Source organism: Gopherus evgoodei, chromosome 7 (assembly GCF_007399415.2).
Source record: "Gopherus evgoodei ecotype Sinaloan lineage chromosome 7, rGopEvg1_v1.p, whole genome shotgun sequence".
Lineage (NCBI taxonomy): Eukaryota > Metazoa > Chordata > Testudines > Testudinidae > Gopherus > Gopherus evgoodei.
This window is the reverse complement of record NC_044328.1, coordinates 60,440,628-60,507,348: the sequence shown is the minus strand read 5'-3', so window position 1 is coordinate 60,507,348 and position 66,721 is coordinate 60,440,628. Positions and strand designations below refer to the sequence as shown.

At 41.5% G+C, this 66,721-nt stretch overlaps 1 protein-coding gene across 1 annotated transcript; it reads left to right on the top strand.

Annotated features, from left to right (window-relative positions):
- Positions 1–23,645: 23,645 nt before the first annotated feature.
- Positions 23,646–66,397, top strand: BMS1 (BMS1 ribosome biogenesis factor). Its single transcript, XM_030569365.1, has 23 exons — positions 23,646–23,715; positions 25,543–25,786; positions 26,176–26,366; positions 29,395–29,474; positions 32,591–32,779; positions 33,645–33,787; positions 35,479–35,600; positions 36,261–36,457; positions 37,163–37,302; positions 41,480–42,291; positions 43,061–43,162; positions 44,551–44,705; positions 46,004–46,085; positions 47,180–47,256; positions 50,660–50,842; positions 57,175–57,363; positions 58,301–58,481; positions 59,078–59,136; positions 61,336–61,458; positions 62,590–62,737; positions 63,758–63,933; positions 64,819–64,980; positions 65,848–66,397. The coding sequence occupies exons 2-23, from the start codon at positions 25,611–25,613 to the stop codon at positions 66,076–66,078; spliced, it is 3,918 nt and encodes a 1,305-aa protein (XP_030425225.1). The 5' UTR covers positions 23,646–23,715; positions 25,543–25,610; the 3' UTR covers positions 66,079–66,397.
- The last annotated feature ends 324 nt before the right edge of the window (positions 66,398–66,721 follow it).

Genomic DNA, 66,721 nt, shown 5'->3' with positions numbered 1-66,721 from the left:
ATAAATCAATTCACCCAGTCCTTTAATTATTTTTGCTTCCCTTCTCTTTATTTCCTCCAGTTTAGCTAAATCTTTCTGCTGGTGGCTGTCTGGAAGAAACCTGAAACTGCATTCAGATCTCTTTAGAAGTGACTCTGAAATTTAGAGGATTTAGTGGTGAGCTGGGGCCGGTTCCCACTGGTTCACAAGAACCGGTTGTTAAATTTAGAAGCCGGCGTAGAACCGGCTGTTAAAGGGGTGAGTGGGCAAACAACTCCGGTCTGCGGGCCACATCTGGCCGGCAGGACTGTCCTGTCTCCGGCCTGCCTGAGCTCCCAGCTGGAGAGGCTCCCCTGGCCCTTCCCCTGCTTCTTCCCTCGCATTGCTGCAGCGTGCTGAGCCACCGGCGCCAGCGCTCTGGGCAGCTCTGCAGCTCCTGCTGCTTTGAGTGGCAAGATGGAGGGGGGGCGGCTACGAGTTCCAGCGGGCCGCCCCGGGCATCCGTACACACTGCCCTGAGCAGCATGGTAAGGGGGCCGGGCCAGGCTGGGGCTGGGAGGAGGGGTTGGATAAGGGACAGGGAGCGGTTGGGGGGGACAGTCAGGGGACAGGGAATGGGGGGGGGTTGTGTAGGCGTGGGAGTTCCAGGCGTCTGTCTGGGTGTTGGTGGATGGGGTCGGGGCAGTCAGGGGACAGGGAGCGGGGCGAGTTAGGTAGGGGTTGGGGTTCTGGGGGGTAGTTATGGTGGGGGGTCTCAGGAGGGGGTGGTCAGGGGACAAGGAATGGGGGGGTTGATGGGTTGTGGGTTCTGAGGGGGGGCAGTCGGGGGCAGGATGTGGGTGGGGGTCGGATGAAGGGGACAGGCTGTTTTGGGAGGCACAGTCTTCCCTACCCGGCCCTCGATACAATATTGTAACCCCAATGTGCAGGGCCAGCTTTAGGAAATGAGGGGCCCAATTTCAATGGGGCCCTGGCAGGGATGACTAAAAAAAAACATGAAAAAAACATGTGGTGCTTGCACTTACTGGATGGCACTCCAAGTCTTCGGTGGCACTTCTATGGCAGGTCCTTCACTCGCTCCAAGTCTTCCGCTGCACTGAAGGACCCACTGCTGAAGTGCCGCCAAAGACCTGGTAGGGGATCGGTTGTTAAGATTTTGGCAGCTCATCACTGGGTATTTGATCAGTTTACTAAATAATCATTTGATTTACTTCCCCCCTCACCACTGTAATTGGCTTAATACTAGATGAAGTGTGTGAAATACTGTGTGCTCTTACTGCAAACTGTGGCCTTGGCTACACTGGCGCTTTACAGCGCTGCAACTTTCTCGCTCAGGGGTGTGAAAAAAACACCCCCCTGAGCGCAGCAAGTTACAGTGCTGCAAAGTGCCAGTGTAAACAGTGCCCCAGCGCTGGGAGTGCGCTGTAAGCTAATCCCCACGGGGAGGTGGAGTACCTGCAGCGCTGGGAGAGACCACACTCGCACTTCAAAGTGCTACCACGGGAGCACTTTGGAGTTTTGAGTGTAGCCAGGCCCACAGTTGTACATGTAGGAAAACAACTTGTATTAGCTGTTGCTATTATCTAACATAGTCCATGGAAGAAAATCAGCTGTAAGAATGATAGCTGACAAAAATGGGGAATGTCTTCTCCAGCTGGAGAGCCCTTCCACTATCCCTTCCACTTCCAGATATCAACTAGGGAATGGAGTGTGCCCTGTGGCAGGCTGCCCTTTGTTGAAGTTCTCTTCTACAGTTAGGAGGTGGAGGATCCTTGAATTCTCTCCAAAAGATTGTTCTAAGGCTGTCTTTGCTGGCAAGAAAGATGTGTTTTTTACAGTGGGATAATTAAAGCGAGTTAGCTACCCCACTGTGAATTCTAGCAGAGATCAGCCTCAGTAGTTCTTATGGCGATGCAGCTATGTGATGTCAATTATGGATATAGTGTTGACCTTGCCTGAATATAAAACTGAACTGAACTACCACAAAAAGATATGTGCCTTTCTCCACTAGGTTTTTACAGGAAGATCGCTATTGTGTTTTAGTCATCCCGTTAAAAAAATCACCTTTTTTGGCAGTGAAGACATAGGTGAATATGTGTTGGCCTTAGAAAATTAAAGGAGAAAGCAATCTTTAGAGACTGGAGAGGGTGGGAAATGTGTCTCCATTGCTATATAATGCACAGTAACTGTTTTATCTTTCTATTCTTCAGTAACATTTAATCTGCAGTTCATATTTATGAAAGTAGATGAAATTTAAGGCTGACATGGATCATTTGGCAAGATCAATACAGAGTATATCTCACCCTGAACAAAACTACAAAGACAGAACACCCACTCTAAAACCTGCTTCCATTGAGAGGCCACTGAGGTTGCAGGTCTCACAGTGCAGGTACCAGTTTTCACAGCCACTGAGTCCATATCTACACTACGGTGACTATACTGGCATAGCTACGGTACTGTAGGTATGTCAGCACAACCCCATACTGTAGACAAGTTTACACCAGAAAAAAGATTTTTTTTCTGCCACTTCCCCTAGTGACAGTAGCCAGGTGGACTCTGACCAAAGCATTCTTCCATACACCTGGGTGCACCTACACTGGGGTTAGGCTGACATAACTATGTTGCTCAGTGGCGTGGATTTTTCACAACCCAAGCAACATAGCTTGGTTGACCTAAATTTTAAGTTTAGACCAGGCCCAGGTTTAAAAGCTGATTGATGGGTTTGTCCTGCTGAAAGGCAGTTAAAGTAGACGGAGCAATGCTGCTTCTACATTTCTGCTGCTCATTTCACACATTGTTTACAACATTAAATTAGTCTTTCAGATTTTAAATGCTAAAGCCATGTGTGTTGTTTCTAGTACAGTGCAAAATTTGTTTTTCTTCCAAGTTAGAGACATGGTTTTAGGACTATCTGGGAACAAAAGCTATTTGTCAGGCAGTCTGTCACTTGTATTTTGTGGTCTTGATAGATGCCAGAGACTAGATAGCAAGAGACAGGGTTTCTTTTTTGTCCTTTTTTTTCCTTTTGGGAGGGAATGGTTAGGGGTGGAAAGGAAGAAGAAATTTAGGTTTTAGGCGTTTGATTCCATCTACAGAATTTTGAAACATCGTTTGGGCTAATCTGGGGTTGCAGGATTGGGCCCCATGTTAGGAAATTATTTAGCTGCAGCCAACTTTGAACTGAGTTGAAAGGTTAGTGTAGATGAGACAGAATATGTATTTATTCAGTGTAAATTCTGTAAGGAGATGGACTTAACAAAAGATTTCTACTACTCAGAGTTAAATAACAAACAAGGCTGTAATGAGAGTGCTGCAAGTATTTCCTTACTATTAAACTAATTTACTATGCGTTTTTTAAAAATAACCTCCCTCACAATCTCATTCCTCTTAAAAAATATTTTTTTCTTTGAATTAATTGTTGGTTTAAAATGATCACTGTTGCTTTTAAATTCTAAGATGAGACACAAACTAAGCAAAAACACTATCCTTCTTAACTTCACAAAGATTTAAAATATTATATAATGGCCAAGATTTTCAACAATAGAAGCCCAATGTTACCTTCCTAAATCTATATTTAAGCAATTAAACAAGTGGTCAAATTTTCAAATGTATTGAGAAATACATTACACAGAAATAAATAGAAAAACTAAAGAGTGTTTTCTCCCCTCAATTTGTGGGTATGTCTACACTGCAAAAAAGGTGTGTTCTTAACTCAGGTTAGCTAACTAATTTGAGTTAGCAAATTTGGGTTAAAATAGCAATGACTATATGGCAATTCAGTTTTGAATTCAGGTTAGCAAGTCAAGCTAAAGTCTACAGGAGATCTTGAGGGTTGAACTCCAACTGTCTATTCTGACTGTAATCATGGGTAATTGCCATGTGTTCACTTCTATTTAACCAAGATAGCTAATCCAAGTTAAAAACACATCTTTTTTTTTGCAGTGTATGGAAGTTCTTTGTAGAATGAGAATGATAGCTATATACTTCTCATACATAAATTATTAATGTATTGAAATGTGCTGGAAAATTTAACTAGTTGTTTGAGATCATATTTTGAACAATGATTGTAGGGGCACAATTCATGGCTTGGATCTCATTAGCTATATCAGCCTCAGTCATATGTCATCTTTACAAACATTTAGGATAAAATTCTTCCATTAAGTATATAAGTGTAGAAATCCCATTGATTTAAAAAGAAATTGAGTATGTACAGAGGAGAGCAGCATTTGGCTTTTAATTTGTGCCAAAGTCCCATATGCTTAATATATTCTGTATACCATCTCACTGACTAGACATGCAATTATCATCATGGGCTTTTTATGAAAAGGAAAAGGGAAAGGAAAAGAAAGATAAACACAAAGAATCACAATCACAATTCATTGCCTCTGATATTTGCATGTTCTATTAATTATTAAGCCCTTGCTTACAGCAGAATGACTTAGGAGAACTGGCTACAACATAGTTCCAGTTTGCAGTATAGGCAGGATTTTAAAAATGGTTTGCAACTGGGATTTACTGATGTATGATGGAAACCTGGTTAGTGCTGCCAATGCACTTCTAGTGACTACATTTTGTGTTTCTCTCTCTAAGAATAGACTTAGGGTTTGATTACGCTTCAAGCTGGAGCTGTAATTTCCATCCTGGGTAGATCTACACACCTTAGCTTTGATGGAGCTAGCATGCTAAAAATAGCAGGGTGGCCCCGACTGCACTACACTTCTATTTTTTGTGCACAAGCTTAATCCAGCCTAACTCACGCACATCTACCTGAGCTGGAAATTTCACTGCCAGCTTGAAGTGTACACATACCCTGAGTCTATCCTGTTATTGTTTTTTAATGCATTGCATAGTTTAAAATAAAAAAAAAGCAAAATAGTAACAAGCAATTTTATATACACACACAACTTTATTTACAAAACAACTTTCATCTGACACTCACCAAGCTCTTTACAAAGATAAATTACACCCAGATATATGGTACATCAAGATGAAGTTGCAAAGACTCCTGTGTCACCTTATAGACTAACAGACGTATTGGAGCATGAGCTTTCGTGGGTGAATAACCACTTCCTCGATGCAAGATGAAGTTGCTTGCCCAGCGTTGTGCAATGAGTGAGTCATGAAACAATCAAATGGTAAAGAGAGTGAGTGATAAAACTACTGGTGAGCTTCCTGACTGCCATTTCTTGCTCTAATCACTAGCCTGGTTACCTGTACCATTTGTATCCCCTAAATGACTTCCTAGTCATCTTCATTTTCTAAATGCTGGCTTGCTACCTAGCTCCCCTCCTTTTTGCTGGCTCTTAACCCTTAAGGCAAGATGTTTAATGCATTGGAGACTGTCCAGATTTTAAAAGCATGGTGTTGGACACTGTAGAGTATTTTTGCGAAAGAGGAAAAGTTTCTGACCACTGAGAGATGGATGCTAGAGTTTACTGCAACCAGCTAGCACATTTTAAGCATGATGCCCTTGAAGGTCAAAATCATGTTCACTAACACGTTTTTCTAATATAATGCATTTTCTCAGTGGGTCTTACATGAATCATGGAGAGAAGGCAGGGTGAGGTGAGGAAAAACAACAACATGGGCTTAGCAACAGAGGCCATTGGCGAGTAAGATGGATGGGTAACATGTTCCAGCAGGCGTAGAGTATCTTGCTTTTAAGAAGGGTGAAAACAACAGTGAAAATAAAGGTAGGGCTTCTGCTCTGGGGACAGGGAGGAGAGGAGACTCCAGACCATTTGTCTCCAGTTCCTGTGGAAAAAGCCTTGAGGCTGAGTTTACTTCTCTTCATAGGCCTGAAGATTTGTAATCAGGTTTGGGAAACTATGCTGTTGTCTTCCTTAGTATTTCTATAGCATTATGTGAGGGTGTGGTATTTTACAGAAATCAAAGAAAGTCCTACAACACTTGCAGCCTTCTATTGTAAGGTGCTGCTGAGGGCCCTCGTGCCATTGAAGTAAGTCTGAGTTGAAAGTGTTGATTGATCATGTTGTAAGATCTATGGCTACAGAAAATCTGTGATAAGGAGAGGGGAGATGTGGGGAAAAGATTACAATAAAGCAATGCAAATTAAGCACTTGCCCATACTGGGGATTTCAGAAGTTAGTGACCAGATACAGTGTGGCTGTACCAGACCCACTGGCTTCAGTGGAACTGCTTCTGTGTGTAGGACTTAGCTGCCATTGAAACACATGCAATATGGACCAGAATATATAGGGGGAGGACCAATCTGCACCTGGGGAGGATATTTCGGGGGAAAGCTTGATAGACAAAGTTTTTCTTGGGAAGGAGGTTGGTTGGTGCCCAAGAGAGGGTTTCACTTTCAGGTAAAAGGTGTTGCATGGAAGACAACTGAAGGCAGTGCTGGATTTGACAATCCTGAACTGCGGGTACATCCGAGTTGGAGCCCCTTTCATGGCCCTACCCCAACCCTGCACTGAGGTGCTCTCTTGTGCTGGGGCCCTACCCACCTGGAGCCATCTGCTGGACTGCTGAGTGGTCACCCTCCCTCCTCGTTGAGAAGGCTGAACATCTCCGATCCCCAGGCCATTGCTCCTTGTCTTCAGGTGGGATCTGTCCCAAAAGAGGGATGTGTATTGGGACGCCTGCCCCAGGAGAGCCATAATTGTCCAGTGGCAGACAGTCCTCTACTGAGATGGTGGCAGCATCCTTTCTCATCAAAGCAGAGAGTTTCAGAGTTACTGACCCATAGAGATGAATGGTGTAGGCTACACATCTCAGACCTATTGTTTCAGGCTGCCTGCAGACTCAGGCACTGCATCAGTTCCAGGTCATGTTCTTTCTTCTTTCTTCTTTCTTTCTTTCTTTCTTTCTTTCTTTCACCAGGAAATCCAGATTTTTAAGAAAACTGTGCTTTGGACATCAGCACATGATTTTGGGAGCCTAGGTACTCAGCAGCAGGCAGGGAAGAGAAAAAGGCCAGCTGTTTTTCAAACAGCACTCTTAGATAACTATTTCAGGGCTGACCAGAGCCTGTTTCAGGGACTTACTAGCAGTAGAAAGGGGGATTTTAAGGGTTCAGTAAATATAACAGTTAAGGATGAGATTTTGCCTGAATTCTGTGTGCATTGAAATCAATTGTACAACTCCTTCAGAGGGAGCAGAATTAGCACAACATTGAAATTTTAGGGCTGTACATTTTTTATGTGATCTGTTCTTATTGACATGGATAAGGGGGAAGTCTGAGCTGCTCTGTAAATTATCTGATGTTGGAAAATTCACTTCAGAAGCAGGAACAGAACGCTTCTTGGACACAATGGCCCTCTCTAAACTACACTAAGGTAAAACTCGTATGTGCAATAGGCAGATCTTCCACCGTGGTTGCTCAAGACTCTGAATGAACTCACCAGGAACTAAGGATCCTAACAAAGCTCACTACCTTTCACTCCAAGAAGAAGGTGAACTTCTCCAACATGTCATGCCCTTCTCTGACATATATACATAACAAAAAAAGGGGGGGAACTATTAAAATAAGACATTCCCCTGCCCACACTTTTCTCCCTGGAGGGAGGACAAGCAAACAAACAATGTCAGATGTTAGTAAAGCTGCTTAATGTATTTCTTGAAGGCACTGAGATACTATGGTAATGAGTGTGCCATAAGAACCTATATAGAATAGAAGTGACCCCATTACAAACATTATATTAGACTACATTGTTGTAATACATTTGAATGTGAAATCTTTTGGAACACTTCAGGACGTCCTTTGACATTTTATTTCAGTGGCATAAGCTGTCCCTTCTATTGCTCTCTGCATTGGTGTCAAGCCCAGAATCAAAGTGGTGTTGATTAGTAAATAATGGGCTGCAAAATTTTACACCAAGATAACGAGGTGTTTCAGATAAGCAAGCATGAGATGAGCCGCTCTTTATGATGTGTAAATGTCTGAGGGCAAAGTTTGTACCACTGATTTTGAACACAACTCCCTACTGGATGCAATGGAAGTTTCTGCTTACTAACATCAGACACATGTTTGTTATTTGTTTGCTTGTCCTCCCCCCCAGGGAGAGACGTGTGGGCAGTGGAATATCTGTTTTTGTGGGCTTTTACATATTGTTATGTATACAGAGTGTGGTGCTCAGAGACATTCTGTGCTCTACAGCTCAGGACTCTCCTTTGCACCTCCCAGAATCAGAGCTCTTCTGATGGCTCATGCAGCCCATGGCATAAATTAGAGCAGATGCAGAGCCATCTCCCCTCAGTGTCCCCACAGCTGCCAATGGGCTGTTCTGTACAGTACTATGATATATTTTGCTTTCCGCCACCAACTCTCTGTATAACTTTTTTCATGAGTAGTGTACCTGATGGATGCTAAATATCTAAACTCTATTCTTAAAGTCATTCACCTAAATGTGGGTTATTGTTGATTATGCGCTATATGTATCTTATGACTTTAAAAAGCAAACTTTGTATTTGTGGATAACCTAAGCACTATATCCAGATGTACAGGCAATCTTTTCTCAATGTATGTATTATATAATTTTTTAACATTAGCTTTAATAAACATTTTTAATCTGTTCCTTGTTATTGTTGCTGCCACCCAGCATGTCGCTAAGCCTATGCAGCCCCTGTGCTGTAAATATTTTCTGTGTATTTCTTGTCTGTTCTGCCCTCTCTTAGGCCCCTTTATACCAGCAGAACTGGCCTCTCTGAAATCAACGGCAAAACTACCATAGTTTTCAGTGGGACCCTGGTTTAGTCCCAGATACCTGAAATCAGGGCTCATTTTAGGCCAGGTCACATTGGATCAGTGGTGGCCCATTGTGGTGTTTTTGCAGGGGTGGGAGAGGGAGGAGAGGGACCTTTGAAACTACCATCTTGCTTTCTGGGATCTCACTTTTTTGTTTTTTAAATAAAACTTAAATCTCTGGCCATTAGCATTGCAAAGAAAATCTTGGAAACATGGAAGTGTAAAGAGTCTGCTTGACAATGTGTCTAAAACAATAGCTCCAGGAAGTGTGAACCGCCCTATTCATCTGGATGGTGTGCTAACCAAGGCCTTCTCTTGCTCTGAGTCATCCTCAGTTAATGGCTAGTAACTGCACCAGTTTTGTTGCTAAGCCCAACTGTAGACAAGGAATCCCCTTCCCCTCTTCCAAAGCAGCAGATATGTAGGCCTGGTCTATACTAATAAATTAGGTTAGCATGACTACATCACTCAAGAGTGTGAAAAATCCACACCCGTGAGCAGCATAGTTAAGCCAAACTAAGTCCCCATATAGATCAGGCCAGCTATGCTGAGATCACATTGTCAAGCATTTCTTGACAGCTATGATGGCTAGAAACATAACTTAAAAGTGAAAGTTTCTATTCAGACATCCTCACGTGACTGGGAGCTGCCTTAAGCCAGACCTGCCCCACGGCATATCTACATCCGAGTAAGGGGGAGCCAAAGCAAGAACACAGATGATCATATTTTAAACATCTGCACAAGATTTCATGAGTACAGTCTCACATGGGGAGAGTGTGGCTTGTGGGCAAAGTTTGGGAGATTATTGCTGTGTTTCACCAATCTGAGGCGTACCTAAAATGTATGTATTTATCATTTGAATGGAAAGGTAAGTCTTCCAGACAGTCCAGAGAGTTGGTGATTGAAGATGTCTTGCATGAAGAAGATTGCATGGGATTGATGTGTGCCATAACCGCCCAAGTTATGGAAGTGATAAGTTAAAAGAAAACAAACACAAAAATCACGCAGGACAGGGATGGGGCTAAGGAGAGGATAATGGAGGGGATCGGTCCATTCCATTAGTGCAGAATTGTTGTCTATGCAAAATCCACACGTTTTTTCTACACTATCGTATATGCAGATTCTATTGGATAGTGTATTTGCCTTCTTTTCTAAACTGCTATTGTATTGCTGTGTGTTTAAGTTGTTGTGTTGTGACCCAGAGGTGGTTGCACTTCAGTGGTAGGTGATGTGAGCTCTGTGTATACAGCTTAAGGACCTCAAATCTGTACCCGTTGGCTTCAACGTAAGCAGAAACAGACCCCAGACTTTGCAAAATGTTTGGCGACAGTTTGTAACAAAAGTCATATACAATAATTATGTTGTTACTCTTGAAACCTTCCCTGTGATGCCTTCAGTGGCCTCTATGACAAATTATTACACAAACTAATTGACCCCCACTGCTGCAGTAATAATTATTTTCCTACTATATAACCCAATGTTGAATTTCATATTAGTGCTCCTTGTTAATTCATATATATATTATCATTAACCATTTTAAATAATTCTGATCTCTCTTTTGAGTTAATACTTCAGTCATGATTGTATATCCCACCTTAGGCCCAGTTCTGTAACCCTTACTAATAGGAACCATCCCTTGACTTCCTTTAAACTACTCATGGCGTTTCAGACGCAGGCCACTTGGTTGAATGAGGAGTATGAGCAGGATTTGGCCATAAACAGATGAAACAGATATCCCATTTTTGGGCTCATAGGGCAGTGCTTAATCAGAAGACAACACTGTGAGTTTTTCTAGAGTAAGGACGATAGGCTGTTTTTGTTCTAAAGGAATAAATCCGCAGCCAGGAGGCCCATCATCAAATTAGAGCTGTACAAAGGTTTAAGGGAGACCTGGATTTTGCAGAAACAAACAATGCCAGTTCGGTTGGAGCAGGAGACCTGCTCTGCTCACCTAGAATCTGGAAGCAAGGGGAATTTGTTTGGAGAAGCTACAAGGCCTTATTTCTCTGCCCCATAAAATGTTACATAAGAGGGAGAAACTGTACCCTTGACCGTTTGGGAAACTTTTCCCCGTTGCCAGCACTGACTTTATAAAAGCTCCAGTCAGAGACACTTTGGCTGCTCTCAGGGGACAAGAGCTATTGTGTGGTATTTTGGTGATTTGATTACAATAGAGGTGTGGGACACCTTTCTGAGTCAGACTTAAACTTAAAAAAAAAGACCAGCCCAACAAAAACCTACAGCTCAGTTTTCTTTTTAAATCGGTAACAAAATAGGACATGATAAAAGCACTTTGTCCTCATTGGATGCAGCAGAGTCAGGGGGAGGGTTGCTAACTGCTGAGGTGAAGGGGACTATAAAGTAAAGGATCCAGTGTTACTCAAACGAGAAGCCTGCAGCTAAATTAAAACGGGTGGGGCCTTATCGGTCTCCCGGAGGGAAGATTTAAAAAACAACGGTGACAATTTTTGCAGATTAGCAAGCTCCTAGCCCAAAGATGGAACCTGCCAAAGTGAAAAACAGCCTTACAGGTAATTATGATATCAGAAATTTCCCCAAAGTTTGATTAAAATTAAATGGGTGGCCCAAGTGTGGATGTTATTGGTTTGCAGCTGTGTGGATCCTATCTCTTGTTAACTTCAACACTTTTGTTTCTATAACGAAGTAGTTTATAGTTGAAGATCATCCAGTGCTCCTTCTTAAGTCCTTCCGACAAACCTTACTTTAAATTTAGTTTTGGCTGAGTCAAGATTGTAAAATCGTTGAGTGTTTTTTTGTTTTTTTTTTTTTTTTTGCTACTTTCAAAGAGCTAGGCTCAAATCGAGAAAACGCGGCATATGGGGGCCAATTCGTTAGATTTTTTCTCTTCGTCTACTAGCGGGAAAAGTTCGATGGTTTTTTTTTTTTTTTTTTTTTTTTTTTTTTATAGCCGCTGTGTGTTTTGTGAACAGTTTTTAATACTTTATTTCTCAAACACCTCCTGTTCTTGGTCTACCCAAAGACAAACAAGTCACGCAATGCCTGTTCTTTCCAATACGCCGAAAGAAGGAGGCAGAGGAAACGGACCACGTTAGCAAAGCCCAGCTGGACCTCTTGGTTAGACTTTTGAAAAGGATCCCTACCCTGGCATCACCGTGCGGGAGAGACTGTCCAGCCTGACGGAGATACCCGAGTCTAGGATTCAGGTAAGAGCTTTGGGGCATTTTGTTAGAACGTCTGCTCAACACCCCTTTTGCTGGTTAACTAGGCTCTTCGGATCGCCGATGTCATGCCACTCTGTAAACAGACCCAAGAGCTAACTTTCAGGTGCCCCTGGATTGCCTCTGTCCCAAGGACGGGCCCTGGCACTCTTTGCGGGGAACGTTCACAACAAGCAAGGCCCCTATATTTTTGCTCTGGCGGAGCTCAGAGCAAAATCCTGGCCCTCGGACAATTAAGACTATCCCGTCGGTCCATAGTAGGGTTCTTCTGCCACTGGGCGTACGGCTCCCGGAGTGCCGGCTTGTTGTGAACGCCACTGCCACAGTGACATGATGACATGGCTTTTGTAACGTCGGATCCAGATCCCGCTATACTGGCTCCAAGGAAACTGGTATTGGAGGCTGTGTGTGGTCGGGTGGTGGTGGTTTAAAGACTGGGGCACGTTTTCCCAAGGGGAATACCTGGAATACACGTTTTTCCCTTTTGCTGGTTGGGCGTTTAGGGAGGCGCCCCGTGAAATGGTGCTTGCCCTCTCCGTGCTTCCCTTTTCTTTGTGACTGGTCCAGGGACTAGAATTCTTCAGCTGGCCGGTAGCGGCAGACCACGCGTTCGGTTGTGGCGTGTAAAAGGATACTGGGGAATCTAGCAAGAGCAAGGCGCTGCTGTCCTCCCAGATGAGCTGAGGCTTGAGCGGTCTGGAGAGCCCCCCCAGCCCCTTCTTCTCATGTCCCGTTTCTTCGCTCCTCTCCTGAGTTAATGACTTTGGTGCATTCTGGGGCCCGACCCTGCAACTAGCTGTTGGGGAAATTCGGAGATCTGTTCCCTCCCGCGACTGTAACCGCTGTCACGAAGGTCCCACTCCCGTTGTGGCCCGAATCTGCATTCATTTCCATGGGATTTGAAACCGAAGAGAGGGCAAGGGGCTCCAGCCTGACCTTCCTTGAAATTACTACAATCTGCCAAGAACTGATCTCCAGATTCCAGTACTTAGCAGGGGGAGGAATACCTGCCACCACTCACTGGAAATGTTTGTATGCTTAAAAAAAATTACTGTAGTGTCTCCAAAACCCCTTGTTGTACACAACCCCAAGCAGCCTTTTGCTCCCAAATCTTATTCCCATAACTGTGGGGCCATTCGAGATGCAGCAAAATTAACAACAAAGCTTTGATTTAGAGTCCAGTTGTGGAGTCGCTATTCAAACTGAGCCCTCAGTCAGGCAAATAATTCCACAGACATCAGTTAGACCAGTGGTTCTCAACCAGGTGTACACAAACATCTTCTGTGGGGTACATCAACTCAGCTAGGTATTGCCTAGTTTTACAACAGACTGTGTAAAAAGCACCAGCCAAGTCAATACAAACTAAAATTTCATACAATGACTTCTCTATAAACTATACATTTAACTATAAGTACAATATTTATATTTGAATTTTTTATAATTGTATGATAAGAGAAAGTAAGCAACTTTACAGCACTAGTATGCTGTGACACACTTCTTGTAAGCAACTAGTTTTTAAGTTAGGTGAAACTTGAGGTACACAACACAAATCGGACTCCTGAAAGGGGTACAGTAGTCTGGAAAGGTTGAGGACTACTGAGTTAGACTACTGGGGAGAGCAGGCCCTTGTCAACATAAGGGGGAGCACAATCTGGCCCTTACTGGGGAGCTATAACTTGAATCTGGACTGTAAATAAATTAAAACAAAAAAACCTGAGTTTAGTTCCTTACAAGGACAGGGGAAATAGAAACATTGAGGCCTGATTGATCTCTGCTATTCCCATTGAGGGCAGAGGGGTTCAATTGGATCATGGGTGGGGCCTATTATTTGCCAAGTAACAGGGCCAAACCCCTATATTCCAACTGGGTGGAAAAAGCAAACAAAGTAAGGTTTGAATTTTGTTTAAAACTGGTAGTCAACAAGAATTGTTTTTAACTCTTGAAACTTTGACAAGTTAAATTACAACTGAATCCTTCCTCAAGATTCGCTCATTTCAGCCACTCCCAGTAGTGACTTAGTTGCAAATTCTTCAAACAGCTGGCAAGAACCTGATGAAACTCTCACTAAATGAATGAGGGCCTTTCATTGACTTTTATGGGAACTGAATGGGGCTTCTGCCCTCCTAAAGGGTGCTATAGTTTTTCCTTAGCAAAATATTTCGGAGTAAGAGGGACATAAATACTTGGCAATTCAAATAGTTAAAAAGAAACCAACTCTAAACTGGAAAACGGGGAGGAGGGGGGCAAACTGGGGCCAAATTCCACACTCTTGCATACTTTGAACTCCACTGAAGCAGTGCATGCACTCCAGACTTACACTGGTATAACTGAGGAGAATTTGACCTTGTAGATTTTGTGTGTGTGGGAGGAGGGTTATATCAATAAATTCACCTGCAAAGGCCCCTCTCACAAGAAGGATCATGGCTTCTTACTTTCTGTTAATTTCCTCCCAGGTTTGGTTTCAAAACAGAAGAGCCAGGCAGCTGAACCAAAAGAAGACTGAAGCCCCCACCTTTCCCAAACTTAATTATGGCAACAAAAAGCTGACCCACTTCAGTGTCAATCTTCCAGACAGGCCAAGAATCGCACAGAGTCTTGCATCTGGTCAGAGTCAACTGAATCTACAGCCATGTCTGCCAGGAGGGAACCAAAATATTCATAGTCAGCCCATGCAGTATTCAGAGCAACAACTTCCTAGGTTAGATAGTCATTTCAAGAGCTTGGACAGCACTTTTAGAACAGGGACCCAAATCCAGACCCCATCAACTCATTTAAACTCTGCTTACACGTCAAGAGAAAACCAATTCAGTTTAGGATCCATGGGGAGTCCTTCCCAGATTCAGCACCCTGTGCAGCCACTACAGCAACATCCATACTATCAGATATCTTTTCCTGAAAACTACTACTCAGATACAAATCTATTCCAGGCCACTTCCCCTTTAAAACTCGGGGGGCAGCAGTGTGGTCAAGGTCCTCAATATCAAGCAGCCAAAGAAAACATATACAGGATGCCTGTCACTGTCAACTATTTAAACTCTAGCCAAGGAGTGATCAGTGAGGAGTGTTCGTATGCCAAGGCAAGCTCTTCTCATTTTAGTAAGAGTCCAGTTTTAGGTCCTGATGGAGATCCACAAGTGAAAATGGAGCCTGCTCAGGCTGAGTGTAACATTGATTCACCTGTTTCTTCTAGCATTACTCTTCTCCCTTCAACATTTTCAAACTGTCAGGTAACATCTCAGAGGATGACGACTCCTCTGGTACCTTTGTTTGGGCAACAACTGAAAGAAATGATAGATGAATTTGATCCTCATTGGTCATACACGAGAAATGAAGTCATAGGTACTGGTCTAGATTTGTCATTTGAAAGTGAACAAAATGTAGAGCAAAGTAGTAGTAGTAGAAGTTACCCCTTCACCTCTGGTGACCAGAGTTCAAGCTGCCACTTAGGTCATACCTGAAAATGAACTTGGTGGATATGTTCACACTTTATAAATTTGCATGATTGTCAGGGTGAAAGAGGGAAGAGGCTGAGAAGTGTTGCTGGCCAGTGTGTTTAGGGTTTGTTATGAGAGCTCTGTGGGAGTCAGTACAGGGAGGGAGGGAGATGCAGGCCTGTAGAAGTTGGAAGGTGGCTGCTAGAAATGAGTGAATAACTTCATCACTGGGTGTTTTCTGTTTGAGCATTGTCAACAAGTTGCTTGCAGTGATCCTGTATTAGTTTATAATTAGCTACCAGATAACTTTACCTGTCACAGACAGTTCACTGAGTATTTATTTACTCTCTGGTAGTCAAACTGTGTTGGTTAGCTTTGACTGGAGGTATGGGGTTATAGGAAAAGTTTTAGGGGATTGTCTGTTTCCTCATGGGGAAGAATGTACTACATATCTGATGTGACTACTCATGTTTAAAATTCACTTTCTATTCAGTATACTCAATTTCTTTCACTGAAAGCTAACACAGGACACACACACAAGCAAATAGCTTTTTTTAAATGAAAACTGAAGTCGAAATGGCAGGGAGGTGGGGTGCTATTTTTCCTACTTGATATGTGCCTTTAGTTAAAGTTGCTAGTATTCCCTCTTTCAGCAGTACTTAATGTACTTTTTTAATGAACAAAATATGTAGTCCTTAAAAGGCAATGTTTTATGCAAATTGGTGGTTTTCTAACTGAATTGTGTGAATTCTGCCATAAGAAAGGGTTTTTTCAAAATCTTTACCATTTCTTTCTTATAGTCCTCATCTTCTTAAAAAAAAAAAGGATTAACAATATCCTGATTTTAAGTGGGCTGTAACAGGACTTGAAGGAAAGCATCCTTTTGAGTTGCACTTTTAATACTATACTGTAGGGCTTGATCCTGAAGAGACTGGGATCCAGCTCCTCAAAGGTATTTAGGTGCTTAATTCCCATTGATCTTGGACATCAATGAGTGTTAGGCACCAAAAGACCTTTAAGAAACTGTGCCTAGAGCTCAAAGTGCCTGGAGGCTACTGAATGGGCATTCCTCTGTTTTTGCATGAGGTTTGATTGAAGTCAATGAACTCAGTGGGGTTCTGCCAAAGCTCATGCAGTTGCAGGAGTGTGACCAGGATGTCTTAATGTCATTTTCATAAATATTTGTATAATGCTCAAAAAATGGCTGTGGATTCTTTTAAAAAAATTCTTAAAGTTTGAAGTCAACATTTAAAATCAATTTAATTGTTCATTCTGTAAAATAAGACAAATATAAGTTGTGTGTGTGTGTGGTGTTTTTTTTACATTGATGTAGCTACAGAGAGGTAGTCCAGTGGCTTGCATATGGATTGAGAACTAACAAGTCCAGAGCTGTAGTCCTGGCTTTTACAATGATTCCATCTGTGGGTTGGACAAATCACTTAGCCTCTCTGCCTTCATCATCCCTATAGTTAAAATGGAAATAATACTTAACTACCTCATTGGGGTTTTACACAGAACAGTAGGCTAATATCCATAAGCGTTTTGCACACAAAGCACCATGTGAGTGCTAAGTATTATATTTATTATGAAATTGATCTGTACTGATTTTTATGACTGAATTGCCTCAGTAAACTTGGTTTCTAAAATGTATTCAGTAATGCTTATTTGTTTGTCACTTTGATTGCCTGATTTTCTGGGGGAAAACCTCCTTCCAGCATATTCTAAAAATTGTGCTGGATTGGGACACATGTTTTGATGCTAAAGAGTTAAAACGACTTTCAGTCCTACTGCTTGCAATAGACTACTCACACTTAAATATGTGGTGAAAGGTTAATTGAGGTCTAATGGCTAAATTTCTATCCCCTAATTATTTAAGTAGCCTGGTATGGCACAAGGTGGTTTCTGTCAGATTAGAAGTGGAAAAGAATCCTCTCAAATCTGTCTGAACAGATTTAAAGCCACTTTTATAGTAGTCCTGAGGCTGATCTGAAGGATGATGATACTGAATTCACATAGCACTGGAGCTGAGCTCTTGACAACATGGCTCCTTTGAAGTCAATGGAAGTTTTTTTGCCATTGACTTGAACAGGGCCAGGATATAACTCGTGCTTTCTGTGTGGACTCCCCGAACCAGCCTCTACTTCATCCCTGTACTGCAGAACTTCAGTAGTTCCACAACACCTGGAATGTAACCTTCCCCCCCCCCCCCCCACCCCCATAGCTGATTCTAGAGAAGTGGACAGTCTTAGCTCATAAAAACCACTCTGGAGATCTTTGCCATGACTTTTAGAGTGAGCACCCAGAACTCCAGATGAAGTCAGAGCAGCTGTGGGGTACTTGGCCTTTCTGAAAACTGTGCCTGTTTTCTTTTTAAAAGTGGCTCTTGGTGGGGGCGGGAATGTGTCTTCAAGACACTTCTATGCAGCAGGGTGAATGACCAGATTTAAATCTTCAGATGCAGGAATTTTTCTCCAAGTTTTCAGTTTTGTTCAATGAAACAAATGTCAAGGGGAAATTGTACTTCTGCTCTTAAAGGTATCTTTTTGTCTTTTTAAAAAAAAAAAAAAAAAAAAGCTAAAGGTTCCACTAGAACATAATTATAAGAGTACATTTAGAGAGACAAGATGGATGAGGTAATATATTTTATTAGACCAGCTTATGTGCTGTGCCTCTCCCAACAGGGCTACAATACTGCAGGTAAGAGTAATTGTGTCCGGAGCCGTGTCCCTTCCATTTGTAACCATTATGGGGGTTAAGTGGGGCAACTTACTGAATCTGACCCTATGTCCCCAATAATTTTGTAACACCTTCTGAATAGCTATTAACAGACTCTTGGTACTGGCTCAATGTGGGATTGAGAGACTGAGGCTGCATCCCCTTATGGCCACCTTATCATAGTGGAAGGGACCCCAAGAGGTCATCTAGTCCAGTCCCCTTCCCTCTTGGGGGGACTAAGTATTATCTAGACCAGGGGTCTGCAACCTTTCAGAAGTGGTGTACTGAATCTTCATTTATTCACTCTAATTAAAGTCTTGCATGCCAGTAATCCATCTTAACATTTTCAGAAGGTCTCTTTCTATAAATATATAACTAAACTTTTTTATATAAAATAAACAAGGTCTTCAAAATGTTTAAGAAGTTTCATTTAAAATTAAAATGCTGATCTTACGCCACCAGTCTGCTCGGCTCGCTGCCAGTCTGGGGTTCTGTTCACCTAGGCTGGCAAGGGGCCAGCAGCTGGGATCCCAGACCTTGGGGGGGGGGGCCAGGGGTCAGAGCAGAGGGCTGTGTGTGGGGGGGGGTCAGGGCAGAGGGATGGGGGCTGTGGGGGTGCAGGGCAGAAGGCTGGAGGGGTGGGGGGTTCAGGAGTCGGCAGTGGGGATGTAGGGCAGAAGGCTAGGTGTTAGGGTGTTCAGGGCAGGGGTTGGGGTGCAGGGCAGAAGACTGGGGCTGTGTGGGAGGGGTCAGGGCAGGGTGTGTGATGGTTTGGGGGTTGGGCAGAGGGGTGAAGGGTTTAGGGCAGAAAGCTGTGTGTGTGGAGGGGGGGTTCAGGGGTTAGGGCAGAGGGCTGGGGATGTGTGGTGGTGCAGGGCAGAAGGGTGTGTGGGTGTGGGCATATCCCTTCCAGACCCCTGCCATGAGCTGCTCAGGAGGAGGGGGCTGGAAGGGATATACCCTGTTCCACTTCCTTCTCCAAGGCCCCATTCCCACCTCTTCTTTGTCTCCTCTACAGAGCACCAAGCATGCTGCCATTCTTGCCCCTCCCAAGGGCCATCAGCTGATCAGCATAGGGAAGAGGAGGGGCAGGAAAGCAGCATGCTGGGGCAAAACGTGGGGGAGGGGGGAAGCTTGACTGCAGCAGGACCAAGTTTCTGCCTCCTGCCCCCACAAGGGAGAGTGGTGGGCGGGAGAGCTGGTGGAGCTGGGACTGTGGCAGGCAACAGCATGCCACTCAAAATTGGCTTGCGGGCTGTAGGTGGCTGACCCCTGATCTAGACCACCCCTGACAGGTGTCTGTCTAACCAGCTCTTAAAAATCTCCAATGATGGAGATTCCACAACCTCCCTAAGCAATTTTATTCCAGTGCTTAACAACCCTGAGAATTAGGAAGTTTTTCTTAATGTTCAACCTAAACCTCCCTGGCTGCTTGTCTTATCCTTGGAGGTTAAGAACAACATTCTCCCCGCTCCCTCATAAGTTTCAAGTACATAGACGGATATGTCCCCTCTGTCTTCTCTTTTCCAGACTAAACAAATCCAATTTTTTTCAATCTTCCTTCAGAGGTCATGTTTTCTAGACCTTTCAAATCATTTTCGAAAACACAACAGCATCCAAATTTTTTAATTTGAGAGAAGTAGCACATGTTGTGTGCGGTGTTTCCAAAACTCATCAGGTTCATTACAGCTATGGGTAAGGGCTCCTGGGGCTGAGCTCCCATTAGTTTCAGTTTTTTGCTTAGTAATGACTTCAAGAGAGGAACCTTAGTCCTAGTCTACACTACACATTTAGGTCAAATTCAGCACAAAGTACCAGCTGAAAATGGCCACTGACTGAGTAGGAGATTGATGGATAGAAGCCTAAGCAGCATTGTGCACCAGCCCTGCTCTATAATGGAGATGGTATAGTTGAGGGCGTGTGTGACAGTACACAGAGAGTACCCTGGTTTCTTGTGGCAGCTGGTTATTTACTTTGTGATCTTCCAGCTGCCTCTACGCCTCAGACAGATATGTAGAGCCTGCAGAACTGCTCTATGGCCAATGTGAGGTAGCTACACTAGTCTTTTTTCTCTTGGAGAAACATATGCTGCTCCCATTTAGTATCCCTTCGTGATTGGTGCAGTAATAGGGGGCTGCAGGGCTTGTGTTCTGCATATATAGTGTATATGGGGAATTGCTCTCTTCTCATTGATCAGTCCTGTAGTTTAAATATGAAAGCAGAGTTTGTGGTTACTTCTCACAGGCATGCATTATCTCAAGGCCAAACAGAATACATGTTTTTCCACACACACAACAGTTAGTAGCAAATATCCATGGCACACTTCAGTGCTCTATCCAAATGATCTGACAATCTAGTGTGAATTATTTGTCCTCTCCCTTTGTTGCAAATTGCATTTATCTTAAACTGTCATGTCTAGCATGAATTTCATGATAAGGAAATCTGCCCAGACTTGTTCAATACCAACTCTTTCCTTTCTTATAATGCTATTTTAAAGACTCTCCACAATCTCTTTTTAGAAGATTTTATTGAATTACATTTACTGCTTGCAGAACTCAGACCTTTGGAGACCAAAGTCATATGGCTATTATTTACAGAGCAGATGCAACACAGGCACTGTCAAAGTGTCAGAGCTCTGCTCTTCAGGGACTAGCTCAAAATAAGAGTGGGTAGATTCTGAGACTGCCAAGAAAGATGCCAGTTAATGCCATTTGTAGTAGTGGTTTTGGTGTAGTGAATGTCTTGTCTACTGGAAGCTTGATTGAGACTGACTTATTTCACATAGAGAGATGGGTAATATCTTTTATTGGACCAACTTCCGTTGGTGAGAGAGACAAGCTTTTGAGCCACACAGAGCTCTTCTTCAGTTCACATAGGTCATTGAAAAAGAATTAAATGGTAACAGAAGTTTTTCACTTACTAACTTGGCATGGATTCAAACTGGTAAATTAAAGGAAAAGATTCTGTAACCTGTTGTCAAATCTCTGAGCCATTCAGTCCCTCATTTTCCACCTTCAACATATATTCTTGTCTTGTCGGAAACCACAGTGAAACCAACTGGAAGCTTGAGGACCCTTCTCCCATGCAATCTCTAACACAAGCCACCCACTCTAATCTTTAGTAGCAGGACCAGAGGGACACAACCAACCTCTTGCTCACTCCTTCTGGTAGCAGCATCACAGAGAAAATAAATTCATGGCCTGAACCCCTTTTTGGCAGCTTTGCTTCCTGTATTGTTTGGCATAAGGCCATTCCTGCATTTTTTTTTGTTGCAAATTACTTCAAAGAACAGCTGTCTCCATTTAATAAATCAGGGCCCCAGCCTGCACCCGTTACTCTTGCAAATTCCTTATTAACGTCTATAGAAAATTTGCTTAAGTATGGTGTGAACGTTCAGATCTCTGATAAACAACTATTTGTTACTGCTCCCAAGATATTTGAAATCAGATGCCACATCTTGCTATCATGTATTTTTCAGGTATCTAAAAGGGTGTCATCAGGAGGAGGGAGAAAACTTGTTCACCTTAGCCTCCAATGATAGAACAAGAAGCAATGGGCTTAAACTGCAGCAAGGGAAATTTAGGTTGGACATTAGGAAAAAGTTCCTAACTGTCAGGGTAGTTAAACACTGGAATAGATTACCTAGGGAAGTTGTGGAATCTCCATCTCTGGAGATATTTAAGAGTAGGTTAGATAAATGTCTATTAGGGATGGTCTAGACAGTATTTGGTCCTGCCATGAGGGCAGGGGACTGGACTCAATGACCTCTCGAGGTCCCTTCCAGTCCTAGAGTCTATGAGTCTATGTATCTAAGGTATGTTGGATTTTGCCCCTATATGACAATTATTTCAGTGTATAGTTTTAAAAAAACCCTGCTGGTTTTCATTAATAAAAAAAGATTTTCTATACTCCTTGGAAATGTAAACAATATATAGTTACGTTTGTAGCAAGGATTATTTAAAAATAAGGTGGGGGGGAGATCAGGCAGATCTTTCATATTTATTTGCAGAAACACAGAAAAGATTCCTCGGGGCTGACTCACGCAAACACAAATGTCTGCAGGATCTAGATATAAATTGGCAGTTTCTAATTATTTAATTTATTTGTATTTCACTAGTATCTAGTGTCCCCAACTGAGACCAAGGAGCCCATTATGCTGGGTGCTGTATCTGAGGAGCTTACAGGTAAGGCCTTGATTCCACAAACAAGCATGTACTTAACTTTATTCCCATTGATTTCAATAGGACTACTCAGAATTGTAAAAATTAAGCATGCATGCAAATGTCTGCAGGATTGGGGCCTAAATAGACAGGGCAGACGAAAGGTGGGAAGGGAATTACTGGGCATATCACATAAATAGTATGTAACTGGAGAGAAATGGGGCTTTAAACTTTTCCTTGTTCTACTATAATAGAAAATGTAGCACTTCACAGTGTCATTAAAATGGTGCTATAATCAGACTACAGAGAAACACCACTATCTTACACCATACTTTTTCTATGAGTCTTCCCTGCTAGTCCTGCAGATTTAATACAGAAGAAAGCTGGGTTCAGTGGTGCTTCAAGTAACATTAACAAAACTGTCAACTTAACTGATCGCACAATTTTCACATTTGACACCAAAATTACAGCTTTATCACCAAATCTGAAGCGAAGTTTGCAGGACTTTCAGCTCAAAAAAAAATCTTTTGACTTTTGGCCAAGGAACTCTGACATAGATTTACTAAGAGAATAAATATGGAAAATCATACCATTTTTACAAAATCACTTTTCTGACAGCTCTGTCTCACTTTTAACAGCTATCGTGAAAGTACTAAACATTCTCTCTGGGAATCTTCAGCCCATATTTAAATGAAAATACATTTTGTTTACAGGTCCCTTAAAATTTAAGTCCCATTCCTGAAAACTTAAACACCTGCTTCCCCTTCCCTCTCCCCGCCCCGTGAACAGCCCTGATTACCTCAGTGGGACTATTAACATTGCATAAAGTTAAGCAGGTGCATAATTATTTGCAGCACGAGGGCCTTAACTGTTGAATCTCAGAACATAACATGAACAAGATTTGCCACGTGCCCTTTTTACGCGTCAACTTACAAGTCACGTTTTGTCTGAAAATGTCCAGCTACTGTGCTGTGACAGTGTTAGTCCCGTTACAATAGCAGCCGTGCTAAAAAGGAAAGAAACTAGGAAACAACCATACAACCAATTCTATATTTTGCCGGTGTGTTAACCGCGGGCGCTCAGCACCCCCGCCTAGGCGGCTTCACCTCTGGTTTCTTGGAGCCGTGCACGCAGCCACAACCTACAAGGGAGCTGAGCAGGCTCAGGGGCCGCATCCCAAACGCCCTGGCTGCCGCGGATCCCGGCGTGACCAGCCCATGGCCCAGCTGCCAGAAGCGGCGCCAGGGAGCCGATGGTGAAACACTAGCACCGGGGCGCTGTCCCGGGCCAGGGTCCCGGCTCCCAGCGCAGGCTGTGGCCACGCCCCCGCGGGGGGGGAGGGAGCGGGGTCAGCTCCTCGCCTAGCTCCGGCAGGGGGCGCCTCTCTCCGCTCCTTGCCTGGTGTCACCGCAATATTCGCCCCTCCCCGCTGTTTCCGGGCGGGAGCAGTTGGGTAGGACGCACTTCCGTCCGCGGCGCCCATGCGGATTGCTGGAGGCCCCGGAGCGGCGGGGGTAGGTGGGAGCGCTACTTGCTGAGCCCCTCCGCGCGGGGGGTGGCCGGGCTGCGAGTCTCCCTGCTCCGGCGGGCGGGTAGCTGGGGCGGGCTGCCCCGTCGTGTCCGAGGCCGGATCCTGCTCCGAGGGAAATCAGGGGCTAATCGTCCGGCTGTGGGGAAGGGGGATGTGAGGATCTGCCCCCCCCATGGGCGGGGATTTGGGTCTGACCCCACCTGACCCCCTCGCTTATTTTTTCCTATGTGTGAAGAAACCTGCCTCAAACTAGGGGGAGGGGAGGGGAGGGAGCTGTCGGTCTGTGGCTGAGAGCGGGGCCCCTGTCGTGACCCTCAGGCTCCAGCTCCTCCGCTGTCAGCCCTGGCCGGCCCCGTCTTGCGCCATGCTCCCCTGCCCGCGCGGGAGTCGCTGCGGGGTCTCTTACAGCACCACGCTGATTCTGCGTGGGTGGGCTGGTCTCCCAGACAGCCCCGCTCCTCAGTGAACCTTTGTGCCCACGTGGGGCCTTGTTGTCTGGGTTGGGACTCTCCAGTGGCAGAGAGGCATCGAGCTTGTATCGGAGGCTACCCCAGCAGACTCGAGTCCCTGCAGGTCACGTTGTAGGATTGGGGCCTAAATGTTAAACGTCATAATGTTAAATATCAGTGACTATTGCAATACTAACTGTAGGATTGGCAGCAGTATTTTGCAACATATGGACTAGTAGAAATAAAGTTAAACATTTGCTGTATGTCTGGAATGAGAGAGTGCTACTACTGCTGTTTAGCAGGGCTTTGGAGCGGAGCAGCTCCGGAGCAGTGGAGCTGCAGGTTTTTGCCTGGAACTCTAGCGGAGCTGGAGCAGGGTTCCAAAGCCCTGATGTTTAGTTAATCGTTTTAATCAAGCCCAATGGTTGTAACTTTTTATGTTATCCAGGAAGTTGAAGCTGCCTAAAGAAATCTTTATTCCTGATACACTTCACAATTCATGCTGATTATAGGGCACTGATGATCTTGTGGTTAAAATACAAGACTAGGAGTCTGGTTATCTAATGAAATCTGTCTGGATTTTTTTTTCAAAGGCATGTATTTTCATGGTAGCTAAGCACTGGCCTTAATAGACAATTCTTCTTGCTTTGTGTATTTTGATCATTTCCTCTCTGTTTCTCAGTTGTCTTAGTAGGATGCTGTTTCGCAGGGGATGCCTTATTGACAATGTAGGGCCTGAAAACTGTTAGGGGTATTCTCAGCTTAATGAAAAGAGTTCCATAGCTGAAGTCTTCCTGCTGAAAATACTTTGTCCCTTGAACCGCATGTGGAAGATCTGAAACATATATCCAACATCACTTAGTCCGAGAACTAACCTACTTCCCAGACTGAACTGTGCCCCATGCCTTGAGTCTCACCATTTCCTGCCTGGTCTCCCACTTATTGAATTCTGCCCTCAATTAGTGTAGTTCCCCCCCCCCACTTGAATAATGTTGCTCAATATAAAGTAATGAGTCTTGAGTCACTCCTAAATAAAACTGCTACTGCTGTCCATCCAAAGATAAATTAATGCTGGGCAACCCCACTTCTCCCAAAATCAATGTATACCATCCTCATCCATAGATCTCTGTGGAGATGATGAGCCTTCCATGAACAAGGCCCTCTTCAACAATAATCAAAGAAATATTCAAGTGGCAGCTTCATCTGTCAGAACTCACTTGAGTTTCCTTTCTTTAGATAGGCATGCCCCTCCTAGAGGAAAATTCAGCCTTTTATGTCTTAGGTGAAAAACGGGTATATAAATAATGCTGCTTCTCTTTTTTGTGTATGTTGCATAATAAGTGTTTTTTCCCATATGCCAGCTGTGGTTTGTATCATTGGCAAAAGCAATCCATTTGACGCTGGTGACAGGTGATCCCTGACAAAAGAGATGGAGGAAAAGGACAGGAAGAAGCACCATAAGAAGCACAGTGGGCCAAAGGCTGACAAAAAAAGGAAACGTCATCTGAATGATCTAGGACTCGGAGATGATGAGGATGCTCGGAAGAGAAACCCAAAGGCCTTTGCGGTCCAGTCTGCTGTGCGGATGGCCAGAACCTTCCACAGGTATGGAGTCTTTTAGAGCATGATGGATTTTTTGTTTTGTTTTCCCCAGTAAACTCATTTTTAGGTGCTGACAGAACTGTGTTTTGTGAATTAGGCTCTGACGTGCTCATACAGCTAACATGGTTTTACCACATCCACACAGCAATATATTTATTCTCTGTTATAAATGGAGCAATAGTGTGGGCCTAACTGGGTCTATCATGCTGCACTACTGTGTTTGTCTGCATTATAGGAAAATCTGTTTAGCTCCTTAGTCTATGTGAATAGCTGAGTCCTTAACGATTACACCTCTGTGAATGAGTCTCTGAAACACTTAGCACCTTAAAATAAGTGTTCTTGCTTTTTTATAACTTCACATTAAACTTTTTTATGAATTTCTTCATAAATAGGACTCAGGATTTGAAGACAAAAAAACATCATATTCCGGTAGTTGACCGAACTCCTTTAGAGCCTCCTCCTGTGGCGGTGGTTGTAGTTGGCCCTCCAAAAGTTGGGAAGAGCACTTTAATAAAATGTCTGATTAGGAACTTCACGAGGCAAAAACTGATTGAAATACGAGGTCCTGTAACGATTGTATCAGGTGAGGAAAAAAAAGAAGAAACAAACTGCTGTTTGATACACAATGTGTAGGATTTGGATAAATAGTGATAAACAGAAGGGTGACTTGATCTTAGCACATGTGCATGTTCTCACACACACAATACATTTTGTTGTGACCTCACATATTTAAAGTATTGCAAACAGGCAGTATATATTGATACAATAATCTAAGGAAACTAAATTTGAAAATATTTTTTAAAAGAATGAATTAAGTCATTTAAGGCACCACTCCCGTTACTCATTTTTGTAGTTTATAATCACACTTTCCGTTTTCTTTTTAAAACATTTGTCTCTATTTCTGTGTGGAAAAACACAAGCAAATGTAAGAAATTGACAAACTAGTCACAAAGTGATGTGATACATAAGCCAAGTAAGCAAATATTTTTCTCATTTTTCAATGGCAGTAATTTTAAATATTATTTGTTAAAACAGCAGGTAAATATTTCCTAACAGATTGTGCCTTAAGAAATAAGATACTTTCCTTGTCATAAATTTTTAACAAATTTCATCTATACATTACACATACAAAAACTTACGATAATATAATTAAAGTTGCAAAATCAAGCATCCAAAGGTTAGGCAATGCCATATTTAAAGTTATCCAACCTTTGTGCATATTAATTATGATACAGTCTTTAATTATATGATCATATACTAATTTTTCCACAGGATCCCATTTCATTCAGCACACAGATGGTTCTCAGTTAATGATCAGTTAATCAGTATTTTGTTTTCTTCTCGTTCAATGTGTGGTACCAGGCCTTATTTACTACATGCTATTCAAATCCTGTTCTGAAGACAGAATATTTAATTTCTTCATGGACATTTCTGTGGCACTCATCACGAGGGTATCTGAAGCTTTCACAAATATTACTGAGTTTATTTTCACAACACCCGTGTGAGGTGAGGGGAGCAAGGTGGTATCGTCTGCGGCACAGATTAAGGTCAAAAGTGTCTCTTGATTTTGGGTGCCCAATTTGAAATTTGAGTGACCTAATTTTTTGAAGTACTTTGTGCTTTAAACATATAAAATCCTAAACCCATTGTCTTCAGTTGCAGCTGAGTTCTCCACACTTCTGCAAGTGCGGAACTCCTAGTCTCCAGTCAGGCCCCCTAAAGTAAGGAACACACAATTAATGACTATTTGTGAATAGTTTGGTTTAAGTGGCTTGATTAGCATTGCATAGGAACTCTGGTGGAAGTGGGGATAGAACCCAGTTCTCTGGGGCAGAATTCAACTGCCTTAAACTTTATCCTTTCTTTGTAATCTCCGTCAAAATCAATACACACCTGCTTTCTTTAAAAATGAAACAGGGTTCCTATAGATAAGGTTGTGAGTCTGTCACGGAGGTCACAGGTTCTGTGACTTTTGCAGTGGCTGGTGCTGGCTCAGGGGCTGCGTGAGCCTGGCAGCCCCTGGGCCAGCAGCAGCAGTTGGGTGTGTGGGAGGGGGCTAGGGGTTGGGGAGTGTGGGGATGGGGCTCCCTTGCAGCTTCTAGGTGGCGGAGGGGCCAATGGGGGGCCCTCTGCCCCGTACGCTGCCTGCACCCACAGGCCCTGCCCCTGCAGGTCTCCCTGGCTGCGGTTCCCAGCCAGTGGGAATTGTGGCAGCCAGTGCTTTTGGCGGAAGCAGTGGAGCTCCTGTCCTGGCCCCTGCCTCCACCATGTAGGAGCTGCAGAGACACAGAGCTGTGTAGGAGGGCCTGCCTGCTGGCCCTGCCAAGGCTCCCTCCCCCACCTTCATCACCAGCAGGGTCCTAGGTCACATCACCCAGCACCAGTGGCACCCTGGATCTCTCCCATCAAAAAGAACCAATGGCTTCCCACCCAAGTTTTAGTTGGGGTGGGTATTTTTAGTAAAAGTCATGGACAGGTCACAGGTCCATGAATTTTTGTTTACAGCCCATGACCTGTCCATGACTTTCACTAAAAATACCCATGACTAAAATGTAGCCTTACCTATAGATAACTCTCATCTTCATTACTTAGTCTTGCTCCATCTTTAGAACAGGACTAGCCTGTGGACCCTGTGAGACAGAAGGCTTGTGGAAAAAATAGTACATGATCATGTAACAGACTGTCATAATAGAACCTTGCAACCTAATCTGAATTTGTCAGAACCAGATTACAAGTGCCTGCCTCGGGCATGGTCAGATGACTTTCCTGAACATTTGAACTTGGGTCTCCTATATTGCAGGACAGTACCCTGACCACTAGGTTGTGGGATATTCTGTGGCAGGTGTCCCTCACCTCTCCTGTTTTACTTTTTTATAAATAATTAGTCATTGGAGCATGGACTTAGAACTTGGATCTCCCACATCCCAGGGGAGTGCCTTAATCACCAGACTAGAGAGCCATTCTCACTTTTTTTCCTGGCTAAATGACTGTTGATTGTCATTATGAATTACTGTGATTTACCACTGTGGATGATATTGAATAATCATGGAAAATTTCAGCCCAAGTGGTTAAAGTTTGGCAGAAGTTACAAGCAACTGAAAAATGCTTCTTATAAAATGGGTAATATCAGCCAACCAGAAGAACCAAGGAGTGCTCCCAGGGTCATCTTCCCCCCCACCCCTCCCCACAATCATTAGGAGTTTAAGAAGTTTGAACTGGGAAGAAAATGTTGGCTAATCTAGTCCATCCTCTCTGTTAGGGGACAGCAACCTGTAATCCAGAACAGCTGCACAATAAATCAACACAAAGCCAACAGGAATTTAAAATTCTTCTGTCTCTGTGCGTTTAATCTCCCTGGCTGCTCTTCTGTTGGATATTTTTTATAGGGGAATAAATTTATCTATCAAAGGTGGCATTACTTGGTGTGATCACTAACAATAAATACATCTGAGTAGCATTCCAATATGTAAGCATGGCTAATTAGGGAAGTCAACTGTATCAGCACACTATTGTAGCAGGATTGATGAAACAGCTGAGACTATTGAGGTTAAGATACAATATCTTTAGTTGGTTCACTTTGGTTTTTCCTTAAATGTGCGTTTTCTTCACAGGTAAAAGGCGTAGGCTAACCATTATTGAATGTGGATGTGACATAAACACAATGATTGATCTGGCTAAAGTTGCAGATTTGGTAAGTCAGCAATTGTGGAAATAATACCTTTGCCTAGATCACACCTACAGATCATTGGCCTGATCTTTACTCCCATTGCAGTCACTGGTAAAACTCCCTTTGACTTCAGTGGGAGCAGGAAGGTTCACGAAAAGCCCTAATTTCCTGGATCAGTCACTGGAACTAGACCAGATGTAAAAGGAGGGAAACTGCTTTTGAATGTTTACGTGACCCTGTGTTGCCCATTGTACTTGTGAATCTTAATGAAAAATCTCTTAATAAACCAAAATGGAACAGCAACTTTATGCTAAATAAATTCCAGTTCATCTCTGTTGATATTTGAAATGGTTTGTTAGAACATAAGAACATAAGAATGGCTGTAGTGGGTCAGACCAATAGTCCATGTAGCCCAGTGCCATGTGCTTTAGAGGGAATCAACAGACCAAGCGATCATCAAGTGATCCATCCCATCATCTACTTCCAGCTTCTGGTAAACAGAGGCTAAGGACACTCGGAGGATGGTGTTACATTGATAGACCTATCCACCATGAACTTATCTAGTTCTTTTTTGAACCCTATTATAGTTTTGGCCTTCACAACATCCCCTGGCAGAGAGTTACTCAGGTTGACTGTGTTGTGTGAAGTACTTTTTAATCTCTCTTTATGTGGAAGCTGTTCCATACCCGCATAATTTCTGTTGCCCTTCTTTGTACATTTTCTAATTCCAATCTTTTTTTTTTTTTTTTTGAGATGGGGTGACCAGATCTGTATGTGCTATTCAAGATATGGGTGTATCATGGATTTATAGAGGCATTATATTATTTTCTGTCTGATCTAGCCCTTTCCGAAGGTTCCTAACATTCTGTTAGCTTCTTTTGACTGCTGCTGCATATTGAATGGATGTTTTCAGTGAACTATCCACATTGACTCCAATATCGCTTTCTTGAGTTGTAACAGCTAATTTAGACTCCATCATTTTGTATATATAGTTGATTGTTTTCCAATTTGCGTTACTTTGCATTTATCTACTTTGAATTTCATCTGCCTTTTTGTTGCCCAGTCACCCAGTTTTGGAGATCCCTTTGTAATTCATTGCAGTCTATTTTGGACTTAACTATCTTGAGTAATTGTGTATCGTCACCTCACTGTCCAGTTTTGCTAACTCACTGTTTGTCCCTTATCATTTATGAATATGTTGAACAACACTTGTCCGAGTACAGACCTCTGGGGGACACCACTATTTATCTCTCTCCCTTCTGAAAACTGAACATTTAGTCCTATCCTTGGTTTCCTGTTTTTTAACCAGTTACTGATCTCTGTCTCTTATCCCATGTCTGCTTAATTTGCTTAAGAGCCTTTGGTAAGGGACCTTGTCAAAAGTTTCTGAAAGGCTAAATATGCTATATCCACTGGATCACCCATGTCCACGTGTTTGTTTGACCCCCTCAAAGAATTCTAATAGAAGAAATAATTCTTCAATGATCAGATTGTTCACTAATGTGTGGAAATGGAAAAATACTGCTACATCATTCTGATGCATTCTAGCTGGTGAATTTTGGATTTGAAGGTCTGAGTGCTGCAGTCAGAGTGTTTTCAGATGAGAGCCTCAGTTCTGTAATTTACCTCCATCTTTGGTCTCGCATATCTGAGTCTGTTGATCTTCAGGACAGGGTGCAAAGCTGACTTGTCTACTCAGATTTTTTGGCTGAGCTGGTGGATATGGAATATATTTTTGCAGATAATTGATTTGTGGGGTTATTTTTGGCCTTTGCTGAAATTGACCAGCTAATCTCAGTAGTTTTCTACTGTACACATGTTCTTTGAGACAATGAGATGCCTTTGAAACATAAATAATAGATATGATGTGTGCCTGAAGTTATGAATGTGTGTGATGGTGTGAAGCATTATAGCGGTTTGATTGTCACAAGGTTAGGAGGATTTAATTACTGACGGAGCCATAAGTCATGAATCCCTTTGCATCTTAGGGCTTGTCTACACTTATGATTTAGCGGGTCTACTGAAGACCTGCTAAATTGGCCGCCGATCGCTCTCCCCTCGACTCCTATACTCCACCTGATCGAGAAGAGTAAGCGGAGTCGACGGGAGAGTGTCTCCCGTCGATGTCACATAGTGTGGACTCCATGGTAAGTAGATGTAACCTACGTCAATTTGAGTTACGCTATTCATGTAACTCAAATTGCGTAGCTTAGATCGACTTTTCCCTTTAATGTAGACAAGGCTGTAGGCTCCTTGTTGTTGAGGAGCTAACTGGCTTTGCCTCATGTTAATGTGACTACAGGAGACGGTTATCCTATGTCAATGTTCTGCTTGGTTATCATCTCTCAATGACACATTACAGTAATTGCAACATATGAAGGAAGTTTGTTTATCTCACTTGTACCAAAGATCTGTTTATGATCTTAGATGCCCTAGTCCCTTAAGGCATTAAAGCAGTAGTCTCTGAGAGTAACCTAATCTTTGGTTGCATTTTTCAGATACCCAAAACAGTCAGGGCCTTTATCTTTACTCATTTAATCAGACATTCCTGCAAATATTGATAAAAGCTCAATCTTGCATGTTTTAAGAGGGGACAAAGTTTGTTAGTTTAGGAGGGCCAGATTCCGATACTCTTTTATTCCTGTTCAGTATTATCTTACTCTTCAAGGAGCCTCATTATTGTTTGAGCAGTAAGAGGCTTCTTAACTAAATAAGGATCTGTCCCTCGTTACTTTTTTTGAGTGGCGGGCGGGGGAGGAAGGGAGGTGGTGATTGTGCAGATGGAGACTTTTGTTCTGACTCTTGTCTGTGGGTGGCTTTTTTTTTTTTTTTTTTTTTTGGTCCTATAATTTTCCTGGAGAGAGGGAAGCAAAATGAAGAAATGTATATAGATGTAGGAGAGGGAATTTGATTTCTTAGCCTTTTCTAAAGTAAGAAGGGCTTAAGACACAAATTTTAATTTAAAAGGTCACAGTTGTCTCTAGGTTGTGTAAAAATCCTTGAGAAGACTGCCTGACTCAGTCAACACAGATTGGATGAAAAGATGGATCCTGTTTAAAAGCATGACTATTAAATTAGTCAAAGATGCTAATGAGGACATTTCAACAGCACCAGAGTAAATTGTTTTCATTCACTTTCAGGTTCTTATGCTCATTGATGCCAGCTTTGGATTTGAGATGGAAACGTTTGAGTTCTTGAACATCTGCCAAGTACATGGCTTTCCCAAAATCATGGGTGTCCTTACCCACCTGGATAGTTTCAAGAACAACAAACAGTTAAAGAAAACCAAAAAGAGATTAAAACACAGATTCTGGACAGAAGTGTATCCGGTATAATACCAACCAGTTATTTTTCAAAAATGTTTGAACTCTGTGGAAATTGATTTAGGGGTGGGAAAAATATTCAAGTGTTTAAATACAGAGGAGGAATAGCTCAGTGGTTTGAGCATTGGCCTGCTAAACCCAGGGTTGTGAGTTCAGTCCTTGAGGGGGCCATTTAGGGATCTGGGGCAAAAATCTGTCTGGGGCTTGGGTCCTGCTTTGAGCAGGGGGTTGGACTAGATGACCTCCTGAGGTCCCTTTCAATCCTGATATTCTGTGATTTGCATTTGTTTGTTCACAAATGTTACTGAAAGAGAAGACTGCTAGTGTAGCATTTAGTATTGAGACTCAGACTATACAATCTTTCTTTCTCTTTCTTGAAAATTAACTTGTGTAATTGAGCTCTGCCACCAAACAATAGATCTGTTACAGCACTAGATGTAGGAATGATGTGGATAAGGAGTTGCAGAGTCAAAAACCTAGGTTCATAAAAGGCAGATGGTGTTGCTTTTCAGACTTTAATGTGGTGCCTAGCAATGCTAATGTTGTGTAGCTTCTGTATTTGTATTGTGCCTGCTGCTAAAAGAAGAAAAAGGGTATGGTTTTTGTGAAACATACATCTGTCTTTTAACAGATGCAAAAGCAAGTCTTTGCTGCTGTTGTGAGCCTTGCGCACCTGGTGCCAAATTGTTGCAGATAATTTTTTGCCTTGATGAAGGGGAGATAATTAACAGAAATTAACTCAAATCTGTTGGAGGCAATTGTAACTTGTTGAATGGAGTCTCTTGCTTTAGTTTTAACGAGGTAGAAATTGAACTGGGGTATTAAATTGGGGTAAATCTTTTGTTAAACTTTTAATATTAATTTAATTTAGGGTGCCAAACTGTTTTATCTCTCTGGGATGGTATACGGAGAGTACCCAAAGCAGGAAATTCATAATCTGGGACGCTTTATCTCTGTTATGAAATTCCGTCCACTTACATGGCAGACGTCTCACCCATATGTCCTAGCAGACAGGTACGTGGTTTTTCTTTTTTTCTCAATTCTCTGTCCTCTGCACTCCAACCCCCATGTTCTGTTTTTATAAGAATGGAACAGCCAGTCCGTTGAGAGCGTGCCAGAGATTTGATAATGGTTAAGTTAAAGTTTAATTTTTTTTATTACTGACGTAAATGAGGGGAAATCAGTGGTGTAAGAGATGTATTTTCAATCCTGTGCATGTGAGTTTAGCTACGCAGCTCCACTCATGTCAGTATGAGGGAATGGTATAATTCTGTTCCTGTACACTTCTGAAAAAAGATATTTTAATAGCACAGTTATGTAACTGTTGGGCATGCAAATGACCAATTTAATGTCTAGGTAGAATTTTTATGGAGTTATCCGTTACTGTGGCAGCTGGTGCATTGTATTTGTTGACCAAAATGAATGCAGCCCCACTGATCTAAAAAATTAGTTTATAATAATTTGCAGTCTGACTTCCGTGGAGCTGAGGCCACTTAAGTCAGTGGTAAACTTGCCTGGTGACTTCAGTGTAAGTTTGATTTGTTCACAGACTTGTAGGATGAGGCACCAAATGTGTATTTAGAATGTTACAGGATACTTGAACACTGTCCATAAAACATTTAAACAAAATTGCTGCTTGATTATGTTGAACTTCTCTGAAAGCACGGCATCCCAATAGCTTAGCAGCAGACAGTGAACATATCACTCTGATCTCTAATCACTGGAATGGCTCCCCATTGAATATGGAGTCTACTTCAAGCTCTCTGTCCTGAATTTCAAAGCTCTCCATGGGATTGGCTGTAGCCACCTGAGACATTGTCTCTCATTTTGTGTCCATGATCTCACACAGCAGCTAGGTTCCATTGGAACAATGAATCTGTCTACCAAAATGGGGCGGGGAAGCTTGTGAGGTCTGAAGACTCAACTTCAGAGGATCTGGACCTAGCTTGCCCTTGGAAGAGATTAACCAAAATCAATAAAAAAAACTAACAACCTTTATTCTTTCGAAGTCCTATTCATGCATAAATGAGTGGGGAAAAATACCTATGAACCGATCAGATTATTTTTCTTTCAATTTGGGAAAGAAATAAAAAACAGACATTTTGGTTTTTTTGCTTTTAAATACAGGGGCAATGCTCAAGTTATGTGGTCAGAGAAGTACTTAGAAAGATGATACACAAAGTTCTCTGAAATGCACAGAGCACATTTGGGGAAAAGAAAAAAAAATATTCTCTAAATCTTCAATTCCAGTTTTAGGTGTTTGCTTAACATTATTGTACATGAGAGCCTAAAAGTGAAATTGGCTAGAAAGTGACTGTAGACAAAAATGAAATGGACTCAGCTGTTTTCCCTTTTTGCCTCCAGAGAAAGGAGATATGCCCCAAATGAACACACATTTAATCTTTCAGAGGGTAACATTGGATGAAATGTTATATATTTAAAAATAAAATTGTCTAAAATATTCAACACATAAGAATCATTTTTAAAAAAATAACTTTAACATGACTGCGTGTCTTATTCTGTTCCTATTATCAAACACTGAAAATTTTAAATAATTAGATTATACAATGTTTAACTTTTTTTATTTAAATAAACCACAATAATATTTTAATGTAGCAAGTGCAACAGTTTGCTTCAGTACTTTCTTTATGGAAAATGATAGTTGAGAGAAATATATTTCTAATATCTCTTCTGATATTCCCTAGAATGGAAGACTTGACAAACCCAGAACATGTTCGAGTCAATCCAAAGTGTGACAGAAAGGTGTCAATTTATGGCTACTTAAGAGGGGCCTGTCTAAAAAACCAAAGCCAAATTCACATGCCAGGTAATATATCCAATCTCTTAAAATTCTTATTATTTTGCTGATTAATAGCTTGTAATGCTATTGCTGTTAAAGGGATAGTTTACATCTGTAAAAGATCACCATGCTGTAGTTAATATTTTAATATTAATATTTTGTAAAATTTTTAATTGAGAAATCTTCTTGCAGTGTTAAATCTAAACACAATAACAATGTACTAGCATCGAAAACCCAAAAATGAAATTGATCAGTGTAGATCTCTAGGGTGATTGAAATGTAGAAAAGGTGGTGTCAATAGTGAAAAGTAAGTTAGGCTTATTTAAAATGAAAAGTATTATGTAGTGTAATAAATACTAATTAATAACTTAAATCACTAAGTTCTTTTCTTTTTAACAATGCTGAGATGATGTTAGTAATGAAGGCAAGTGTATATTTAAAGGAGTGTGTTGCCAGTGATACATAGTTCACTAGCTGGTTAACTTGTAGAATGTTTTCCAGACTTAGTGGTAGTTCTTCAAAGTATTGCATGTGGTTTATCTATGCAGTGTACCATTGATGTTAAATCACTGCATGCCACAATAAAGCCCCTTTACCTCTTTATAGTGAATTATTGTACCTGTGTTTTGTTTTTTTTTTAAATCAGAGCTTTGTCAAAATCCTTTTCTTCCTTGTCCCTCACCCCAGGTGTAGGGGACTTTACTGTGTGTGATGTGAGTTTCCTGCCAGACCCCTGTGCACTTCCTGAACAGCAGAAGAAGCGTTCCTTAAATGAAAAGGATAAACTTATTTATGCCCCACTGTCAGGAGTTGGAGGTGTAGTGTATGACAAAGATGCTGTTTATATTGACCTTGGTCGAAGTCATGCTCCTCAAGATGAAAAGGTAAGGAGAAAGTCTGTTTGAGTTTTCTGTTCTCCAGTAGAATATAGTTTCTGCCTAAAGAGATAAAGAGGCAAAGCAACAGTGCTTGGAAACTGTTTGTTTGGTTTTGATAATTTTTTTGTTTTTAAAGAAACATCATCTACCCAAATGATATGCAAACATAACCTTATCCTTAAATATCTTATTTAACAACCTTTCTTTCTACAGTGATTGAGAAAGAAAATAGTTTGTTTTTTTCCCAATTTCCCTCTCTAAAAAGCTGTGGAAAACAACTACGGAAGTAATTAATAATAAATACTTACATAGTTAATGCTTGGAAAGTATCTGAAAAGTAATGAGCTAAGTGTCATGCCATCCCTGAGAGCAGGGCCCATGTATTTAGTCTTGGTTTGCAGGTGAGGAAATTGAGGGAGAGTGGTTGTATTTCATCCAAGGAAGTTGTGCTCTCCGAGGCAGAGCTTGAACTTTTTCTCTGTCTTGTACTCAGACCATTTCAAATATTATGGTGCATGAGTTAAAATAATATTAAATGTACAATATGTTTGTTACATACTGGTAAGGAGCCCATCTCTGTAATTTGCCTGGTTTTAATATTGAGTCTGTTCCTGTTGCCCATTTTTAGGCAGTTTTAACAATTTGCTGATTGTTCAATAGACATTTGCATAATTGATCTGTTAAACAGAAAAAAATATTTTGGTTTGTCAGGAAGAAGTGAGACCAAATCATGAACTAGTCCAGAGCCTCATCTCCACACATTCCACCATCGATGTTAAGATGGCTTCAAGCAAAGTGTCTCTTTTCATGGACTCCAAACCATTAGGTTCAGAAGATGTGGAAAACCAAGAGTAAGTTTTAAATGCTACCAAACAGTGGGAGACAGAACAACTTGACTAGAAGAGGCATAACACAGGCAACAGCTTTTGCCACTTGTGTAGCTTAGTTAATAGCTGTTTCAGTGGGCTGATATTAAAGGGTGTGGCTTGCTCGCATGGCAAATGCACAGAAAGAGTTTGGGAGAGGTTTATTGTAGAAGAGAAACAGGAGTATGGAGCTCTGCAACTTAAAGCAGACCTGTTTAAACTTCATGACTCTGTTCCCACACTTCCATTAGAACCGGATTAAGATGAGATAATCACACTTATTTTCAGTAGTGATTTTATCAGGGTTTGAACTTGTCTTCTGAGTTAAAAAGCACTGTTGCAGAGTTACCTACTCTTTTCTGTAGCAGTCCTCCCCTAAACATGGAAAACATAATTCAACCTCAGCTAAAAAATAGGTGGTTGTGGGAGTAAGGATGCTTTAGGATGTGGACATGGATGTTTGTAGGAGAAATAATTGTAGGACAGGGGTATATTTGCTTTCACCTTTAGACATCTAGTTTTTCTTTTTTTCTTGGACATTTCTATTTTTGGGCACAGTAAATTACGATTATCCATTATGTATTAACTTTTCAGAATGGAATAATCAGTACAAGGTTCTTCTTTTGTCAGGTCTTAAGAGGGAAATAAATCCAAGCTTTATTTGCACTTTCTCTGGTTAGTGTGTTTTCTCCTGGAAGATAAGTGATCATCGTTGTAAATATCATTGGTCTTTGTGTGAGCGACTCTGGGATTGCAGACTTCAAAGTGCTGTTCAGAATTTGCTGCAGGAGTATAATTATAGAAGAAATCAGTAATACCACCCTACAGATAGATTGCTTACCACTTCCCATTATAAGACTGTTTTCTGTTGAGCCTGAAATTTTCCATGCTGGATGTCCATCTTCGATTTATTATTATTATTATTATTATTATTATTATTATTTAATTTAGTTATTTTAAACTTTTGCTTAAACAGCTAAGCTGTTTCTGAGAAGATTAAGGGAAAAAGTCTTGATCCTGTTTTAAAAAAAAAAGTCTTAACATTTCATAAAGATATCCTTTAGTACCTCTGTTTTCTTTGAATGAAGTTTTGAGGATGCAGTTTCTACATAGCTGCAAATGACTGATACATGTTTGTGATGTGTGTGATCAGTTTTTTTTTTGTTCTCTTTTTGGAGATAAGGTGGGAGAGGTGATATGTTGTTTGACCAACTTCTGTTGGTGGGAGAGACAAACTTGCAAGCAAGGTCTGGGAAACGTACTCTGGGCAGATCTACACTTAAAATGCTGCATTGGTGCAGCTGTGCCACTTTAGTGCTTTAATGAAGACATTCTAAGCCGATGAGAGAGCTTCTCCTGTTGGCTTAGGGCATGTCTACACGTACAGCTACATTGTGTCTAGTGAAGACGCACTGTGCCGATGGGAGAAGCTCTCCCACCGACATAGCGCTATCCATAGCGGCACTTAGGTCAGTTTAACTACACTACTCAGGGGTGGAGTAGAGACCCAGGGCTCAGAGTGTCACAGCTAAATATAAGGTAGAACAGATTGTGTAGGGGAAGTAGTTTAACACACATTTCAAGGGACTGTTCAAGAAGAAGTGGCCTGTTATCACTCTTCTGGTAGGGAGGAAAGGAAGGAGGAAAAGCAGCAATATAGGGTATTGCTAGTGGGTTGCAGATTATTGTAAAAAGCCATACATCCAGTGTCTCTCTTCAATCCGAGATGTTTAGTGTCTAGCAAAGTTATGCTCCCAGACTCACCTTTTGAAAGTGTTGTGACTGATAGGTCAGATAGAGTGTTCACAGGTGATGTAGTATTTTTGTCTTTCACCATTTTCCTGTGTGAGATCATTTAAAAGCATAGGCTATGTCTTCACTACCCGCCATATTGGCGGGTAGCAATAGATTTCTCGGGGATTGATATATCGCGTCTAGATGAGACGCGATATATCGATTCCCGAACAAGCTCCTGTCAACTCCGGAACTCCACCAACGGCGAACGGCGGTAGCGGAGTCGACAGAGGGAGCCGCGGACGTCGATCCTGCGCTGTGAGGACGGTAGGTAACTCGATCTAAGATACTTCGACTTCAGCTACGCTATTCACGTAGCTGAAGTTGCGTATCTTAGATCAATTCCCCCCCCTAGCGTAGACCAGCCCATAGTAATTGTCTGGTTTCACCCTGACACAGTTGCTATTGGGGCATTTAATTCACTGGATGAGGTACATCACATGTTGTGATAGGCATGTGTAGGCCCAGGGATCTTGAAAAGTGTGTTGTGCGTGGTGTTGATCATTGTAGCAATGGAAATAAGTTTGCAGGTTTTGCATCTATTGTTCTGGCAGGGTCTGGTGCCGCTTTGAGTTGTATCCTGGTCTAAGGGGAGCTTGCTTCTGATGATGATCTTGGATTTTTAGTGTCTTGCTAGACTCTAAAACTCATGGACTGAATAGACATAGTGGATTTTAAGGCTTCTTACAACAATCTATAACCTGCTACCCTGTACTCTCCCTCTCTTCTCCCTCCCCTCCCCCCAGTAGATCCTTCCCCCTTTTCTTTCTATAACTGGAAGAGTGTTCACCTTGAATAGTCCCTTGAAATGTGTTAACTACACCTCCTAGCCCGATATAACGCGACCTGATATAACACGAATTCAGATATAACGTGGTAAAGCAGCACTACGGGGGGGTAGGAGGGGAAGGGCCACATGCTCCAGCAGATCAAAGCAAGTTTAATATAACACAGTTTCACCTATAACTCGGTAAGATTTTTTGGCTCCTGAGGACAGCGTTATATCAGGGTAGAGGTGTACTTATGCTAAATAATCTGTTCCATCTTGTCTTTAGTTGTGACACTCTGAGCCCTGGTCTACACTACAAAATTACTTTGGTAAAATTTATGTCGCTTAGGGGTGTGAATAATTCACACCCTTGAGTGATTTAATTAGACCAACTCTGTATAAGGGCAGGTCTACACTACAAATGCTGCATCGGTGCAGCTGCACCGAAGTAGCGCTTTGATGAAGACACTCTAAGCCGACAGCAGAGTGCTATCTGAGAGCTGCGAGAGGTGGAAGTTATGTCAGTGAGAGAGTCTCTTCCGGTGTGTGTGTGTGTAAGTGTAAGGTTAGTATAACTAGGTTACTCAGGGTTGTGGATTTTTCACACTCCTGAGTGACGACATTACACCAAAGTAAGTGTTACTCCTGCTGGAATTCTGTGCCACTCCCCAGTGCAGAATTTGCACAGAATTAATGTTTCCTGTAGAATTTAATTGTTTTTCCATTGTGATTTTCATCAAATGCTTACTTTTTTTCTGGGGCTGAATGCAGGCGCCTCAGCCGTGCAACATTTCCTAAATCTTTTTTTGTTGTCTATATTGTTACAGATATAGTTGCTGACAGATATTTTGAAATAAATTGCCAAAATAATTGACACTAGTGTGATTATATTGTGGTATTTTGACAAATAAAATATGCAGAATTTTAAAATATTGTGCACAGAATTTTTAATTCTTTGATGCAGATTTCCCCCAAGAATAAAGTGTGTAGGGTAGACTGCCTAAACTTTAAAGCGTCTCTCACCAACAGAAGTTAGTCCAATCAAAGCTATTACCTCACCTACCTTGTCTGTCTAATATCCTGGGACAGACATGGCTACAACAGCATTGCATAAAACAATAGGTTTTTTTTGTCATTTATTTCTCCGTATAAAACAGCATTTATCCCCAAGTTAGAAAGGATTGAGACTCCATCAGCATTGAACACAATATACTTTTCCTTCCTTTAAAAAAAAAAAAAAATTTCACTGGCATAGCAACATGTGATACATTTTTGGTTTTTGTGAGGGTCCTGGGAGCATGGCAATAGTAATCTTCAGTAAAAACAAACAAACAACTTTAGTGCAGGCACTCAGTCTAAACTAGTGGACAACAGTGAAGAATCACTAATTTAGTTGCGACATTACCACAATGAGGCTTCTTGAACTAAGAGATTTCTTTAAGTCAGACAGTGTTGCTACTTGCTTCAGTGGCACAGGCAGCCATGCTTCTGCTGTTGATGTCACACCACCAAAATGTTCTTCAGTATTTGTTTGTGACATCAGATGTTTAATTAAAGCCAACTGCATTTTTTTTATCTTGTTCTCCATTGGGAAAGCAGATTTGTGATGCCAAAAGAAGAGAAACAAATTGATTTGAAGACTGGGAGAGTACGTCGGAAGGCAGTGTTTGAAGAAGAAAATGATAATGGAGCAAGTGATGAAGAAGAGGGTCAAGATGAAGAAATGTCTGAGGACGAGATGGATGGAAGTGAAGATGGGGATGGTGATGATGAGGGCGAAAGTGACAAAGAGATGCCAGGGCAAGAGCTAGATCTGAGGAGTGCCAAGCGTATGAAAAGAGAGGAGACTACAGAAGAAGCTGCCGGGGAACTGCCAGCATTTGCTGATAGTGATGATGATCTTGAGATGAGTTCAGGGGAAGAAGGGGAAACTGACCTCGATGAAAGCAAGGAAGAGGCAGAAGACCATGGAGATAAAGAAGAAAGTAATGAAAAGGAAAGTTCAGACAGTGATTCTGAATCTTCGAGCAGACAAATAAGTAAATTCGCACCCTGTGAATTAGGCAGGGAAGATAAAGAACGAAGAGAGAATCATAACCTAGATCACCGCTTGGGTAAAAAAGTGGTTCCCACTACAGATTCTGGAAACTGTACAGCTGAAGAGGCATCTGAATCTGAGGCTGAAGGCTCCTCCCTGGAAGAGGAGGAAGAGGAAGGATTGAATGATGACTCAGAAGCTGAAGAGTCAGATAGGAAAGGGATTCAGAGTGCTCCAGAGAAGAATGTAGATGGCGTTGAATGGGCTGAATCGAAGGTTGTAGAAGATGAGGATGGTGGTGATGATATTGAAAATCTACTGAAAGAGGAAGAGGAGTATGGAGAAGAAAATGACTTCTCTGCAGACACAGCAGGTAAATTTTCAATTTCTCATTTTCCTTTACTGTGCATTTGACATCATGTTCATTGCTGGAGGCAGTGTCTTTTTTTTTTTTTTTCTTCTTCCCCTTGGGAAGCAGTGTTGTCCGTCCAGTAGCTAGAGCAGGAAACAGCATCTCAGGAAACCTAGGTTATAGTGCTTTGTAAGCCATTGATTGTCTGCTTAAGCCTCAGTTTCCCAGGTAGTAAAATTGATAATACCCAGCTTTTATAGAGTTCTCTGATCAAAGGCCCTAAAGACATACAAAATTGTTATCTTTACTGTGATAAGTTTTCAAAAAAGTGAAACTTCTGTATTGTATTTGGAAAAGGTAAACCACCTTTCAGTGATTTTATTAACAGATGTAATCAGTGTCAGTGGTGAACTTATGATGATGAAAATAGTCTAGTTTAGTCTGCAGGTTCTGGTCTTAATCTTTCTTTTACCCTTTTATTCCTTCAAAAGTTAGGAACCATCTACCCTGCAAAACGCTCCTGTGATTTGGTTGGTTTTGCAGTGTAGATGGTTCCTAATCACAAATCAAATCACAGGAGCATGTTACAATACAGGATGAACAATCAGAGCCAACCATGTATATCTGTGTCACATAACGAGGCTAAAGTCCTGATCCTATCTACCAATTTTAAGTATATTGTAATTGACTCCCTATTTAAGTTTTCTTCCTAGTGCAGATGGTCCCTTAGTCTAATACATTGCCAGTGGAGGAAGGAATTTACAGTGTTCTCCTCCCCCCCTGCTTTCAGGTGCACTTAAGTGGAAGGAAGACCTTACCCAAAAGGCAGCCGAGGCTTTTCTGAGACAACAACAGTCGGCTCCCAACCTTCGCAAACTTGTTTATGGAACAGGTAAAAATCCCATGTGTATAAGTGTAAGTTTCTCTCCCAGCATCATGATGCTATTGCTCTGATCCCTGTATAGCCTTTTAATCATAGCCATATTAGTTAGCCATAGCCTTTAGAGTCTACTCTTCCATGGGTGCATGAGGAAATAATGGATTTAACTCTCCATATTGTTAACAGTTCACATTTAGTTTTCCTATATACCCCCAAGAAAGAGAATTTTATTCTCCTAATTAAACATATCTTAGGCCAATTTGACCTAGTACCCATCCAGAGGCTTGCTAAACATATATTTGTTGGGTCCTTCCTTTTTAAGATACAGCAATATTTTTCCAGATGGATAGAAAGAGCATTAAGTTTCCTTTGGTATATAGTATTTTCCCAAAACGTTTAAGCTCAGCTTTTTAAAAATAAAAAAAAAATCTAGTAGTAGATGTTGTGAATGTACCACCTATATTGGTAACTGGTTATTTGTGATCTATCTAGTCAGGTGAGATTTTTTGCTGTCCTCAGTGAATTTTGTCTAAAATTAACCAAGCCTTCCTTGAAAGGTGAGGAACGTGTTCATTCAGAATATGAATGAAGTTAAATTTATGATGTCTGTTATAAAGTGTGTTTTTGAAGATAATGATGGTAATTTGTCAAGAACTGGCAGTTAGTTTAAAGTGAAGATAAAGCTGTCTTTTACATGATGTATGCACTCTGTTTAATACATAAACTGATACATTTCCAAGCAAGAGTCTGGCCAGTCAACATTTACAACTCCTGTTGATGTTACTGGAAGTTCTGCATACTAAGATTTGCAGTATAGTGCCCTAAGAAATTACCAATAAATTCACAAACCCAGTATTAGCAGTTTGCAGACTGGTACAAAACAAATGGGATTTGGTTTTGGAGAAATAGCCTTTTTCTAATAGGTTGGGTTTTGTTTTGTTTTGTTAATTTTGTGTTACATATGGTGTTGAACAAAGACATCACAATTGCTTAACTGAAGAACAGATTTTTCAGATAAATCCAGTCATTCACAAGGCACTTGATTTTTCTGTTGAAGTATGTGAAATGTTACATGTGGAATATATTTTTCCCACAGTCATGTCCCGTCTAATTAGCTCTCCAACTAAAGACCTTCCTTTGGGTTCTAATCTCAATACAGAATAATTCACCTGCTGCTGCTTTCTCTATAAGGGAATCAAACAATGTATTCTTTTTTCTGCTTTCTTAATACAAGCTGGAACACTGGTCTGCTTAATAATATACCCCTTTTATGATTTAATTCCTCTTTCCTCAAACTACATCAGAAATTCCAAGACGTATGGAGCAAGAGAAGTTTTTGATTAATCTAATAAATACATATAATTTGCAGATTATGCTTTTAACTATGGCGTTTTATTTAGTGGCTGAGGATGCCGACGAAGAAGATGATGCTGATGAAGAGCTTGGAGGGCTGTTCCATGTCAGCCGTCCTGACAAAGAATCCAAACAAAAGGCTAATGCCCTTGACTGCTCCAAATTTCCAGTGGAAACCCCACAGGATTGGGATTTAGATGAGGTACTGCTTTTGGAAAGACAGCTCTTACATTCTGTATTCTTAGGAGAACATCCAGTATGTATCCACTTACACCAGTCTTGAATTTCCCTAATAAGGATCTGCTGATATGACATGGAGACATGAAGCTAACCCATATGAATTACAGACAGTTCTGCCTATGTGTCTTCTTTAGAAATTCTCATCTCCTCTTTATCCTCACTAGAGACATTTACACACAAATAGCACCTTAGGTTTTTTTGCTTTTAAATAGGAAGGGAAAGTTAAAGTAAGTAAACTTAATGCTAGTGAAAGGCGCTGGATGGATTGCTGTGATGACTGATGTCATCTTATTTATTCACTAAATGGTTACCCCAGAGGCATTATCACTGTGAACTTCTGTGCTGACTCACCATAATGAGCTTTTGCCTTTTTCTGGCAGGATGATTTCTGGGGATAGGGAGAGGTTAATTCAGTCTCCTCCACCTCTGTGTGGAGGTTGCCAGTAAGACAGTTTTGGTAGTTGTGTTACGATGTGGATAGCACAGGGGTGGGAAAACTTTTTGGCTCGAGGGCCACAGCTGGATATGGAAATGGTATGGCAGGCCATGAATGCTCACGAAATTGGGAGGGTTGGAGTGTAGGAGGGGATGAGGGCTCTGACTGGGGTGCGGGCTCTGGGGTGGGGCTGAGTATGAGGGGTTGGGGGTACAGGAGGGTAGTCTAGGCTGGAACCGAGGGGTTCAGAGTGTGGGAGGGGGATCAGGGTTGGGGTATGGGAGGGGGTCTGGGGTGCAGGCTCCAGGCAGCACTAACCACAAGCAATTCCCAGAAGCAGAAGCATGTCCCCCCTCCGGCTCCTATGCAGCGGCGGGCTAGGTGGCTCTGTGTGCTGCACCTTCTGCAGGCACCGCCCCTGCAGCTCCCATCGGCTGGGAACTGAGGCCAATGGGAGCTGCAGGGGCGGTGCTTGGGGCAGAGGCAGTGTGCAGAGCCCCCTGGATGCTCCTAGTGTAGGATCTGGATGGGGGACATGCCGCTGTTTCCAGAAGCCACGCAGAGCCACAGAGCAGCGCAAGCCCCCTGCCAGAGCAGGGCAAGGCCCGGACCCCCCCTACCCGGTGGGAGCTCAGGGGCCAGATTAAAATGTCTGAAGGGCTGGATGCGGCCCTTGGGCTATAGTTTGCCCACCACAGAGATAGCAAATGGGCAGAGAGCAAGCCATCTCTCTAAGCCAGAACAAGTATTACAGACGAAGTGTGTCAGCTGTTGAAGTGCTTTGTAGTCATGAGAAGTGTACAAGTAACGCTTTCGTTTTACAGGTTATGAACAGTATTCGAGACTGCTTTGTAACAGGGAAATGGGAAGCAGATAAAGATGCAGCAAAACTGCTGAAGGACGATGGTACGTTTGATGCTCTTAGAATATGAGTAACGGAGGAAGAACTTCTAGTGAATGCTGTAACTTAATGTTTAACCCAAAACTCTTTATATATTTAAAAACATTTTACATTAGTAACACCTTTGCGAAGTTATCTTACCTGTTTTACATATTTGAAGCATTATGCAATCATTAACTGATTTTATTACTGTAGCTGGTATCAATCTGTGCACAAATAGGAGAGAAATAGGAGACTGAGATAGGAAAAAGTTTACACTCTTTGAATATAGAATCTATCTATCATATAGAATAGAAAATAGAATCCCCACTCAAGGCTGGTTGGCTTACACTTAGAGATAATTGGCTTTCAGTTTTGTAGGTGAGCTTAGCTATTCCTTTTGAACAGATGGGATTGAAATGAACAGAAATCCTGTTTGCAGAAAGTAAGTCATATCTCTTTGCCTTGCTGAAAAGTTGAGATTTTAGTGTTGGATAATTTATGGAGAGACTGTTTTTAATTTCAAATATGATTATATTATCTCCGAAGCAAACTGTTTGATAACTTTTGTAGAGCAAACTTCCATTTTTTTAAAACCTTTTTGAAATTACTGGATCCATTTTAGATTTTTATTCTCCCTGCAGTCTCTGCCTCCACATCCTGATGGAAGCTGGAGGCTCAAGTTGCTCTGCTGATAACTTAGCGGGCAGTGTTTAAGCAGATATTAAACACTTTGTTAATAGGGTGCTTTCAGAATTAAGAACTGTTTCACTCTTTCCAATTCTGTGGCATTCACTTTGAAAGATGCAGGGAGGCAAGGCCTGTGGGCTTTACCAGAACTTCACTTGAATTTTGAGGAGCTGGAGATGTGTGAAGAAGGTTGCTGATGGTGCATTTCCGAGAGAAAAAAGGAAGAGCTACTGAAAAGCTGGGCTGCTGCTCGCTTTCTACAGAATGTGGAAAAGTGGTGGGAAGAAAATGTGATAAATGTGTACAGCAGCCAAAATATGAAGTATTAGTGAGAAATAAATATGCACAAAATAACAAAGGACTTAGAAGTGTTACAGACCAGTGCAAAGATGTTGCTAACTTATGGATATCTTGGCTGCCTTATTTACAGAAGAACTGTATGGTGATTTTGAAGACCTTGAAACAGGGGCTGTGCACAAAGGAAAACCAGCAGCAGAAGGAGATGAGGTATGATCTCTAGCTTGATTGTTCATCAACTGCTCGCATTTAATGTGTGTTTCTCTGCATAGTGGGTTGTTCTGTTTAGAACATTCTTCAGCTTCGTAGCCCAACTGGAAAGTCGCTCGTAAATCAGTAGAAACAAGGCTGCTGTAATGAAGAGTACATTTTGGTATCTGAGGGACTGGAATGAAATAGACACAGTCTTTTTTTCTTTTATTTTCGTTAGGATCAGATGTGCCTTTAATTTCAGGGGATCAAATAAACTATGTTATTCTTTACATGGAGCTCATAATTGTGGGTGAGCAGAAATCAATTAACCATAGTTAACAGTAGAGGGCAGGCTTAATCAACTTGCCAGATCTGAAAAATCAAGTTTGTGAGTGATGGATGGTACAAATCAAACATGATCCTGACTGCTAATACCATGTATTTTCATGTAATCTTTTCCTAAGTAGTCTCATAAAATAGCGGAAAACAAATGGAAGATCAGCGTGATCACAGACAAAAGATGTCAAAGTGAATTTATGCTGTAGTGTTAAATGCTGCTATGTAATATACCTAGTCTATGGGCTTGTCTACACTTGAAATGCTCCAGAGGCACAGCTCTGCCACTGCAGCGCTTCAGTGTAGACGCTACCTACACCAACGGGAGGGGATCTCCTGTCCGTATAGGTAATTCTTCTGTTGATCTAGCACTATCTACACTGGGGTCAGGTCGGCTTAATTACTCCAGTCAGAGGTGTGGATTTTTCACACCCCTGAATGACGTAGTTGAGCTGACTTAATTTTCTAGGGTAGATCAGGCCTGCATGCTTTGAGATAAGTATTGTGCACTATACATTTTAGGGGAAAGGGCATGGTTCTAAACTTTGGTCTCCTAATAATGATGGGGAAATATTTGTTTTTATGTTAGTGCTATGTTGCTTTTAACTTTGTCATCATTAGGGCTTTCTAATTTTGCAAGGCATAGTAATATAGAATGTACCTTTGTATTGGTGACATTCACCTTTTTACAGAAAGCCCTTTTTTGAGGGCTAATTTAGCACCTAATTGGTGATGAGGCCTTGTGCTAGCCCCAGGCGGATGAATTTCACCCAGTGTTTGATCTTTCATGGAATCAGTGTGTGTGATTTTTTTGTTTTGTTTTGTTGTTGGTTTATTTTCCCCTTCCAATTTCTATTTGGCCCACCTAACCCTGACTGGTACAGGATTGTTCCCTGGAGTATATTCTCTGGTGACTTCAAACAATGGGCTTCCACCATTTCTCTGGAGGGACAATTCCACTGTCTCATAGATCTCACTGTTTTTATATATATAATTTTCTGATATTCAGTCTAATTTGTTCTTTGCTTAATTTCATCCTTCTGTTTAAAACTGCCTAAGTAGGTCTTTGTTGAGCAATGTAGAGAGAGATACTGGGAAATGCACCTTGCTGTTATAGTGAGGCAATAGCTCCACGATGGGTAACAATCAGACTATTTTATTGTTTAAAATGTGATTTTTCTAAATACTCTGAATTCTGTGTACTTATTTGCAAATTACTGTGCCTCATGGTGTGTCCAGGGTAGGATTAGTGGTTCTAATTTGAGGTTATTTGAACAAGGGGTTTCTGAGATACAGCTCCCTTAAAGAATGCATGACATGAAACTATTACGGTTCTTATAATTTTTTCTGTACACACTTGGGCCTCAAACTATGGCTCTGATCCTTCCCAAACTGGTATCATCTGCTCAGAATTGATTTCAGATAAAGAGCTGACTGCAGTAATGAAATTTTTCTAAAACTTACCTCCAAAGTAAAATTGTCTAGGAAATTGCTATTCCACAACAGGAACTGAGAAAGACTTTGAGAGAGGGGGATGGAGAAGGTACTATAAGATGAATGGGTCAGTCTGTGACAGGAGCACTAAGAACTATTATATCAGCCTCTGTTCATCTTCATGGGGTGTTCTTATAGATTTGAGAACATCCCACTGAGATGACTGAACCATTTCATACCTCTTCCACCAATGTTGCTGAGGATTGTGCAGAGCCCCTTCCCTCTGAAGAAGAGTTTGGGGCTCCCTGCACTCTGTTTTGCTGCCTCCTGCTGGTAGACGTGCTCTTCATAGCCCATCAGTCACCATTTTCTCTCTTTTTCCCATGGCTTCTCCAGTCCTACTGAAAGGGACAGGAGACAGGCACAGCTGGTATCTGAGTGGGAGTAAGGTTCCAAGGAAGCCGCCTTGTGCCCTTCCCACCCCCACAATCATGGTCCTTTCCTTATCACCACCTACTTAAAAAAAACAAGGAAAATTCACTGCCCCAAAACATTGTTAGTGGAGAATTAAGGTTCACTGGCAGTGCCTTGTACCCTTCCAGAGCATTAAATGTACCTATCCCTAGACCTCTGAAAACCAGGAAATAAAAAGTTATGAGGTTCAAGTATCGGTGCTTTCAGTGTCCTGGAAGAATACATGAATTCGGTTGACAATGGAATCATGAGCTAATCTGTAGTAATAGTGACCAAATTTATTTAGCTCAAATGATGAAGATATAGAAAATATTGCAAATTTTAGATTTTTATTATTATTATTTTTTTTACTTGAGTGACTTCAAGATTTCTTTGCTTACTTGTGAAATTATTGCTAACGGTAGCATCTTGAACTAGGTGTTATTCATGTCCAAACTTCCCCCAGTCCATCATCTCTGGTACAGTACCTCACTCCTGATGGGCAACACTCGTGTGTTATTCAAGTCCTGGGTCACTCATACACATTCTTTTTTATTAATATGTTTATTTTAATTTAAGCATGATAAATTATATTAATTCCAAGCTTTAAGCACTCTTGGCATATATTAGAAATGCAATCCATAGCAATAAAAATACCATTTATTTTAATATTGGTTTGAAAAGCTTTCTGATGAGGACAAAAGGAATGAGACTATGGAAACACATTTCTATTTCTTCTTGAAGACGTTCTTCTCCATATGGTGGATTTATTATTAAATAGTATCTTTTTAGGATGAAAAGCTGTGTTTGACCGTTTGCATTATTAAATAGACCGTGGTCTACACTTGAAATTTAGATTGACCTACCTTTGGCACACGGGTGTGTGTGACCTAGCCACCGTTGTAGATTCAGTTAAGGTCAATGCAAGAACTCTTCTTTCGATTTAGCTACCACCGCTTAGGGAGGTAGATGACCTACATTGATGGAAAACCATCTTCCGTCAGCGTAGGAAACATCTATGCTATGGTGCTACAGCGGTATAGCTGCAGCACTGCAGCTGTGCTGCCTGTTGTATAGAACATGCCCTGTTGTTCCTTGGTCATGTTCTGTAGGTGTAATATATAAAATGTTGGTCAGACTAGGAATTTTGTGAACTGACTTTTCAAAAGCTGTTTGATAAACTTCTCTTTCTTGCTAGGCTGGAAGTGAAGGAGAGAAAGAAGATAAAGAAGGAAAAGAACCCAAAGCAGAAGAGGAAGAGGAGAAGAACAAGCGCATGGACAAGAAACGCAAATTGAAGGAGATGTTTGATGCTGAATATGATGAAGGGGATGCCACATACTTCGATGATCTCAAAGAGGAAATGCAGAAACAAACTCAAGTACAAGCTGTCAACTTAGCTATTTATCTGACTATGAAGCTTCTTAAGTACCACACACACTTTCTCTGGGGGACTCTTAGGGCACGTCTTCACTGGCAACTGCTTTAACTTGGCACTGGGAGAGAGCTCTCCCAGTGCTCTGAAAAAACTACCTCCAGCAGGGGAATAGCTCCCAGCGCTGGTGACTTTTCTTGAGTGACTTTAAGCTCGGCTCCCAGTGCTGGTGCACTGTCTACACTGGCATTTTACAGCGCTGAAACTTGCATCGCTCAGGAGAGTGTTTTTTCACACCCTGAGAGAGAAAGTTGCAGTGCTGTAAAGTGCCAGTGTAGACAAGTCCTTAGATTCAGCAACCACTGATAGCTTTTGAGCATTTATGTGCAAAACCTCATACATTTAGAGGGATGTTTTTAATGGGTGAATAGTTTGATTCCATTACCATTTTAAAAAAAAACAAAATACTAAGTCTTTTGAAGCTCTTCCTTTTAATTGACTTATTGAGTCATTATTGCTACTAAAATGTGGCACTTGCCTAAAGCTACCATGTAAATGTTAGCTGTGTAGGGGTTCCCAAGCTGTGGTCTGTGGAGTACTTAATGACGGTTTGCAGAGAGCTAGCTGGTCACATAGTAGGTGTTTTCAATGGAAAGAAATATCATCTGGGAAGGGGATATTAAATTTAAAGCAAGTGTAGTCTGTGATTTACCTTTAAAGAGATCAGATCTTTATTGCACTGATTACAGTTACAAATACAAAAATACTTAGCTAATAATTACTTATTCTTTTAAACAATTGCTGTGGTTGCCATATGAATATTAAGGCATCACAAGCAAGTAAGTAGGTGTCCACAAGGCAAAATATACATCAGAATGTATACCACACTTGAAAAATGTGAGAACCCCTGTTCCAGTTGTGTGATGAGAATTTTCAAAGACATTTGAGACACAATTTGAGCTGGTAACTCTGCTGCAGTGTTAAGTTGTTAAATGAAACACTGAATGTAGTTTTTAACATACAGTAGCTTTTTGTATTGCACTGACATCTTTTTGAAGAACCTTGCTGATTTATATCATAGTGTAAGGTTATTTTAAAAAAAAAGGAGAGACCCACAGTGCACACCATCTTCTTATCTAACAAAGTCTTGCTCAGATTAGCCATTAACTCAGCTGTACCAGTTTGCATTAGTCTCTGACATAAGTACCAAACAACTAGACCTTGTGTTCTAATGTGCTTGCATAAGAACACTTAAAATGTAAACAAACCTCTTCCAGTAAAAGAATGAGCCAATTTAGAGCTCCTGCCCTTAAGGCCTGTTAGGGAAACATGTATTATAGTGATCCTCAAGCAGTGTATTGCCAACACAGGCCAGAGAGAGAGCGAGAGATCCAAGTATATTGGAGAAATCCAAAGACATCAGAAATGTACTTGAACCACAGGATTTATTCTATGTGTTAGACTCCAACATCTGCACAAACAGCATCCAGAACAATCAGCATAGCAAAATAGGGCATAGCAAAATATAGATATTCCTAGCAGTACAAAAACAGAGGGAAAGAACCCTCCTGTTTCAAGGATCTTCTGTTAATTATATAGAATCTTAGGTACACATTGAATCTCACAGATAAAGACAGGCCCTCCTCTAGGGCACAAATGCTTAGATGATTTAGGAGCTCACATTCCATTTTCAGAACTGATTATAGACTCATAGACTCTAGGACTGGAAGGGACCTCGAGAGGTCATCGAGTCCAGTCCCCTGCCCTCATGGCAGGACCAAATACTGTCTAGACCATCCCTAATAGACATTTATCTAACCTACTCTTAAATATCTCCAGAGATGGAGATTCCACAACTTTCCACAACTTTCCTAGGCAGTCTATTCCAGTGTTTAACTACCCTGACAGTTAGAAACTTTTTCCTAATGTCCAACCTAAATCTCCCTTGCTGCAGTTTAAGCCCATTGCTTCTTGTTCTACCATTGGAGGCTAAGGTGAACAAGTTTCCTCCCTCCTCCTGATGACACCCTTTTAGATACCTGAAAACTGCTATCATGTCCCCTCTCAGTCTTCTCTTTTCCAAACTAAACAAACCCAATTCCTTCAGCCTTCCTTCATAGGTCATGTTCTCAAGACCTTTAATCATTCTTGTTGCTCTTCTCTGGACCCTCTCCAATTTCTCCACATCTTTCTTGAAATGCTGTGCCCAGAACTGGACACAATATTCCAGTTGAGGCCTAACCAGCGCAGAGTAAAGCGGAAGAATGACTTCTCGTGTCTTGTTTACAACACACCTGTTAATGCATCCCAGAATCATGTTTGCTTTTTTTGCAACAGTATCACACTGTTGACTCATATTAAGCTTGTGGTCTACTATGACCCCTAGATCTCTTTCTGCCATACTCCTTCCTAGACAGTCTCTTCCCATTCTGTATGTGTGAAACTGATTGTTCCTTCCTAGGTGGAGCACTTTGCATTTATCTTTATTGAACTTCATCCTGTTTACCTCAGACCATTTCTCCAATTTGTCCAGATCATTTTGAATTTTGACCCTGTCCTCCAAAGCAGTTGCAATCCCTCCCAGTTTGGTATCGTCCGCAAACTTAATAAGCGTACTTTCTATGCCAACATCTAAATCGTTGATGAAGATATTGAACAGAACCGGTCCCAAAACAGACCCCTGCGGAACCCCACTTGTTATACCTTTCCAGCAGGATTGGGAGCCATTAACAACTACTCTCTGAGTACGGTTATCCAGCCAGTTATGCACCCACCTTATAGTAGCCCCATCTAAATTGTACTTTCCTAGTTTATCTATAAGAATATCATGCGAGACTGTATCAAATGCCTTACTAAAGTCTAGGTATATCACATCCACAGCTTCTCCCTTATCCACAAGGCTCGTTATCCTATCAAAGAACGCTATCAGATTAGTTTGACACGATTTGTTCTTTACAAATCCATGCTGGCTATTCCCTATCACCTTACCACCTTCCAAGTGTTTGCAGATGATTTCTTTGATTACCTGCTCCATTATCTTCCCTGGCACAGAAGTTAAACTAACTGGTCTGTAGTTTCCTGGGTTGTTTTTATTTCCCTTTTTATAGACGGGCACTATATTTGCCCCCTTCCAGTCTTCTGGAATCTCCCCCGTCTCCCATGATTTCCCAAAGATAATAGCTAGAGGCTCAGATACCTCTTCTATTAACTCCTTGAGTATTCTAGCATGCATTTCATCGGGCCCTGGTGACTTGCAGACATCTAACTTTTCTAAGTGATTTTTTACTTGCTCTTTTTTTATTTTCTTTTCTAAACCTACCCTCTTCCCGTAAGCATTCACTATACTAGACATTCCTTCAGACTTCTCAGTGAAGACTGAAACAAAGAAGTCATTAAGCATCTCTGCCATTTCCAAGTCTCCCGTTACTGTTTCCCCCTCCTCATTGAGCAGTGGGCCTACCCTTGGTCTTCCTCTTGCTTCTAATGTATTGATAAAAAGTCTTCTTGTTTCCCTTTATTCCCATAGCTAGTTTGAGTTCATTTTGTGCCTTTGCTTTTCTAATCTTGCCTCTGCATTCCTGTGTTATTTGCCTATATTTATCCTTCGTGATTTGACCTAGTTTCCATTTTTTATATGATGCCTTTTTATTTTGAAGGTCACGCAAGATCTCAAGGGTAAGCCAAGGTGGTCTTTTGCCACATTTTCTATCTTTCCTAACCATCGGAATAACTTGCTTTTGGGCCCTTAATAGTGTCCCTTTGAAAAACTGCCAACTTTCCTCAGTTGTTTTTCCCCTCAGTCTTAATTCCCATGGGACCTTACCTATCAGCTCTCTGAGCTTACCAAAATCCACCTTCCTGAAATCCATTGTCTCTATTCTGCTGTACTCCCTTCTACCCTTCCTTAGAATTGCAAATTCTATGATTTCATGATCACTTTCACCCAAGCTTCCTTCTACTTTCAAATTCTCAACAAGTTCCTCCCTATTTGTTAAAATCAAGTCTAGAACAGCTTCCCCCCCAGTAGCTTTTTCAACGTTCTGAAATAAAAAGTTGTCTGCAATGCAGTCCAGGAACTTACTGGATAGTCTGTGCCCCGCGGTGTTATTTTCCCAAGATATATCTGGATAGTTGAAGTCCCCCATCACCACCAAACCTTGGGCTTTGGATGATTTTGTTAGTTGTTTGAAAAAAGCCTCATCCACCTCTTCCACCTGATTAGGTGGCCTGTAGTAGACTCCCAGCACGACATCACCTGTGTTTTTTACCCCTTTTAGCCTAACCCAGAGACTCTCCACACTTCCGTCTCCTATGTCCATCTCCACCTCAGTCCAAGTGTGTACATTTTTAATATATAAGGCAACACCTCCTCCCTTTTTCCCCTGTCTATCCTTCCTGAGCAAACTATACCCATCCACACCAACATTCCAGTCGTGTGTATTATCCCACCAAGTTTCAGTAATGCCAATAATGTCATAGTTGTATTTATTTATTAGCACTTCCAATTCTTCCTGATTATTACCCATACTTCTTGCATTTGTATACAGGCATCTAAGATACTGGTTTGATCTTGCCTCCCAGCTTTGCCCTGACCCTCCTTCCTCTCTGCCATTATAGCCCCTGCTCCCTCCTGTTTCCAACCCATCTCCCAGGTCTTGTTCCCCACTTACCTGTGGGGTTTGCTCATTATGGTGCCCAGATCATTTAAAATCATAGAAGATTAGGGTTGGAAGAGACCTCAGGAGGTCATCTAGTCTAGCATCAACTAAATCATCCCAGCCAGGGCTTTGTCAAGCTGGGCCTTAAAAACCTCCAAGGATGGAGATTCCACCACCTCCCTAGGTAACCCATTCCAGTGCTTCACCGCTTTCCTAGTAAAATAGTGTTTCCTAACATCCAACCTAGATCTCCCCCCTGCAACTTGAGACCATTGCTTCTTGTTCTGTCATCTGCCTCCACTGAGAACAGCTGAGCTCCATCCTCTTTGGAACCCCCCTTCAGGTAGTTGAAGGCTGCTTTCAAATCTACCCTTATTCTTCTCTTCTACAGGCTATACACGCCCAGTTCCCTCAGCCTCTCCTCGTAAGTCATGTGCCCCAGCCCCTTGATTATTTTTATTGCCCTCTGCTGGGCTCTCTTCAATTGTCCACATCCTTTCTGTAGTGGGGGGCCCAAAACTGGATGCAGTACTCCAGATGTGGCCTCACCAGTGCCTACAGAGGGAAATAATCTGCTGTCAGTGCTCCTACTAATGCAGACCAATATGCCATTAGCCTTCTTGGTAACAAGGGCACACTGCTGACTCATATCCACCTTCTCATCCACTGTAATCCCCAGGTCCTTTTCTGCAGAATTGCCGCTTAGCCAGTCGGTCCCCAGCCTGTAGCAGTGCATGGGATTCTTCCTTCCTAAGTGCAGGACTTGGCACTTGTCCTTGTTGAACCTCATCAGGTTTATTTTGGCCCAATCCTCCAATTTGTATAGGTCACTTTGGACCCTAGCCCTACCCTCCAGCATATCTACTTCTCCCCCCAGCTTAGTGTCATCTGTGAACATCCCATCATCCAGATCATTCATAAAGATGTTGAACAAAACCAGCCCCAGGACAGACCCCTGGGGCACTCCGCTTGATGCTGGCTGCCAACTAGACATCAACCCGTTGATCGCTACCTGTTGAGCCCGACAACCTAGCCAGCTTTCTATCCACCTTATAGTTCATTCATCCAATACATACTTTTTTAACTTGCTGACAAGAATACTGTGGGAGACCGTATCAAAAGCTTTGCTAATGTCAAGATATATTACGTCCACTGCTTTCCTCATATCCATGGAGCCAGTTATCTCGTCATAGAAAGCAATCAGGTTTGGTAGGCTTGACTTGCCCTTGGTGAATCCATGTTGACTATTCCTGATCACCTTCCTCTCCTTGAAGTGCTTTTTGTTATTTAGGTACTTTTTTTCAGCACTTTAGGCACGTATTGAAATTTTACCCTAAATTCAGTATTCTAAGGATCTGTCCAGAAAGTCAATTGTTTCTTCTGGGCACTGTACTCAAGGTAGAGCAATATGTCCAGATGTGTTTGACTTTCCTATGTAAAGCTGGATCCCCTGTTTCCTAAAGGGAGCTGCAAAGGAAAGGATTTGTGGTGGCAGACATCTGTTACTCTGAAGTTAGTTACTAGAACTATTAGGGCTATCCAGATAGATACCATATAAATTAGTGTTAATTTGCTTTTCAAGTAAAACTGAAATCTTTTGCACAAGCCTTGTTCATACATGATTTTTCATGTTCCATTTTCTACCTGTTAAAACTTTTCCTCTCCATCTTACTCACATAGCTTAATCGGGCTGAATTTGAAGACCAGGATGATGAATCCAGAGTTCAGTACGAGGGCTTCCGCCCTGGGATGTATGTTCGAATAGAGATTGAGAATATCCCATGTGAATTTGTGCTTAATTTTGACCCTCACTATCCAATCATTCTGGGCGGTTTAGGCAACAGCGAAGGAAATGTGGGATATGTACAGGTATGGAGCCAAGGCTGTGTGTGCTGTGACAGTGGTACAGCTGTGTTTCAGTTGGCATGGTATTGCTGTTTGTTTTTATTTCCTATTTGGCAAATGTAATTAATAGCTAAAAAAAAATTTGAGATAGATCCTTCATCTGAAGGTCCTTACGCTGAAAAAAGAAAGAGCTTGCAGCATGGTTAATTTAAAAGTCCAATGTTTGAGATTGTAACTTGTCTGCTATCCTGTTTTAATACTAGTTTGATGGTCAGAAGGAAAACCAGTGTTGTTGTTGTTTTGGTATTTATATTACATTAGCACAAAGAGCCTCCTCCCCGCATTGTCCTAGTTGCTGAACAAGCTCATGCAAACACATTTGCTGTTCCCTAGGGTCTATAGTCTAAGGCTTTGTCTATACTACAGACCTTACAGTGGCACAGCTGTAAGGTCTCCTGTGTAGTTGCTCTATACCAGAGGGAGAGAACTCTTCCGCTGGCATAATTAAACCACCTCTGATGGGCAGTGGTAGCCATGTAGGTGGGAGAGCATCTCCTGTTGACGTAGCGCTGTCCACACCAATGCTTTTGTCAGTGAAACTTTTGTTGCTCGGTGGGGTGCTTTTTCACCCCCCCCGACCAACGAAAGTTTTACTGACAAAAGTGCTAGTGTAGACAAAATCTAAATAAGGCAAATTATAACCAAAGGTTTGGGAAAAGGGATAGATAGATGTGTGTATATGTATGTAATCTGTGTGTGTGTTCTATTTTTAAATAGATGAAATGCCAGCTATCTTGGTTTAAGTCACCCTGACCATCATGAATAGACATGTTTAAAAAAAAAAAAAAATTATTTGGTGGTTAAACAAGCATTTAGGAAGGGTGGAAATTGCTTCAGTAATCACTGATATTAGGGCTAATGCTGTGCTTTTAATATTGTTACTCTTTTTTCTTTTAACTAGTTACGTCTGAAGAAACATCGTTGGTATAAGAAGATACTTAAAACACGGGACCCTATAATCTTCTCCTTGGGGTGGAGGCGATTTCAGACTATCCCTATGTACTACATTGAAGATCATAACGGGCGTCATAGGCTTCTTAAGTATTCACCACAACATATGCATTGTGGAGCAACGTTTTGGGGTAAGGATTACTTAGATTTACAAATCTACAACCATGTGGTAAACTGCAAAACTCCCTAGCCTTAGAGGAGGCATTAGGAATTTCCTATACAAATAACCAGCTGATAACTTTGGGAAAGAAAGAATCACTAGAAACAAATGTTTATTCCCCACAGGATATAAAATACTACTAAGAATTAGCAAATACGCAGTATAGTTAAGAGAGAGAAGGGAGGTCAAGAGAGAACTATCTAACTCCTTCATGCAGGGCTCCAGTCAAATTCTGATCAGCCTGCTGGGATATTGCATTAAGGAGGAGCTGCTGACTATATGTCCAGAAAGAGAGAGCATGTTATGGGCACAGTCCTGCAAACACTTGCTCATGTGAGTTACTTCACTCACACAAGTAATTCCATTCACTTCAAAGTGGGACTACTTATGTGAGTAATGTGTTGAATGGCTAGTTTAACCTGTCTTATGTTTTTTGGTGAGGGATATAAAATAAATCATTCTAAACATACTAATATTATTTCATCATTCTGAGACTACCTTTAAACAGTAGCCAGTTTTTGGTTAGCCAAACACGTAATAATTTGTTTTATTCAATTTTGGTTCTAGGCCCCATCACTCCCCAAGGGACAGGATTTTTGGCAATTCAGTCAGTCAGTGGCACAACGGTAGGTTTATTATCACAAAATGTTACTTGGCTCTTTCTGTAGATCATTGTATCAAACAGTGAATTTTATTGGAAAGTGTACTTATGCTAAAACGAGGATATGACAGGATCTTAGAGGACCTTTTAAAATTTGTAAGGCACTCAGATATTGTGGTGATGATGAGCATGGGATGAAGACAGAGAGAAGAAGCTAGATAGATACTTCATTTGGTAAAGGTTTGTATGGAGGGATATACTCCTACTCCTGCTAGTCTTATGTTCCAAGTGTTATAGGATAATCTCATTATAGTGAGATCAGATTAAGTGAAGGGTAGTGACATACCTGACACAAGAGTTTTTTCCTGCACTGTGATTGATCTGAAACCCTATGTGCCAGAAATAATACAGGTGTCTCTTCAACGTTGTTGATCAGTGGTGATGTGTATACTATATTAAAGTATGCTTTTGGTTGTCTGTACGTTTAGACTATGTGTAACACTTAGAGCACAGATTCCCAGCTGTGGGTCGCACCATAAGCAAATGGATTTGCAGGGTCCAGTGGATCCGTTTCAGCCTGCAAGACGAAGTCATCTTCCCCCGAATGTGTCCGGACCTGTTTCACAGACACTTCACTAGAGGACTGCCGTTTTGTAGATCAGATGCCTCCTGGTATGACATTTGTGGAGCAGGTCTGGACACATTGCCTATGTGGAGTTGGCTGTGCAGATGCCAATTTGGGCATTTGCACATCCAGCTGTGCAAACATCCAGCTGAGGGACTTGAATGTAGACAATCCTTATCTGTGGGCAGCAGCCTCATCAACAGAGCATCCTTTCTACTCAAGCTGGTAGGAGCCCGCGCTAGCGTTTTCTGAAATGGAAATTGGCAGTGGCTTGTATGGGCCCTACCTTAGGGAGTTTATCTTCTTTTTATGCCACTCTGAGCACCCTTTTGGCATTCAAGGGTAAAGAATCATTGTAAGTCACTGTCTCTGTCTGCCCTAGTTTCACCACACATGTCCTGGCCTCATGGTCTTAACAGTGAATTGCTCTTTCTGCTTTGTGATAAGAGGCACAATGAACTCATTTTTATGCATAGTATCTGCTTCAACCACCAGTAGAGAGTCTAGTGATGCAGTCATGAACAAAAAACAAGAGTCCAAGAAAAGTGCTCATAAATGATGAGGCTTTCTTTAATTATGGCTTCATCAGAAAATAAAACTAGCCGTATTGGGTCAGACCAGAGGTCCATATAGCCCAGTATCCTGTCTTCTGACAGTGGCCAGTGCCAGGTGCACCAAGGGAAAGAACAGAGCAGGAAATCATCAAGCGATCCATCCCCTGTCACTTATTCCCAGTTTCTGGCAGTGTTTTAGTCAAGAACCCCTGACTTAGAACTAGAGTTTTGATTCCCAGCACATACAGATGTACATGTGTTAGCTCTTGTTGAGCTAGCATGCTAAAAATTAATAGTGTGGCTGCAGTGAGTGACAGCACAGGAACTTCGCAGGGGGTTCAGGCGAGTTTGTTCTAGGCACGGCTGGCCTATGTTGCTATTTTTAGCATGCTAGCTCCATGAGAGCTTGAGCAAGTAAGTCTGTGTGAGGTGGGAATCACAACCCTCACTCCAAATGTAGGTAGGCCTTTATTGTATGTACACTTGTACCACATATTAAGGAACTCAGATTGCTCCCTGGCGAGCCAGGTAGTAACTCTGAGGGGTTGTTTTGTTAACAGAGCTCTGAGAGAAAGATGTCTTCTTTTATATGGCCTTACTGTTTGTTTGTTAAATATTTAAAGGATATCTTCATAATATCTCAACAAGAGAGGTATGGTGGTTATTACAGTAACAAGGCCCCTTTGCTCTGAGCCGTTCTGCATGTGTGTGCGTGTAAAATTCTTTTTCAGGAAGAAACAGAGTGCAGTAGAAAATGGAGAAAAAATCTTAAAGGTGACTTTAAAATTCATTTGAATAGCCAGTCTGAATAGCTCATTAATGGGTGCTAGGAAAGTGACATTGGCAGTAACTCAACCAGTTTTCATGAAGTTGATTTTAGTTTGCCATGCTGCAGTGCTGCAGCTAAAGTTGTAAAGTCTGTGAGCTCTTGTTATGACGTGTCATGAAATAGTACCTGTCAAGTGAGATCTTCAGTTGCTGCAGTAGGATTGTTGTTATACACATTTAATGATCTATCAATCATCCATACTGTTGTATATTTCAGCCTGATTTCCGGATAGCTGCCACAGGAGTTGTGCTTGATTTAGATAAATCCATAACAGTCGTGAAGAAATTAAAGCTGACTGGTTTCCCGTTTAAAATTTACAAAAACACATCATTTATTAAGGTATGTGTGTGTACTGTAATCCTGCTAGAATGAAGGTCGGAAGGAAATGCAACTTCGGGCTCTGTTCTTCAGTCTTTTTGAGGCAGAAATCTCAAAGTAATGGGAATTTTGCTGAGTCAGGGATGTTGCATAGGGTTTTTGGCCTTGTAATTTTTATTTAAAGCATATTCAATACATTGCAGGGAATATAAATTATTATCACTACCTCCATTAGCTAAACCTCACTCTTGTAAACTCTTTGTGCCAAATACAGTACTGTCTTCCAAAGGGTTTCATAAAAGTGGGGTGTGGATAATCAATTGGCCGGCTTCCCCAGTGCCTGCCATCTTAGCAGAATGTTAATCCAGTCTGTTCCTTCTCCAGCAGGGTTTGGTCCTATAGCATTTACAAACTGCAGGATGGAAGCTGAGTTCCTGCAGAAATTAAGAGTTCCTGTACGGTTGTGGAGCTGGCTAGGGGAGGAGGTGGTGTAAGACTAAGTTTCCAAGGAGCCAAACAGCTTTAATGAAGCCTGCAGGCTACCCTAAATCAGGGAAACAAAGCTTCAGGTTAGGGGACTTGGGGCTTGAGCCTGCAAGTTGCTGAGTGCTTTGCACCCAGTCCAACAAAGCACTCAATTACTAACTTAACTTTACACCCATGAGTAATCCCATTGACTTGTATTTTATAAATGCAGAAACTCGTGTCCTAGAATGCTGCATTATATTAGGTACTCCCCCTACCCCTCCAGTAATTTAAGGCAGTTACACCTTACAAGACACCTGCCAAATGTTATGTTATGGCAAACAAATCTTCAAAGGAGAAATGAGAAGATGCTTTCTAACATGTTCATTGTTGAGATGGGTGGGTGCAAAGATGGAAACCTGAAATTTTACCTCCATTTATATGATGTCAATTAGATGATTATCTTAGAAGAAAAAATAATCACTATCATAAATTCTTAATGTGATCAGTGTCAGTGTAAATTTAAGTACATTTTATTATCCCAATTCCCTGTTTATGGTAAACTGCTTGGTGATTATTGTTTTTTTGCAGCCTACACAAATCTGTATAGAGAGTGGTAAGATTGTAATTTATTCCTAATAAACATGCCATCTTTAATAAATGGTCTATAATCTTTGTGTTTCACAGGGAATGTTCAATTCTCCATTGGAAGTGGCTAAATTTGAAGGGGCGGCCATACGCACTGTGAGTGGTATTCGAGGACAGATCAAAAAGGGTCTTAGAAAACCCGAAGGTGCATTCAGGGCAACATTCGAAGACAAGCTGCTGATGAGTGGTGAGTAACACTCCCCAAATAAGAGATCCTCATCCCATGCCTTTCCTCCTGCTTCCCCGAATATGTAAGCACCATTTGTATTCTTGAATCTCTAATAACCTAAATGTGAATTCAGAAAACAGAATCTTTTGAGTATTTATCAGATGTGGTGATGAATGTGTGTGTGACAGAGTTGGAAAAAAATCACTTATGTTTGGTTCTTTTCGATGATGCCATCACTGAGAATAATAGGAAATACAGATGTAGAAGGTCTATTAGGTGACCTATTTCTGCCCTCAGTGTTAGTTTGTTTTGTAAACTATATTCTGGAGAACTTAGAACTCGGTTTGCCTAGAGAACTCAAGCATATGCTGTATATAGCGGTGTGAGTGCTAGAAAGGGACACTTATTGTGAATCAGAGGAGAGTTGATAGCTCTTAATGAGAAGCTTTTCTGTCGTCTGATGTGTGATTACAAAGCAGATGTTTAATTTTTTAGTGATCTGCTGGGGATTCCCTATTTGACTGCAGTCGGATGATATGTGCATCAGGTCACTGTGCCCTATGCTCTGTTCTCATATGATAGTAGTTACACCATACTGAATTTGTGCTAGTGGAAAATCATAGCAGCATATTGCTTGGTTTTGAAAACATGTAGAGGGAAGACTAATTATTTGGATATGCTGCTGTTGATAGGCACAGACTATATGTGACCTCCTTTGCTATAGATCATTATATGTTTTTTAATCGGGTAGGAATATCTAGTACAGTGATACTCAACTTGGGACTCTTCAGGAATATGCTTCTCTTTGTGTAACTTCTATGCAGGTTTTGAGGAGTTCAGAGGTATTAATACATGCCTTGATCTGCCTGATGTTCTAGAGACTGAGAATAAGAGGAGTGCTCCTCTTGTAAAATAGAAGTTAATTTATTGTGTGGTTTGCAATTCAGTTGACTGCCTTATTCAAATGATGTTTGCCTTTAGTGTGGATACAGTAAACCACATTGTGAAAAGCTATGTGATCATGTTCTTTCCTTTCAGATATTGTCTTTATGCGGACTTGGTATCCTGTTTCCATCCCAGCCTTCTATAACCCAGTAACATCCTTGCTGAAGCCAGCAGGTGAGAAAGATACTTGGACAGGAATGAAGACAACTGGCCAACTGAGGCACGAACTGGGGATCAGACTGAAGCAAAAGAAAGATTCTCTCTATAAGGTATCTTTTATATTCTTGCAATCTGCGAGTTAAAATATGTGTGTGTGGCCTCCGCTGTTCCTAAAATCAGTGTAAAATTAAGTGCAATGTATATACATGTGTGTATGTATGTGTACATCTCTTCACTCACAGAGTAGTTGTCATGGCCCTTTTTGGGTAGTCTGCAGAGCAAGAATCAAGTTGTGGGAGATCGAGGTGTTGAGTTGGATGGTGGATCAGTGAGAATTTACAAAGTGACCCATGAAAAGCTGGAGAACCAGTGGGACATCTAGATAAAATGGCATTGAGGTTGATATAGGGAGACTTCTTAATTACCACAAAGACATTTGTCCTGGATGGCAAAGCTAATATCCATAATCTCGTAAAACCACATCATAGGATTTTTTGAAGACTCATAAGTGATAAGGGAGCTGTGAGGTATCCCCACTGCCTGAGGCAGCAGGCCATCATGGGCAGTGGGTACCTCTCAACTCCCTGGTCACCACAGTGGGGGCAGAGGGACCTCAGCTGCACCCCAACCACCATGGCAGGGTGACCCTGGAACTCTGAGCCCCCGGGGGTGGTGGGGACCGTGGAGCTCCCAGCCACCGCTCAACTGCCCAGTCCCTTCCCATTTTAACATGGATATTTTTAGTAAAAGTCAGGGACAGGTCACGGGCTTCCATGAATTTTTCTTTATTGCCCATGACCTGTCCATGACTTTTACTAAAAATATCCATGACAAAACCTTAGCCTTAGGTTCACCTGCGTTATACTATGTCTATCATACCTAGCCAACGGCAAGAAAGAAAGAGAACTAATTTTATTTGAAATGTAAAATACTGTGCACAGGAAAAGTGTTATAGAAATATGACTCTTATGCGTGTGTGAAATTTGTTTTTTCAGCCAATAGTGAGGGAGAAGAAGCATTTCAATAAGCTCCACATTCCTAAAGCACTCCAGAAGGCACTGCCATTTAAGAACAAGCCTAAGAATCATGAGAAGAAAGCTAAGCCTACGAAGGACCAGTGGAGACCAGCTGTTATCAGGGAGCCTCATGAAAAGAAGGTAAATATGTTTTGATGTGAAATTAACACCTCCCATTTAAGATGGTGTTGCTTGGATCATGTGTGACTGTTTAATTTTAGGATCACTGAAATGTGCAGCTATTGCCAAAAATGTGTTCCTCGGATTATATCTTGCCTCCAGCCATCATTCCATCTCTGTATATGGTACATACCAGAGCTCTGTGCTTAATTGGTCCTGAGCAGACTACAGAGCAAATAGTTGCTAGGAATTGTTGTAGTAGATTATGTATGGCAAAAATGTGTCTCCCCAATTCTCCTAGTATGTCCTAGTCCTAGTGTTCATATGTCCTAGTCATAGTGTTCTCAAGACGTTTAGGTCAGCGATGTGCAGTTATCACACTATATAGGAGTTTTAGTTATATAACTGCCTATTTCTCTTTGCTCTTATGTTTGCCATCCATTAATAGTAAAGAGATGCTTTGAACACAAATCAAGAAATTGATGCAGGATTTGGAGAAAGGTAGAAGGTTTGTAAGAACGGGAGGATGTAAACCTCAATTTAGCCTTCCTGTAAAGTTAAATAATCTTATGATAATGATGATGCACAACACTTTTCAAATACCTTCAATGCAAGGATCTCAAAATAGCTTCATAAATAATAATTAAGCCTTTAATGTTCCTATGATTAGGCATGGTAATTATCCCCATTTTACAAAGGTGGAACAGAGTCACGGTGGGAGTGAGTGAGTTGCCCAATGTCTCTGATCCTGACACTGTTCATTAAATATTATCTTTAACTTATGGTTTCCCAGGGGTTAAATTTGTACTTATTTTTGGGAGCTGTTCTGTGGCTCACCCAAAATGTAACTATTTGTATATTTAACTCTTTGTTTTCTGTTTCAATCAGATATCAGCCCTACTTACTGCTTTGAGTACTGTGCATAGTTACAAAATAAAGAAGGCCAAATTAAACCATCGTCAGCACCTTAAAGATTACCTCAGAAAGAAGCACAAGGAGGAGGAAGAGAAATTTAAGAAGCAGAAGGAAGCCAAGAAAAAACTCTTTCGAATTTTGGGACAGAAGGAGAAAAAGAGGCAGAAGTCAAGCTTGAAGGGATCTAGAGAGAGAGAGAAGTGAGTTTCTAGAGGTCTCATCAGATCTCAAATGGAACTGGAGGATAGTTATCTATTCAGTACCTACAAACATCAAATCAAAAGACACTATCTGAAACCATGCCTTGGAATAAATTGCTATTGAGAGGACAAGGGGGAAAAAAATGCTAATACGACCGACCTCTTATCATTTGGAAATGCATATAAATAAAAGATGTACTTTTTTTTTTGGAGTGGGGGAAGAGGGAGTTAAATCTGCTGGAGAACTGTCCCCTTTGTATTTCCGTGCAGTTACATCCATACTGCATGCTCTGCAAGCAACTATTAAACTATTTTAATGTTAATTATTGAATGTCATTCATTTATGAATGGATTACCTTGGTTTCAGTGGACTGCTCACGGAGCAAGGTGCTACTTAATGTGAATAAGGGTGTCAGAATCTGTCTCTAGGTTGGTAATGCTCAGGCCTGGTCTATACTAGAAAATTAAGTCAGCATAGCTACATGGCACAGGTGTGAAAAAACCACACCCTTGTACTGTCTTAACAATGCCACTCAAGTACCTGCGTAGAGAGCACTAGGTCGACGGCTAGGCTGATGGAAGAATTCTTCTTTTGCCTCTCAGGGAGGTGGACAGGAGAGGTCTTCCCACTGGCATAAGTATTGTCT

What these genes read in the sequence shown, in the direction of transcription:
- BMS1 (XM_030569365.1), top strand. Translation starts at nt 25,611, where the DNA reads ATGGAGGAAAAGGACAGGAAGAAGCACCATAAGAAGCACAGTGGGCCA. An exon ending in GAAATGTGGGATATGTACAG is followed by an intron (nt 57,364 to 58,300) that starts GTATGGAGCCAA and finishes TCTTTTAACTAG; the next exon opens with TTACGTCTGAAGAAACATCG. An exon ending in AAAACACATCATTTATTAAG is followed by an intron (nt 61,459 to 62,589) that starts GTATGTGTGTGT and finishes TGTGTTTCACAG; the next exon opens with GGAATGTTCAATTCTCCATT.